The 60,948-nt window shown below is 41.7% G+C and overlaps 2 protein-coding genes across 4 annotated transcripts; one reads left to right on the forward strand and one right to left on the reverse strand.

The window, feature by feature from the left end:
* Positions 1-23,782: 23,782 nt before the first annotated feature.
* pter (phosphotriesterase related) lies at positions 23,783-56,816 on the forward strand. 3 transcript variants are annotated; one of them, XM_080210763.1, is made up of 5 exons: positions 23,783-23,968; positions 24,342-24,786; positions 33,066-33,331; positions 53,624-53,764; positions 55,971-56,816. In XM_080210763.1, exons 2-5 carry the CDS (start codon positions 24,355-24,357, stop codon positions 56,179-56,181), a joined length of 1,050 nt encoding a protein of 349 aa, XP_080066889.1. In that variant the 5' UTR covers positions 23,783-23,968; positions 24,342-24,354; the 3' UTR covers positions 56,182-56,816. The 3 variants fall into 3 exon arrangements, with proteins under 3 accessions (XP_080066889.1, XP_080066898.1, XP_080066881.1); XM_080210772.1 differs by having other exon boundaries at positions 23,783-23,962; XM_080210755.1 differs by having other exon boundaries at positions 23,784-23,926.
* Positions 56,817-56,943: 127 nt separating this feature from the next.
* Positions 56,944-60,352, reverse strand: LOC145357441 (complement C1q-like protein 3). Its single transcript, XM_080210788.1, has 2 exons — positions 59,525-60,352; positions 56,944-58,549 (listed from the first exon to the last, which is right to left on the reverse strand). The coding sequence occupies exons 1-2, from the start codon at positions 60,107-60,109 to the stop codon at positions 58,370-58,372; spliced, it is 765 nt and encodes a 254-aa protein (XP_080066914.1). The 5' UTR covers positions 60,110-60,352; the 3' UTR covers positions 56,944-58,369.
* Between the last annotated feature and the right edge of the window lie 596 nt (positions 60,353-60,948).

Raw genomic sequence — 60,948 nt, forward strand, 5'->3', positions numbered from 1 at the left:
GGGTTTAGAATGCGTAGAGCTCATCAGGGAGGAGTGTGTTGGAGCCGGCGATTTTACATGCCTTCATCTTGTAGCCTGTTATGTCTTGCAGACCTTGCCATAGTCGATGGGAGTCGGTGTGGCTAGCCTGGGATTCTAGCATGGTCTGGTCATGGGCCCTTATGTCCTCATGCCAAGGTATCGCACTTCCATGCCAATTCACCCATTTGATACTGCATAGTATCAATGAATCCTATAGTAACAATTAATTGCATTAACAAACTTGTTATAATTCATTTGTTGATAATTCTCCACTTTCTAAAAAAGGTTTCCTCTTACTGAAGTTCAGTAAAAGTGGCAATCATCCAGATCATTTAAAGTATCAACAGTTCAAACTACAAGCATTTGAAATCTTTTTAACTGCTGTAAATAAACATTGTGCAGTTGACAGAAAAGGTCATGGAGCTGGAGCTGTCAATCAAGCAATGTTTCTCCTGGGGTCAGATGTTTTAGTACTCTAATGGATTTCTGGGTCTGAACCAAGACTCATTATGCAACCAGCCTCCCAGCTATTGACTCTGTCTACACTTCCCGCTCCCTCAGCAAAGCAGCCAGCATAATTAAGAACCCCACACATCCCAGACATTCTCTCTTCCGCCTTCTTCCATCGAGAAAAAGATACAAAAGTTTGAGGTCACGTAACAACTGACTCAAGAACAGTTTCTTCCCTGCTGCAGCCAGACTTATGAATGGACTTACCTTGCATTAAATTAATCTTTCTCTACACTCTGGCTATGACTGTAACACTGCATTCCGCATTCTCTCATTTTCTTCTCTATGAACAGTGCGCTTTGTCAGTATAACATGCAAGAAACAATATTTTTCACTATATGTTAATACATGTGACAATAATAAATCGAATCAAAATCAAATCAAATTCTTAGTTGTAAGCCCAGACATTATGAGACTGATGAAACACCTGAACCTGAGAATGTTTTCTTAAGGCAGTGGAAACTTATCAATGAATGACTTTTTTGCCACTACAGGGTTTATTGGTTTCATATAGTGTCTAGTGGATGAATGGAGAACGTCCACAGAAGTATCGTGGCTCTGCATAGAGGCAAGAGGTGAATCATGATGACTCTTTGACAAGCTGGCTCGACTGCATGAAAATTGCAGAGGACTAGGACATGCCTATCCCTTTAATGGAAGTGCAGAGTGTGGGCTCATGGCCCAAACCTTCTGCGTCCTTAAAGGGCTACTCCTGAAAATCAGAAACACTGGGACTGTTGGAAATCTCAGAATTGGGTCTTGGCTGCCATTTTCACCCCTTTACAGAGGCTCCCCAACTGCATGAAATTCCAGCACATAGATGCCAGTCAGCAGAAAGGGCCAACAACACAAATTCCCTTAATGTGTCGTGGTCTGCATTGATGGGCAAATGGCCATCATGGTGAGCACCAGGTTCTTATGATCCAACATAAAATACATGTACCTTGAATGAATTATCCATTCATGAGTTATCTGAGCAGAGTGGTTTTGGAGGACCCTGGACATACTTTGAAACCATAGCTATTAGTACCAATAAACAGAACCAGTGTATGTACAGTAATGTGACAAGTACTTCTAGAGAGTCCGGATTAACTCCACTTACCTAGCTGGCATTACAGGAACAAAATTTACAAAAGCCTCATCTCAGACTTGAGATTAGTAGACAATTTGTGCGAGTTTTAAGTATATACTCAATAGAGATGGAAGAACAATTAATACGTTGTCAATCAATTCCTTTAACAGATACGAGACTTGTAAAGGTTATTACTAATTATATTTATATGATTACAATAAGCTTAATAAAGTTGCTAACTCCAGATGAATGTAACCCCGGAGGCTTATCATATGACCTCCTGCCTCTAATTACTTCATCTCCATGGTCCTTCTGTTAACCATCCTACATGTCTATTCTGACAGCGAATGACTTCCTCCTGTCAAATGAAAAGCAAAAGCATTCTGTAGTAGACAGTTGACTGTTACTCAACCAGCCAGTTTTTCCCATCCCTAATATTTTATGACTAATACATAGGGGTTGTTAGGAATTTGCATCCCCCATAAAATTCACCCAAAGAGTTATTATAGTGCAGGAGAAGGCCACTTGGGCTATTGAATCCATGCCAGCTCTCTGCAAAGCAATCTAGTCAGTCCCATTGCCCCCTTTCCGTCTCAGTAGCCCTAGAAGTGCCAATACAATTTCCTTTTGAAATCATTCATTGCTTCCATTTTCATAAACCTCATTAGCAAATTACCCCAGGTCAATCCCACTCACTAAAACAAAAACTCACTCACATTCTCCCTGCCCATCCTTCCCAAAACAATAAAGCTCCACCTCCTAGTCCTTTTTTCACATTCAGCTAAAGCCAGTGGAGTTTTTTTGATTAAGTTTGATTTTAAGTTGTAACTTTTATACATCTCTAGCAAATCTCTCCTCAATATCCTTTGCACCAACAGCAATGCCAGCTCCCCTAAACTAACACTGTCACTATAAGTCCTGATCCTTGGAACTATTCTGGTGCATCTCCTCTGCATTATTTTTAAGGACATTCACATTTTTCCTGAAGTCTGGTGAATAGGGCTGAATGGAGTATTCTATTTCTGGCCTAACCAGAGTTTTATTAATGTCCAACATTACCTCCCTGTTTTTTGTGCTTAGTACCTCTAATTATGAAGCTCGATATTGAAACTGCTTTGCCAATTACCCTTTCAATATTTCCTGCCACCTTCAAAGCTTTATGCACATGTATCCCTAGATCCCACTATTCCTGCACATGCTATTGAACTGTGCCAAATATCTATATTGCCTTCTATCCCTTATGCCAAAATGTACCACCTCACACTCTGTATTAAATTCCATCTGCCACTTATCTGCCCGTTCCATTCGCCTTCTATGTCTGGTTGCAATCAATTGGTATTATCCTCCTTTATTGCTACACCTCCAAAGTTGGTATCATGACAAATTTTGAAACCTTGTTCTGCATTCCAGTATCCAAGTTATTTATAATATCGAAAAAGCGGTGATCTCAGCACTGAGCCTTGGAAAACACCAATGAATCCATCCTCCTGTCTGAAAACAATCATTTACCATGACTTGCTGCTTTCTGTCCTGAATCCAAGCACACACTGACACTCCATTTCCATTCCCTTTAATTTTGTTAACTAGTCTTATATGTGGTACTTTGTCCAAACTTTTCTTAAAATCCACAACGACAATTTCCATTGCATTCCCTTCATCAGCCTCTGCTGATGAATTATCAAAACATTTCATTGGATTAGTCAAGCACGATCCTTTTATTCAAATCTATGCTGGATCCCCTTAATTAACTCAAATTTCTCTCAGTATCTGTTGATTCCCCCCCAGTTATTGTTTCCAACACATTACCCAACATTGATGTCAAACTGACCAGCCTATAGTTACTCACACCCCTCCTTGAATAAGAAAATGACATTTGCCACTTTACACCTTGTAGAAAATGGAAATCAAGAATTGCCTACATTCATTTTCTTCAAGATTGTTTGCAAGGGTGACCTGGAGATAAATCTTTAATATCTGGAAATTCTGGAGGGTTGGTAACATTAATTGTATAAGTGCTAACACTATGGAATAATTATTGGAAATCTGTTGATGAAATATCATCAGTGTAAATGCTGTTGGTGTGGTGCAAATAATGTTGGTTGCAATATTAGATACTCTTCTGTATTTGCCAAATTGCCTTTGTTATGTGGTTGCAGTATGCTGCAAATTGGATTGAGTGACCTTCTCCTCTTCCATCTTTTCCTGCTTTAATGCTAAAACTAGAATACTTCTCATGTTTTTATCCACAGGTAATCCAGGATTGGATTGCAGTTTCTGATGTTCACTGGCAGTCTTGTGACAGCAGCTCATCTATAATTGTAATGCAGAAAATTTAGAGAGGCAATATATTACGTGACTGACACAGATATAAATATTACATGGCTTACTGGCATATGAAATGTACAAACGCACTGTTCTTCCCCGTCAGAATGTCTTAATTTCATTCTAAAATATTCTTGCTCCTCCTTGCATGGAGGACCAGGGACATTTATGGCACTGCAGTAGTAGAGTGGTTATGTCACTGGGCTAGTAATTCAGAGGGCTAAACTAATGATCCCAAGGTACAAGTTCAAATCCAGCTACAATGAAGAAAATCTCAAACTGAAAATCGGTATTAGTAATGAAGCTACTGGCTTGTTGTATAAACCCATCTAGCTTGATAATATCCTTTAAGAGAGAAAATCAGTCACTGATGGTCAGTTAGGTGTGTGGATGACTTCAAGCTCACATGCACCGAAATGACCAAGCAAGCCATTCAGTTGTGCAGGAAAAGGCAATAAATGCAACACCCATGTCCCATGAATGGGTTAAAAAAAATTGTTAACAATGGAGGTAGCAAAACTAGAGAAGAGATTGAGTCGGTTACGGCGAAATTTGTTGGAGTTCAGATGAATGGGGGCGGGGGTAGTGGTTCTTATGGAAGCATATAAAAGTCTAACATGACTAGACAAGATAAATGCATGAAGGGTGGTCCCAATGGTGGGAGTGTCCAGAACCAGAGCTCATAGTCTAAGAATACGCTGTAAACCTTTTAATACTGAGATGAGGAGAAATTTCTTCACCAAGAGAGTGGTGAGCCTGGGGAATTTGCTACCTCAGAAAGCAGTTGAGGCCAAAATATTGCTTGTTTTCAAGAAAGAGTGAGATGTATGTCTTGGGGCAGAGTGGATGAAAGGATATGGGGGGATGACAGGTTCAGGCTGTTGAGTTGGATGATCAGCCAAGGCGATAATGAATGGTGGGGCAGGTTCAAAGAGCCAAATGGCCTACTCCTATTCCTATTTTCTATGTTTCTATATCTGCTTGTTCTTCTTTTCTCCCTCTCAAAACCTTTCCTTTTTTTCTAATTCTTACATGAATACAGAATTTACGGGCACAATCGTGCAGTTCCACCAGCAAAGGGAAGTTTAGCGACCAGGGAAATTTAATTTAATAGAGGCCAAAACCTAGTTTCCTGACAGGGGACGAACCTTAGCAATTATGCTCTTGTGACTTTAAAGGTGGGTTGAGCTTTCCAACAAAACAATATTAGGAAGCTCTTTTGAATGCATTAGCATGAGATGCATGCTCGTTAAAAGGCCACCTTGCCAGAATTAAGGTCCCAGTCCAAAATAAGTTCCTTGCCAGTGAGAAATTAGAATGTTCACATTCTCGACTGCACATGAGTGGTGGTGTGCATTGCTGCTACATTGTCCTTTTTGGTGAGCGCCTGTCATCCTCGAGATGGCAAAATATTATGAAAATATTTACTTTGAAGCTTAGTCCTCTAAATATGCTGCCCTTACCTTCAAGCCCATGAGATAACTTCCTGCCTACCCCTCCATGAGAATTGGCCAGCTCCGCATGGGTGCATGTGTGATGAGCTGAACACTGCAAGATTGCGCATGTTCGGCCATCCATCCTACAAAACGAATCACTCTCACTTCTACACCCGCCATCAAACTTGGTCTCCAGAATGGAAGATTTCAGCCTATGGGCGCAATCTTACTAGCCATTCATGCCACACTCACAGTGCAGAGAGGTCTGAGAATTTGGCAACCAGCCAAATCTCCGTTCACTACAGCAAGATGAGAAAATCCCACCAACATGAACCGTGCTAACAATCTGGCCTGTATTTCTTTTCCCCTTACTTTACGTAAATTCTTCCAGAAGTTGCTATTGCTGCAATACTTTCCACCTTTGAGTCTCCAATGACCAAAACTTTGAAGAGATCATAACTCGCCACAGTCTGGTCCGGGCTGACTGACTGATTCAGGTCACCATGTCCAAGTTAAGCTCCAAAGTGCCTCATAAATATTTCCCTCCGATTTCAGGCCAAACATTTATTACCCTCAGTGACACAGGAAAAAAAAACCTCCATTCTCTTTTAATGTTTTATTCTTGTCATTTGCACCTCACAGTTGTTACTTGTAAATTGTCTGGCTGGTTGTCATGTGAAACAGATTGTAACAATATACTCTCGGTATTGTAGATTGATAGAAGCTGGATGAAAAATGACAACTACCAGAGCCCGGCTTTCTCTCACAAGCAAAATTTATCCTCAGCAGCTGGAAATGTCCACAACCCAAGGCCGAGGGAAGATTTTAAACTCCAGCCCAGGCCACAGGTAGAAAGTTTAACCTACATAAAGACAATTTCTACCAGACAACCAATTTTATGGATAAATTGGATGATTTTATACAGAACTGTACATTTTTTACAAGTCTGTCATTTTAGCTGTATGCACTGAACTTAATAAAGGAAACAAATGGCTCCACGCATGATTTGACTGGTTAATTTTGAGATAATTCTTGGTGCCAGACTCTTGATTTTAAGAAAAAAATAAATAATTTGATTTGTAATGCTTTCTCATTGCTAATTGGAGACAATCTTACCTGACCAGTGAATGCATCTTGACATTGATTGCTTTGCACTTGCTCATTGAGATATTTGAGCTCAACAGAGAGTGGACATTCAAGGCAATCACTTTTTTATTTACTTCGTAGAAGTGGAATGTGGAGCTGTAACACTACAGAAGGCACAGTAGGCTGAATTTTTACTGTAGAAAACAGGTGTGTTTGGGTCAGGTGGAGTGTTAAAGAGTGAAAAATCTGTTTGTCAATTTAAATTCCCTCTAACTTGCCCATTTCTGATTTTAAGTGAAGCCAACTTGTGGGTTTTTACATCTTTAAATATGGTAATAAGGGTGAGCATTTCATTTGCATGCAGCAGTCAGCCTGATTTCCAAAGTAATGGAGAACCCAGCAGTTTCCTCACGGTGATAACCTTTCGATTCAGAGGCCTGACCGATAAGCCTGGAATTATTAGGCCTGGAATTCCTCAACACCACAAGTTCTGATCCCACAAACACCACCGCTAGCCCCCAATCTCTGCACCAATACAGACCACCAATCCCTGCATTGTCACTGAACCCCAACCACCACTATGCCCTGATCCTCCCCACTACCAAGATCCAATACACAATATCATCAGGCACCAATCCTCACACCAGATCACCCACTTCAAATTGCTCAACATCCCTTTCTCCCTACCAACCAGAGGCTTTGTTCTTTCCACTTATGACGTGAGTCGGCTGCCTCCTTGGTTGCCACACCTCACATTCAGCTTCTTTGCTCCCCATGGGTTAGGTCATTGAAAATTATGCCCAGAGCCTGGAATCCCTGTGGAGGTTCTTCCAATCTGCTGATATTGTTTCAGTGAAAATTCAACAGACGGGCTGATAACATCTATCCGTCTTAGTAGAATGTGGACAGCACGCAGGGTGCACATCACGTCTGGATTGAACATCATTTATTGTGGCTGTAGAGGCAGATTCATGAGTGGCAGTCCCTTCCGCAGTTTGTACCGATGAATAGCATTGGTCCGAGGTTGACTGATGTTTACTTTTCCTTCTGGCAGTTTCTCTTTTCTGCCATCTTTTGTTCTCGGCTTTTTCTTCCCTGTGTGCTTGTCTCCAGGCACACCAATCAGCATCAAGGACTTCCCAAGCATTAACTCCAACCCCTACAGAATAGAACCTATAAGAAAACAATGGTGAGATTTACCATGCAATCCACTAAGTGTTGGAGGTGGCCTGCCTTGGCTGCGGCAGTATCTTACAGTCCAGTCATTGTCAACGGGGTTTCCTGTTGATCACACCCCTTGCTGCCATGAAACCTGCGGCGGGGTGTGTCATTGGTGGGACTGGAAAATACCGTGGGAAGGTTCCGGTCAGTGTAATGACTGTTTATGCCATTTGTGGAATGGTACTACCATTCACGCTGATTTTCCCATCCTGTTGCAGTGAATGGAGATTTGGCTGAGCGCCAAATTCTCCAACCTCGCTGCAGTGGGAACGTGGCATGATAAGATCACATCCCATATCTTTGAGGTTTTCATTGTTCTGCTGCCAGAGATTTGGGCAGTTCAATGGAAATTCTTCCCAAGGCTTTTAATTATATAGATAGATACGCTTCCCAATGACCTTAAATAATCCCATTTTCTTGCAGCCACTGATACTGATATAATTTTGCTTTTCGATGTTCATCTGTGCGTAATTATCAAACACAAGCAACCCTCAAACCCTGTAGTGATTCTCTGTCAGATCCATCATGTATACTATTCAGTCAAAGGGATAATAGGAGCCCTCCCAAGGGCATCTGAAATAGAACTGTGACCAAAGAAAATGATTTCTCCTTAGGGAATTATGGTGATAAACTTGTGTTTTACCACTCAGTTTTGCCACATTTTTCCACTCCGAGAGGATGGGAGAAATCATTATCCGTGATTTATTTAAAGGATTTTTAATAGAGTACTATGTTAATTGAAGGCAGTAAACATTGTCATTAATACACTATTTCACTGACTTTTGCAGCGTGATTTCACGCACAATAAATTAAGACAAACAATTGTAGGGTAGATAAATTATCTTCCATTCAACCATAACAAGTATTAATCACTCACTAACCTTTTCTCAACGTGTGAATTTTAACACGCAGCTGATGGAGTGCAGGGAAATGCACTTTAAGATCAAACGTGTTGGATTATGTTCGTGACAGACAGACAGAATTATTTGCATGATATTCCTTTTTCTCTGCTATTTAAATAATTGTATTGACCTGTTGAAATGAATGGATTAATTTTGTTTGGTGCAGAAGTGATTTGTTTATGAGTTGTGCTGCAAGGCGGAGTAACCCTTGGAGGCACCGAAGGAGGAAGAAATGGAACTACAGGATCAGAAAATGCAGCATAGAGTCAGAGAGGTTAACGACACGGAAACAGGCCCTTCGGTCCAACTTGTCCATGCCATCCTTTTTTTTAAACACTAAACTAGCCTCAGTTGCCCATATTTCGCCCAAATCCCTCTATACCCATCTTACCCATGTAACTTTCTAAATGCTTTTTAAGAGACAAAATTGTATCCACCTCTACTACTACCTCTGGCAGCTTGTTTCAGGCACTCATCACCCTCTGTGTGAAAAAATTGCCCCTCTGTACACTTTTGTATCTCTCATCTTAAACCTATGCCCTCTAGTTTTAGACTCCCCCACCTTTGGGAAAAGATATTGACTTTCTAGCTGATCTATGCCCCTCATTATTTTATAGGCTTCTTTAAGATTGCCCCCTCAGCCTTCCATGCTCCAGAGAAAAAAGTCCTAGTCTATCCAGCCTCTCCTTATAACTCAAACCATCAAGTCCCGGTAGCAAGCTAGTAAATCTCTTCTGCATTCTTTTGGGTTTAATAATATCCTTCTATAATAGAGTGACCAGAACTGTATACAGTATTCCAAGTGTGGCCTTACCAATGTTGTGTACAACTTCAACAAGACACCCCAATTCCTGTATTCAATGTTCTGACCAATGAAACAAAGCATGCTTAATGCCTTCTTCACCACTCTGTTCACCTGTGACTCTACCTTCAAGGAAATATGAAATGTACCCCTAGATCTCTTTGTTCTGTAATTCCAATGCCCGCCATTAACTGAGTAAGTCCTACCCTGGTTCTATCAACCAAAATGCATCACCTCACATTTATCTAAAATAAACTCCATCTGCCATTCATTAGACCACTGGCCCAATTGATCAAGATCCCATTGCAATCAGATATAACCTTCTTTATGTCACCAATCTTGGTGTCATCTGCAAACTTACTAACCATGCATGCCTCCTATATTCTCATCCAAATCATTATATAAATGCCAAGTAACGGTGAACCCAGCAGCGATCCCTGAGGCACAGGTTTGAAAAACAACCCTCTACGACCAACCTCTGGCTTCTGTCATCAAGCCAGTTTTGTATCTATTTAGCTACCTCACCCTGGATTCCGTGAGATTTAACCTTATGCAACAACCTACCATGCGGTACCTTGTCAGAGGCCTTGCTAAAGTCCATGTAGACAATATCAACTGCACTGCCCTCATCCATCTCCTTGGTTACCCCTTCAAAAAACTCAATCAAATTTGTGAGACATGATCCTCCACTCACAAAGCCATGCTGACTGTCCCTAATCAGCCCTTGTGTCTCTAAATGCCTATAGATCCTGTCTCTCAAAGTACTTTCCAACAACTTATCCACCACAGATCTGAGGCTCACCGGCCTGTGGTTCTCAGGCTTTTCCTTGCAGCCTTTTTAAACAAAGGCACATTTGCCACCGTCTAATCTTCAAGTACCTCAGCTGTGACTATCGATGAATCATTATCTCTGCTAGGAAATCTGCAATTTCTTCCCTAGCCTCCCACAATGTCCTGGGATGCGCTTCATCAGATTCTTCCTCTGAAATACTTACACTCCTCAAGACATCACTATTGATTTCCCCAAGTTCCCTAACTTCCATGTTTTCCTCAACAGGAAACATTGATGAAAAATATTAATTTGGGATCTCATCCATCTGTAATAGATCTGCACATAGACGACTTGGTTGATCCTTAAGAGGGCCTACCCTCTCCCTAGTTACTATTTTGGTCTTTATGTATTTGTAGAAGCTCTTTGGATTCTCCTTTGCCTTAGCTACCAAAACAACCTTGTGTCCTTTTTTGCCCTTCTGATTTTTCTCTGAACTCTACTCCTATATCCCTTATAGTCTTCAAGGGATTCACTTGATCCCAGCTGCCTATGAACGTCATGTGCCTCCTTCTTCTTCTTGACCAGGGCCTCAATATCCCGAGTCGTCCAGGGTTCCCTACTTCTAAAAACCTTGCTCTTCACTCTGAGGAATGTGCTCACCCTGAACCCTGGTTAACACACTTTTGAAAGCCTCCCACTTGCCAGATGCCCCTTTGCCTTCCCACAGACTCCACCAATTAATTTTTGACAGTTCCTGCCTGACACCATCAAAATTAGCCTTGCCCCAATTTAGAATTTTAACTTTTGGGCCAGACCTATCATTCTACATAGCTTTCTTAAAGCTAATAGAATTATGGTCACTGGTCCCAAAGTGATCCTTCACTAACACTTCTGTCACTTGCCCTTCCTTATTTCCCAAGAGGAGGTCAAGTTTTGCCCCCTTTCAGTTCAGGCCATCCACATACTGAATGAGAAATTCCTCCTGAATACACTCAACAAATTTCTCTCCATCCAACCCTCTAATACTATGGCTGTCCCAGTCAATGTTGAAAAAGTTAAAATCCCCTACCATTACCATCCTATTTTTCTTGGAGCTATCTGTAATCTCCTTACATATTTGCTCCTCAATTTCCTGCTGACGATTTGGGGGCCTGTATTATAACCCAAGATGATGAAGAAATTACAATATACTTCCAAATCAATGTGTGACTTGGAAGGAAACTTGAAGTTTCCATGCATGCATAGCCGATGATCTTCCAGGCGGTTTGGGAGGTCTGATAAAATAACTACTGTTGTACGTTCTGTAAGTTGGCTCGCAGACATGATGCCACCAGTAGTGAAGAGAGTTGGACTATAGGCTAATGGATGAGGTTGCAATCAAGCAGACTGCTTTTATCTCGATGGAGTTGAGTTTTGAGTGTTGTTGCAGCTGCATCCATCCAGGCAAATGAAGACAGTTTCATCACACTCCATACTTGGAGGGGCTTTTGGGAGTTAGGATGTGAGCTACTCATCACAGAACAGTCTCTGACCAGCTTCAGAAGCCATGCCATGAATGTCAATGCTTGCTTATTTAGCAATGGTAATGTCAAGGGAAACATTAGCCTCTCCCTGACTATATATTGTCACTGCCTAGCACTAGTGTGATGTGAATTTTACTAATATTATAATGCCAAAAGCTTGGATGTTGTCCAGATCTTGATGCGGGGATTGTAATGGGATGGATAGGATAGAGGTGGAGAGACTCTTCCCGCTCAGAAAAGACAGTAGGACTAGGGGGCACAGCCTCAAGATAAAAGGGGGGCGGTTTAGAACGGAGTTGAGGAGGAACTTCTTCACTCAAAGGGTGGTGAATCTCTGGAATTCTCTGCCCGTTGAAGTGGTGGAGGCTGCCTCGCTAAATATTTTTAAGACGCGGGTTGATGGGTTTTTGATAAGAGAGGGGATTAAGGGTTATGGGGAGAAAGCGGGAAAGTGGAACTGAGCAGCGACAGATCAGCCATGATCTTATTGAATGGCGGGGCAGGCTCGAAGGGCTAGATGGCCTACTCCTGCTCCTATTTCTTATGTTCTTATGTAACAAGATCAGAAAATGAGAATGGATTTGTGCTCAGCATAAATCATCTGCAAACAGCTCCACTCTTGGTCTTATGCTGGAAGGAATGTCACTGATGCAAGTGCTGAATGAAGCTGGATGTACTGAGGACACTGTGCTCAGGAACTCCTGCATGTCCTGCAGCTGAAATTTCCTGTGTGGAAAGAATGATTCCTGTCACTGAAGAGTTTCCTCCATGATCCACAGTGATTCCAATTTTAGTGTGAGTAGAAAGCGGCCTAATATGTCACAGTAGAATTGTAGATCTGTTGTACTGAAGCTTGTGGGGTGATCATTAAGAAGTGTGGACTTGGTCTAGGTGCAGATAAAGGGCAGTCATTGATATGCAACCAGCAGGCAATGATTCATCAGATGGAGATTTGATGTATTTCACTGTTGTACACGTGGAAAGTTCTCCTATGTACAGAATGGGGGAAGAACCAGACAAATTTAAGGAAATACCTTAAAGAGACTGGAACAAGTGCGCCAATAGTTATAGCATTGTATCAATTATAAAATTTATTCAGCAAAATGCTTACAATTAGAGTTGCAGATGCTTGTAAATTTGACACACCCTCTATTCTGCAATATCATGCATTCATTTGTTCTCTGTGTTGTACACATTTTGGCTGCGATCCTCCCATCTCACTGCATTAAATTTTTTAGCGCAGTGGGCCTGGAGATACTTGCATTGGCTGATTCATAGGATTTGCGCCCAGCTACTGTTTCCCAGTGCTGGATTTCTGGCAGCGTCAGATCCACGCTAAAAATTGGCAGCAAAGTGCAAAAGTCTTTTAATGGTCATTTGCGTATAATTTAAATGTGATTAACAGGCCTAGGACTGAAGCCTCTGGGCTTGCTAGCCTCTCCCACCCAGCCAGAGTGTTTCACTCCAGCAGGGTTTAGGGTATCTCCCTAATAACGGCCTGACTCCGCTGGAATGAAGAGGGATGCAATTGGGATGGACTGGGGGGGGGTACAGTCAGCTTGCTGGAGTGGGTCGGCTCTGTGAGAAGGGTTAGGTATGTGGGGGTGGGGAAATCTGGGGGACTGGCTAGAAATTGGGGAAGGCGGGATGGGGTTCACGGCCATCCCAGGAATGGTGGGGGGGACCAGCGATTGGGCCACAGTGAGGTGGAGGTGGGGTGGGGGAGTGGTCAGAGGGCTGGCCAGCTGTTGAGCTGGTCATGAATCAGGAGGCTTTCAGTGCGGGACCACTACGCATGTGCCAATCTCGGCGCTGGCAGATTGGCACATATGCAGTGGCCCACTCAGCACGCTGATTCAGCCTCTCCAGCAGGGATAGGCCCACCCCCTGAAATTTAATGATATTAACGCTGATGGCCCTTGCATTCTCTGAATTCCCATTTAAGTAACCAGCATGAATTACTCCAGGTTTAATATGAATTTGACACTTTTTTGGGAGTATTCTGCCCTTTATTTCAAAATATTATGCTTCAAGGCCATATTTGTGGCAAAACTACTAAAAAGAGATTTTTAGTCGCTCCCTTGAACAAATACATTTTTTCCCATCTAATCCAACGTAATAAAGCAGAGAACAGTTCCTATTACACTTAGAAATGAATTGTGATTTCAACAAAATTGGAAAGGACAAGAACCTTTCAAGGTACATGGTACAACCTTTCATGAGTTAATGGGGAATTTTCCTGGTAGGTTTATGGGCTAACTGTTGCTCCAGATTAAGTAGCACTACTTCTATTTGTCATTTCTTATCCTACAGCTGTTTCTCATGGAATACATCTAAGAGGACAGTTTTATCAGCCACAAAAATGGGTTTTGCCTTTCTACGGTATATAAGTGTTGTTTCGATTGACTGGCTATTTTTCACAGTAAATCTCTTTCCACTGCTCTGCACCCATAAAAAATAATTAATTTGTGTTAGCAGTGGAACTGAAACTTAATGACATGCAAGCTCGGAAAAAGAAAACAAAATATGGCAACATGATCCTAGGAATTAACGAGACTGATGTTACCTGTTCACAGATATTGTGGTCAATTCTCATGCCTTGTCCACCGTTTTAAATATTATGTGGGCAAATGTGAAATTGTTCATTTTGGCAGGAAGAATCAAAGAATAAAAAAGAACTTTATTGTTTCAACGATGAGGGATTGCAGAATTCTGAGATGCAGTAGGATCTGGGTGTCCTAGTGCATGAATCACAAAAGGCTAGTATACAGGCGCAGCAAATAATGAGGAAATCTAATAGAATGTTATCATTTATTGAGAGGGAAATTGATTTCAAAATTAGGGAGGTTATGCTTTATTGTATGGAGCATTGGTGAGATCACATCTAGAGTATTGTGTACGGTTGTGTGGAGTATTGATCCCCCAATTTAAGGAAAGATGTAAATGCAAGAGCAGCAATTCAGAGGAGATTTATTAAACCAAGGAAAAGGTGGAGGGGAGGGTTTCTTACAAGGAAAAGTCAGAGAGATTAGGTTTGTATCCACTTGCGTTTATAAGAGTAAGAGGCAACTTGATCAAACCTTTTAAGATCCTGAGCAGTAATGACAGGGTGCATATGGAGGGATTGGTTCCTCTTATTGTAGAATTTAAAAGTAGGGGTCACTGTTCATAAATAAGGAATCACTCATTTAAGACTACAATGAGAAGAATTTTTTTCTCTTTGAGGATATGAGGTTCTGGAACTCTCTTCTTCAAAAGGCAGTGGAAACAAAGTATTTGAATATTTTTAAGGCTGGTAGGCAGATTCCTGATTAACAAGGGGGTAAAAGGTTATCAGTAGGCAGAAATGTGGGGTCAGGTTACAATCAGATCAACCATGATTTTATTGAATGGCAGAGATGGCTCATGAGGCCAAGCTCCTAATCTGTATGGTTCATAAATTCGGTGGATCTACTAATTCATTTGTATTAGAGTCAGGTTTTACACCAGGGGTGGAAAATCTAGGCTAGTGGCTGGGCTGCATGAATGGCCCTCCTTCACCTCAGTGGGCCGCAAGATTGAACACTAACCATGACCCCATTAATAAGATTAATACATTTAACACAAGCCAAGTATTTCATAACGAGTTGTAGAACGTGCTTAATCGTTCATACCTTAACTTCAAATGGTAAAAAAAAGAAATATTTATAGTTACCTTACTTGCAACATGCTCAGTGTTACATCTGGTTGGATCTGTCCTCCATACTTTCTTAGATTAGGACAAGGGTACTTCATGCACCCATGTTTAATGTGTGTATCATCTTAGTATAAGAATTACACAGACTCAAACCAATAAAATCTGACAACCCTGTGCATCAAAATATCTTGTAGGCCACTCTCAGAACATTGATGGACCACATGCATGATGGCAGGTTGACCACCACTGTTTTACAAAATTATACATTTGATACACTTCCTTGTGCCAAGTTAGCCTTAAACTTTTAATGCGTGATAAAACATTTGATATTGCAAAGTTTTAAATGATATACATTTGCTTTAAGTACCATGAAACCAGGTGACAGAAGCCATCCATGATTTTGAAAATACACATTGCAGCGTGTAACAAGAATAAAGAGCTACACAAATCACAGCATTAAGTAGTTGATATTGTTCAGATTCACACTAAAAATAATTAAATTAATAGAGTGTTCACTTGAACCTTTATCAACAAAGCCATGTCAATCTGACAAATACGATTATTAATTTAAAAATTCCATTTGATTGCATTGAATAAATGAACTCATCCTTACTTTGTCATGATTCATTAAAATTGAGTCTTGTTTTATTAATGTTCATTGTCTTTGATAAGTGACACAAAAGGCCGAAAGACATGCTGGTTAGGTCATGCTAAATTCACCCTCAATCTGCCCGAATAGGCATCAAAGTGTGGCGACTAAGGGATTTTCACAGTAATGTCATTGCTCTGTTAATGTAAGCCTACTTGTGACACGAATAAGTAAACAAAATAATAATAAATAAGATAATGCTTTAATACTGAATGGAATACTAAGACATATTTTCCTCATTTCACTAATATTGTCAAAATGATAAACAAATAAAAAGTGTTGCGATATCAGTAGAAACCCCAATGTACTATTTATAAGTCTTTTGACACTGCTCTTGAGTATTGTTAACCCTCCAAAAATAAAAGAATTGTAAGTGCAAAGAGAGAAAAGGAAGATGATTTTTGCTTGGGGCTTGTCAAGGTCCCTGATGATGAACCTGTGCCACTTTCCACAGCTGCAATCAAATTGAAAAATGATCATTTTACTGCAGGTAACTCCACAATAATAAAATAAATGATTAGTACAGACAAGGTTTCTGCCCCGAGAGCATAGATCTTGCAGCCATTGGTGGATTTATCACAGTGGAGCATAAAGAGGTGGCCTGCTCAAGAGCATTTAAAGCACATGGCTCACAACAGTGACTATCCCAGACTGGAGCACTCTAACAGTGGAGAAACCATGCATAAATGACAGTGGACCTAAAGTGTATTGTCTATACCACAAGCATTTACTGGGACAACTAAATATTCATAAGGCACTGTCAATGGCAGGGAAGAGCACCTTCTTCCCCAGCCTTTATGTTTCAAGTTTAAAGTTTATTTATTAATCACAAGTAGGCTTACATTAACACTGCAATGAAGTTACTTTGAAATCCCCTAGCTGCGACACTCAGGCACCAGTTTGGGTGCACTGAGAGAGAATTTTAGCATGGCCAATGCACCTAACCAGCATGTCTTTCAGACAGTGGGAGGAAACTGGAGCATACAGAGGAAACCCACGCAGACACGCAGTGAACGTGCAGACTCCGCACAAACAGTGACCCAAGCTGGGAATTGAACCCAGGTCCCTGGCGTTATGAGGCAGCAGTGTTAACCACTGTTCCACTGTGCTGCCCCAGGGCCATTCTAGGGACCCAGAAATTCAATGATTTTGTTTATTTGTCTTTTGAACATCAGATATTTTCTTTTCTGCACAGGATGTACGAAAAGTAAATAAATGTATTAAATTTATTGTGAATTTCTCAAAGTTTCTTATGGACAACAATAACATTAACAACAACACCATTTATATTCATATTGCACTTCTAAGGTAGCAACATGTCCCAGGGTGCTGCACATGGCCATTACAGTAAAAAATATGACACAAGCCATAGCAGGCAATAACAATGACTGAAAATTTGGTCAAAGAGATGGGTTTTAAGGAATTTCTTCAATTAGGAAAGAGAGGTAGAGAGACAGAGAAATGTAGGGAGAAAATTCCAGAGTTAAGGCCTCGATAACTGAAAGCAAGGCCAGCAATGATGGAGCAAATAAAATCAGATAGGCTGAAGAGACAAGCATTAGAGGAGCCTCGGTATTTTGGATCATTGTAGATGAAATAAGGAGATGTCAAGCCATGAAGAGATTTGAAAAAACAATAAGAACTTTAAAATCCTTTTATTCTTTTTTCATAAATTGGTCATTGGTAAAGCCTGCAGTAGCAATCGAACTTCAAAATTATTTCATTGACTGTAAAACCATTTGGGAAATTCTGAGGTTATGAAAGGTGTTAAATGAATGTAAATATTTCCTTTCTTTAGGAGTGTCCTGAGGAAGAAAATTAAAAGAGGAAATCTTCAGTCAGGTTATTGAGAAACAGAAATAGCAAAATTGATGTCCTCTAAGATTTTAATTATCCACTTATTGCATGGAAAGAAAGAGAGTGAAAGGAATGGATTTGCAAAATACGTAAGAATGCCATCCTCAAGCAATCTGTTTCTCTGTCCACAATGGAATAGAAATCAGTAGATCCCAATTTATGTAATGAAATAGATCAGGTAGATGATAAGCAGATGTAGATAAGCATCTTGGGAAATGATAATTACAATATGATTAGGCCTAATCCAACCAGAAAGGAAAAATGTCAGTTCACAAATTTGAACGACGGACTGAATTAGGGCATCGTTGCAAAAGATAAGTGAACCAGTTGTGGAAAGATGGAAAGAGAAATTTGCACAGTGCAATGTAAAACAGCAATGGAATTTTCTTTAAAAAAGATGATTGTGAAGGTACAAAATAAAAATGTTTAATTAAAAGAAAGAAACTATGTTAAGTTTCATGTTGCCCATAAAGCAATTAGAAACTGATTAGAATTGAGTATGAGAGTCTTTACGGTCTATCATATCAATAATGGGAAAAAATGAGAAGACAAGGAAAGATAGGGATAGGGAAAGCTAAGTAGGAGAATGAGGAAAACAATTTAAAAACAGCAAACCATGAAACACTTTTACAAATATATTAATAAAAAGAGAATCGATACAAGTGAGATGAGATTCCTGAGAGGAGAGGATTGTTGTGTTGTAGCTGATGATAAAGGAATGGTGGAAATATTAATAAAAACTGTACGCTGTAACAGGCTTGATTGAAGAGAAGGATGTGGGAGTGGAGGTGAATGTTCAAGTGGTTTAAGAATTAGATGAGTAATGTTAAATGGATAAAAGAAAATTTTAGATAAATTATGTATGTTGGAGGGAGATGGAGCATCAGGGCCCATCCATTAATCTTATGATAGATGAGGGAGAAAATTACTGAGGCACTGTGCTAGAGGACAGGAGCATCACCAATGTGGTAATCAATTTGAGAAGTGAGGCAGAACTATTCTAAGTAATAACAGGACATCTGTGGTGGGGTAAATCTTTAACTTTTATTAAGTAGGGAACGCACCTTTTGTTTGTTCATGAGATATGGACTTTGCTGGCTAGGCCAGCATTTGTTGCCCATTCCTAATTGCCCTTGAGAATGTGGTCGTGAGCCGTCTTCTTAAACCAATGCAGTCAATGTGGTGTAGGTAAACCCGCAATGCTGTTAGGGAGGGAGTTCCGGGAATTTACCCAGTGACAATGAAGGAATGGTGATACATTTCCAAGGCCAGATGGGATGTGGCTTAAAGGGGAACTTGCATGTGGTGGTGTTCCCATCCATCTGCTTGTCCATTCAGATGGTAGAGATTGCAGGTTTGGAAGATGCTGTTGAAGAAGCTGTTGAGTTGTTCTAGATGGTACACAATACTGCCACTGAGCATCGATGATAGAGGAAGTGAATGTTGAAGGCGGTGGATGGGTTGCCAATCAAGCAGGGTGCTTTGTCCCAGATGGTGTCAAGCAATTTGATGTTGATGGAGCTACACTCATTCAAGCAAGTGGAGAAGCATTACTGTGGAAATATTACATTTGGTTCCCTTATCCAAATCAATGAATCATATTGTGAACATCTAGGGCGCAGGCACTGATCACTGTGGTCACCTGGTACCACTCCAAAAAAAATTTATTCCTATTTTTTCTTGCCTGCTCACTAATTCTCAATCCATGCCAATGTAGTACCCCAAATCCATGTCTTTTATTTTGCACTCTAACCTGTTATCAGAAGCTTTTGGAAAATCCAAATACACTAAATCCACTGGTTCTCCCTTATTTATTTTACTGATAGAGTCCTCAAAATACTCCAGCTGGTTTGTCAAACATGATTTCCCTTTCAAAAATCCATGTTGACTTTTTCTAATCATGTTGATGTTTTCCATGTGTGCTGCCATCTCATCCTTTATAATAGATTTTAGCATTTTCTTTACCGTCAATTGGAAAAAAAAGGGTTGGCGGTAATAATTGGAGTGAAAAAAAAGTCAATATCTTTATGGGTGGAAATTTATCATTGTCACTAATCATAGGTCACTACTGAGGCTACTAAGAGAGGACAAAGTGGTGCCACTGCTAGCAGCGGCCCGTATCCAGTGGTGGGTGTTATTATCGGCTGCCTACAACTATCAGTTGGAGCATCAGCTGGAAAGTTGAGTTGCAAACACGAATACCTTGTGTAGGCTGTCTTTAGCAGACACCCCACCAATGGTACCACAAGTAGAGAAGATGGTAATGGCCATGATTTTTCTGTATATCCTTTCAGTGGCTGCACACATCTCTTTGGATGCAAAAGGACTCAGTCTTCGCAAATGTTAAACAATTGGTGCTGACTGGAGAAATTGAAAGACTATGAACCACGGCTACTCCTTTGCCTCCCCAGCAATGGAGTGAGTCAGAACTCCAGCTCTCATGTTGTAAGAGAAAAGTGCCTGTTTGATACACCCCACCAACATCAGATGCTGAGTTGGATGAACCAGATCCAGCACTGAAACAGTGCAAGAAACCCATGTGGACTGTGAACTGCAAGGTTTCTTGGACTTAAGGGGACAGGGGTGTAATGACTTCAGTGAGGCCCATGAGGTTGGTCTCTTGGTGTACAAGCTCCCTGATTGAGGTAATGATGGCTTGCCCAATCAGGGAGTCTCCTTGGTGTATATATTGGGGAATGGTAGGTCTACTGCCATTCCGGGTTCTGACTTTGTACCTGAAGCATTCTTAGGAGTGGAGATAGGTTTGTAAATGAAGGGAATCTGGTGAAGGGACATTGGCTTCTGAATAATTTTTTCAATTGGCATTTTTTTTATTGTAAGAAGTCTCACAACTTCAGGTTAAAGTCCACCAGGTTTATTTGGTACATGAGCTTTTGGAGGGCTGCTCCTTCATCAAATGAGTGAAGAGTTCAGTTCACAAACAGGGCATATATAGAGACAAACTCAATTACAATATAATGGTTGGAATGCGGGTCTTAACAGGTAATCAAGTCTTTACAGGTGCAGACAATGTGAATGGAGAGAGCGTCAAGCACAGGTTAAAGAGATATGAATTGTCGCCAGCTAGTACAGTTAGCGAGATTTTGCAAACCCAGGCAAGTTGTAGGGGGTACAGATAGTGTGTACCCAAGATCCCAGTTGAGGCCGTCCTCATGTGTGCGGAACTTGGCTATCAGTTTCTGCTCAGCGATTCTGCGTTGTTGTGTGTCATAAAGGCCATCTTGGAGAATGTTTACCCAAAGATCAGACGCTGAATACCCTTGACTGCTGAAGTGTTCTCTGACTGGAAGGGAACATTCCTGCCTAGTGATTGTCGAGGGTGTCCATTAATCCGTTGTTGTGTCATCCGCATGGTTTCGCCAATGTACCATGCCTCGGGACATCCTTTCCTGCAGCGTATCAGATAGATAATGTTAGCCGAGTCACAAGAGTATGTACCATGCACCTGGTGGATGGTGTTTTCAAGTGAGATAATGGCATCTATGTGGATGATCCAGCTCATCTTACAGAGGTTGTTGTGGCAGGATTGTGTAGTGTCTGGTCACTGTTCTCCTGAAGGCTGGGTAGTTTGCTGCAGACAATGGTCTGTTTGAGGTTGTGTGGTTGTTTGAAGGCAAGTAATGGGGGTGTGGGGATGGCATTGGCAAGATGTTCATCTTGAAGACTCCGGAGAAGATGTCATAGCTTCTCCGCTATGTAGAAGTACTGGACAACGAAAGGTACTTTGTCCACTGTATCCTGTCTTCTGAGGAAGTCGGTGCGGTTTTTCACTGTGGCACATCGGAACTGTTGACTGATGAGTTAAACGCCATACCCTGTTTTTACAAGGGCACCTTTCAGCATCTATAGGTGTCTGTTGTGATCCTCCTCATCTGAACAGATCCTGTGTGAATACAGAGGGTTTGTCCAGAGGGGATGGCTTCTTTAATGTGGTTAGGGTGGAAGCTGTTTCATTTGTTTTGTTGGTTTGCCTGGATTCAGTTGTTGAGGACTTGTTGAGCAGAGACTCTAAGCTCCCAGCACCTGTTGAAGCAGATGGACTGTGGAAGTTCGGTACCTTACTTATCTGGCTTGCCTGCCTTCATGTGGGCTGACCATTGGGACACAATGGCGTCTCCCACAGTGGGAGACCAATAACTGAGTTACTTGAAGGGGAACTTCCAGGTGAAGTTGTTCCCATGTACCTGCTGCCCTTGTTCTTCTAGGTAGTAGTGGTCACATGTTTGGAAGGTGCTATCTAAGGAGTCTTGGTCAATTCCTGCAGTGCATCTGACTCTGTGCGTTGGTGATTGGGAGAGTGGATGTTTGTGGATGAGATTCCAAACACTCCAAATGAGTGTTTTGCAGCAGCATGCCTATGACAATATCAGATCACCAGGCCATCAGGATGGTAGATTTAAAAAGTGGGGGCTAAGCAATGGGTAGGTGTAGTTAGAAAGTTTGGATTGTAAAAGCTGAAAATGCTGGAAAAACTCAGCAGATCTGGTAGCATCTGTGGAAAGAAAAACAGAGTGCACGTTTCAAGTTTAACACCTTTAGAAGAAATGTTTCCTCTTCCTTTCAGGTGTTAAGGAATGCAAACCTTACTCCTCCATCAAAAAAAATCCTAACACAATCACTCTTTCCCACCGAACCATCTGTTCTTAAGTTTTGCTTTTACAACACTGACCTTTGTTCTCCTAATAACACAATCTGCTATTTTACCTCAATGCCACTATCAGCATCTCCTATAGACCTTCACGCTGCCACTAACACTTCTTTTGTTATATACCCTACATATATGAGGCATTCTCTCCTGGCTCCCACCTATCACCTATCTTCTATTTCTCTCCACTCTGCCCTCCCCCACGCCCATTATATATAATCCATCAGATTTTTCCCTCTCTTTAACTCTGAAGAAGTCTTCCAGGCTCGAAATGTTAGCTCTATTTCTCTCTCTACAGATGCTGCCAGACCTGCTGAGGTTGCTTCAGATTTCCAGCATCTGCTGTATTTTGCTTTTATTGGTCTGGATTAGAAGAATGGGGTCGGGGAGGGGGAGGGGGGAATCTTACAGAAATATATAAAATTGTGAAGGAAATAGATTAGAAGGAGGGATGTTGTTTCCACTGGCAGGTGAAACGAGAACTAGGGGGGCATGGCCTCAAAATAAGGGGAGCAGATTTAGGACTGAGTTGAGGAGGAACTTCTTCACACAAAGAGTTATGTGTGGAATTCCCTGCTCAGTGATGCAGTTGAGGCTACCTCATTGAATATGTTTAAGGCAGAACAGATTACATTTTGAACAGTCAAGGAATTAAGGGTTATCGTGAGCAAGCGGGTAAGTGGAGCTGAGGCCAACAAAAGGATCAACCATAGTCTTACTGAATGGCTGAGCAGGCTCGAGGGGTCAGATGGCCTACTCCTGCTCCTAGTTCTTAGTTTGTTATGTAAAAGGATGAGTTTTTCCATTATCCTTCGGAATTGCATGCAGTCCTATGTAAGCCGTCAGAGCCTGATTTGCACAATGAGGCTTCATACTATTGAGGTGGCCACCAGGGCAACATAGTGGACAGCCCAATAAACAGATTGGGAAATAGGACAAAATGTTCACACAACCATTTTAACATTTACTGGGGGAAGACATATAGAGATTCGTCTTTCTGTCATTCTTTCTGATATTTTGACAAGGAGCTCCACATGGAAATGTAAGAACAACATATGTTAAAGGCGGTGGGGATCAGTACCATAGGGAATTACGTTGCTTTTTTACATGTAAGACATTTGCATGTTAAAATCGTCTCTGGTGATCTAACGTGCTGCATATTATCAAATTATGTACACTCGCACACACAAATTAAAGCACACACATCTATTAACTGGCTCGTCTGGTCCCTGGTACAAATTCAAGAGAACGCAGAAGTGAGAGGGACAAACTGCAGCGAAAACCTCGCGAGAGTGTGGGATCGCGGAAGAGAAACCGGATTAGTGATTGACACGATTGTAATTTCAACCAGGAGACTGGGGATTGACAGCAAGAGTGCACCTCCATTAATGCAAGCGCTGTACTGACTGGGGTATTCATTTCAGACATTAGTAGATCTACTGTGTGTGTGTGAGTGATTTTAACATTGTTTACAGCACTAGCATTACTCAGTCTGAAATGTAAAGCTGTGGTGTCTTGCTGAAATTTGAAAAACAACATTGCTGTTTGTTTGCACTTTCACCCGATGAGAAGTTGTCTTTCGGCGCTGGTGCTATTCTGGGAGTTGGCAGGATATTTATTATTTTATGTGCTTTAATCTGTAGCTGGCAAAGGTTGTTTAAAAAGTCCGGGTGTCCGCGTTACTTTGCACTCGTCCTGTGGTCACTTTAAACCACACTTTGAAAATGCTAACTCCACTTTATGTGCAAGAGTTTCTCTCTGCCTCTCTCTCATTAGTGAACACAAGCTCCAGTTTAATCGATAGCTTGCTCTCGGTTTGTTTGCAGGTAGTTCGAGCCAATGCAGGGGCTGAGTGGGAAAGTTCAGACTGTGCGGGGTCTGATCGATCCCGGACAGATGGGTCGCACCCTGACCCACGAGCACTTGACCATGTCCTTCACTTTCTGCTACTCGCCCCCACCCCCGGGCCAAGAGGCTTGCTCCGAAATGCCGATAGTCATGGAGAACCTGTACTGGCTCAAGCAGCACCCGTACAGCCACCGGGGCAACCTCCTACTCAACCAGGAGATCGAGGCGGTTCGGGAGGAACTGGTACATTTTAAGAAAGTGGGCGGCGGAACTATCGTGGAGAACACGACAACCGGGATCTGCAGGGACGTGAAAGCTCTCCGGCGCCTTGCCCAGGACACCGGAGTCCACATCATCGCTGGGGCAGGCTTCTACGTGGGTGAAACTCACTCCCCTGAAACGCAGAGCAGCACCGTGGAGAAGGTGAGTGCACCTAACTGGGGTGAAATCAGGGCCACGCTGGGCTGATAAGCAATGCCCCAATTGTGATGGATACAATGAGTTCCCTTGTTTTTGTTTTAATCACCAACTGCGATTGACGTGAGATGGGAACCCAATTGCACTGGCGAGGCATTGGCGCGTGGGGAGGATAGCAGTGACATTTGGACGTTTATCAGAAGGACACCAAACAGTTGACCTCGAAGTCTTGTTTCTCCAAGGAATTTTCAATATCAAAACATGCTCGGGGATTTTCACAGTAACTTCATTGCAGTGTTAATGTAAGCCTGCTTGTGACACTAATAAATAAACATGATGCTGTCAATGAGGTTTTGCCCTGAACAAGTTTTTTTCCACTTCTACAGGGCATGGGGAAAAGGGAGAATAAATCATACTGGTGCCTTTGCTCCACACCTTAAGTCCTGGACAATTTTTTACAACATTCCACTGATTCACTAGAGCCATATGGTCAATAGTCCAAACATGCTGACCTTGCAAGGCAACACAAACCAACTGTGAAAGCCACTTGTCCCAGTTAACCCTGAAATAAATGGTTAACCCTACTATTAAAAATTGGTGAAATATTATCAAGATAGGTAAAATTCTGCCACATTTCACATTTATTAACAAAGAAGTAATTTCTCAACTACAAAGAAACCTCTCCAGCAACAAACAACTTTATTGATACAAGGGTTATAAGTATCTCTTGAAACATCTTGGCATTTGATAAAATATCACAAAACAGCCTTATTCAAAAAAAATGGAAGCACCACTATTAAATGGAGTCTGTAACTGACAAAGGAATAGGAGGCAGAGAGTAAAGACAATGGATACTCACCTAACTGGAGAGAGATATGCTCTGGGATCTTCCAGGGATTGCTATTGGGACCTTTGTTTCTCTTCTGTGTAAATGATGTGGATTTAAAATAGGATGTGAATACTGAAAGAAAGTCAGGATAAACATTTACAAATTGCTGGCTATGCCTCAGCAGGGGTAATGTGCACAATTCCAGACACCAATCTTCAGGAAGAGATTACAGAGGAGTTTTACAAGTTGCTACTGTGACAGTGGTGGGCAATCTGTGTCCCATCTGAGTTCTGAATATGGCCCATGAGATGTTTTGTTCACCCTTGTCTGCACGCAGGGTTGCCACATTCTGCTGATTTCCAGCCACATCATTTTTTTCCTAGTGGTATGACAAGTGGCATATGCACAAAGCAAGGGCAAGTGAGGTGGGGCTGATTTCAGATAACATTGAATTGTAGAATCATATCATAGAGAAGAGGCCCTTTGGCCCATTGAGTCTGCACCAAAGCGCGAGAAACACCTGACCTCAAGTGCTCATCCAAGTATTTTTTTTAAAGTATGTAAGGCAACTCACCTCAACCACGCTCCCAGGCAGCGCATTCCAGACTATCACCACCCTCTGGTTAAAAAAGTTTTTACTAACATCCCCCTAAATATCCTGCCCCTTACCTTGAACCCATGTCTCCTTGTGACTGATCCTTCAATTAAGGGGAACAGCTGCTCCTTATCCACTCTGTCCATGTCCGTCGTAATCTTGTATGCCCCTCTCAGTCTTCTCTGCTCCAAGGAAAACAACCCAAGCCTAACCAGCCTCTTTGTAACTTAAATGTTCCATCTTAGGCAGCATCATGGTGAATCTCCTCTGCACCCCCTCCAGTGCTACCATATCCTTCCCATAATGTGGCAACCAGAACTGCGCACAGTATTCTGGCTATGGCCTCACCAAAGTTCCATACAACTCCAACATGACATCTCTGCTTTTGTAATCTATGCCTCTATTAATAAAGGCAAGTGTCCAATATGCCTTTTTCACATCCTTACTAACATGTCAATCCACCTTCAAAGATCTATGGACAAACATGCCAAGGTCCCTTTGTTCCACAGAACTTCATAGTGTCATGCCTTTATTGAATCCTTCCTTGTCAAATTACTTTTTCCAAAGTGTATCACCTCTCTCTTTTCAGGGCTAAATTTCATCTGCCACTTGTCTGCTCATTTGACCATCCCACCTATATCTTCCTGTAACCCAAGACACTCAACCTCACTGTTAACCACCTGGCCAATCTTTGTCATCAGCAAACTTACTAACTTACTCCACATGGTCATCTATGTTGTTTATATGAATGACAAATAATAGAGGACCCAGCACAGATTGCTGTGGTATGCCACTGGACACTGGCTTCCAGTCACTAAAGCAGTCTTCTGTCATCACCCTATCTCCTACAACTGAGCCAATTTTGAATCCACTTTATCAAATTGCCCTGTATCCAGTGAGCATTTGCTTTCCATGTGGAACATTTCAAAGGCTTGCTGGAATACATATAAACTACATCAACTGCACTACACTCATCTACACATCTGGTCATCTCTTCAAGAAATTCAATCAAATTCATTAGGCATGGCCTCCCTCTGATAAAGCCATGCTGACTATCCCTGATCAATCCTTGCTCCTCTAAGTGGAGATAGATGTTCTCCTTCAGAATTTTTCTCCAATAATTTCCCTACCACTGATGTGAGACTCACTGGTCTTAAGGTCACTGACTTATCTATACAACCCTTCTCAAATAGCAGAAACACAGTAGCTGTTTTCCAGTCCACTGGCACCTCTGCCGTTGTCAGAGAGGAATTAAAAACTTGGGTCTGAGCCACTGCAATTTCCTCCACTGCCTTCCACAGCAGCCTGGGATACAATTCATCTGACTTGGAGATGTTTCCACTTTTAAACCTGCCAACACCTCCAATACCTTATCACTCCCTATGTCAATTTGCTCAAGAACTTCACAGTCTCTCTCCCTGGGTTCAATACCTTCATCCTCATTCTCTTGGGTGAAGACGGATGTGAAGAATTCATTCAACATTCTTTCACTGGTTATCCTCTTCCCATTGATATACTTATAGAATCTCTTGGAATTTTCCCTACATTTACCAGCCAGAGCTTTCTCATATCCTCTGTTTTACCTAATTTGCTTTCTTAAACTCCACTATGCACTTTCTGTACTTCACTAATGTCTCTGCTGACTTACTCCCCTTATACCTGCGAAAAGCCTTTCATTTCCATGTCATTGTGTCCTGAATATCTCTGGTCATCCATAGTTCTCTGGGCTTGTTATTCCTACCTACCAGCCTAGAGGGAACATGCCGAGCTGGTACCTTCCCCATTTCTTTTTTGAACTGCTCTTCTGTTGATTTTTCCACTAGTAGCTGTTCCCAGTCTGCTTTGGCTAGATTCTGCCTTTTTCTTACTAAAAATCCACTCATTCCCAATCCAAAACATTTTTTTTGCATCTTGTCTATTTCCTTGCCCATAACAAGTTTAAATTGTACTATGTTGCGATCACTATCACTAAATGCTCCCCTCCTCAACCACCTGTCCAGCTTCATTCCCCGGAATTCGGTTCATCGCCACTCCTTTCCTTGTTAGACCCTCTATATATTGGCCAAAAAGTGTTCTCCTGACACATTTCAAGAAATCCACTCCATCCAAGCCCTTAACACTATTTCTGCCCCAGTTAATTTGGGAAAATTGAAATCACCTACTAAAATTACCCTATTGTTATTAATTTTACACACCTTCACAAATTATGCACATAATTGCCCCTGGATTTCCTGCTGACTTTCGGGGAGTCTATAATGAACACCTAGCAATGTGGCTGTTCTTTTTTATTCCTAAGTTCTATCCACAAAGCTTCATTTGATGCTCCCTCCAGGATATCATTTCTCCTTACTGCAGTAACGGACTCCTTAACTGATAATATAATACCTCCTCCTCTTTTGCTGCCTCCCCTGTCTCGCCTGAATATTCTATATCCCAGAATGTTGAATTGACTGAGAACTGTGCGCTCTCTCTGCATCCAAAATGTAAATATTTATTCAGTTTTTACCATTTGAAGTTGATAATTCTATTAATGTATGAACAATTAAGAATTTCCTATAACTCAATGTGAAATATTTAACAGGTATTAAATATATTTAATCTTATTTATGGAGTCGCAGTTAGTGGACAAGCCTGATTTCAATCTTACAGCTCACTGAGCTGAGGGAGGGCCACTCATGTGGCCCACTCACTAGTCTAGTTGCCCATTACAATACCATGATGATGGACGGGGTATTTGTACTTGAACACAGAATCCAGTGTTGATCCCAATGTGCATCTAGTTCTCATGGTGTGAAAGCAATGTTGGTATATAATGGCTTTTTATTTTGTGTCTGTAGAGCATGTCACTTCTGAATGCGACAGTCAGGTAATTGCATCCCAGAGATAAAAACCATTCAGCTGACCAAACTGCTACTCTTGATTTGCCATGAATTTCAAGAAAATCAGTGAGAATTATAACATGCCTGTTCTATTAAATGCTTCCTGTGATACTTTCCATAGTCAGTCTTACAACTTAAAAACATACTTAACAGGTATAAATATTAAAACATGTGCTATCAGTTTTTAAAAATTATAAGTTTGACCTCTCACTTCCAATACAATTATTTGTATGCAAATGCTAAAGACTGGGTGGTTAATGAAGCATTCAGTTGTCACTTTGTTGAAATATACTTGCAGGACAAATAAGTTTGTAAAGGGTATTATTTTAATCTTAAAGTGCAACTGGTGGGGAGGTAATTTTTAGTGGGAATGAGTCAACTGTCCTTTATACTGTCCACCCAAAATCCCTTTCAATTTAGAACCAATTTTCATCTTTGTGGCGATGGTAAATTGGCGAGAGTAGATCCACAAAGTGTATAATTGGAAGTCAATTCAGTGCTGCCAGTTTATCACCCAACCCAACTGGAAAATCTGCCTCATTTAAGAGTTGAAAACATCACTGAGTTATCAGAGTTTATTGTTTGCAGTAAACACAATAGAGAGAGTCTTCAAAATATTGCACATTTCTGGAGCCTATACATAGTGAAATCCCATCACATCAAATTGGTTGCAGTGAATGAAATAGCATATAACGGGTGGTTATGTATATAATTGAATAAGTACTTTAACCAGTAAAATTTGGCACATTTCACAGTCATTTCAATTGTGTTCTCATAATGAAAGATATTAAATGTTCAGCTTGCGTACAATTAACATAATGTACAGAATTGAAAGGATTAGGGCACAGTGGAGCACTGATCATCAGGGGATTTTAATTGCGTATCCTTGCCCTATTAAGCTCAGGAGTTTCACCAGGTCAGTAACTATTCTGAGTTGAAATGAAAACCATTGAAGATTAGTGACGTGAAATACGTTAGTTGACATGGACCAATGCCATCGCGTAACTGCAGATGCCCCATAACTGTCTTCATGACCCTGCAGCTGTTGAAATCATTAGTGCAGTGCCACTGTGTGTGTGTGTGTGGATTTACAGGTTGTGTTTTATTACCCATCAGTTTACTATAGCTCTAGGAAAGTATTCAGGAAGTGCATTTTGCCTTACAGGCGATAACTGTGTTGAATGTTGTGCTAGTAAAAAATTCAATCACCATCGTGCTCATGACACCTGAAGTAAAGGTCAGCAGACAAACATAGCCATTTAATTTACACTTTTAGAATTGACTTAAGATGAACCTTGGCAGATAGCAGGTCCTGAAGATGCATTTTATTCTCATATTGGTGCAATAACAGTACAAATTCTTTCTTTATTTGTCCAGTGTAGCCAACATACAGTCAACAATAACTTTCCCATTTCTTGCAAGATTACCTATAGTATGCCACCAGGTGACTTCCTTGGCATCTTCCTATTCCCCACTAGTATTGTTCCTCATTATAACCCATTTAGTTGCCTATGATGACGAAGACATAAAGTCATAGCGAATATGGGAGAGTTGTAGCAAAGTTAATGTTTGTTATTGACAACAATGTGGATGCAGCATTTGGGGTGAGGTAAAGTTAGAGAGGTAGAGTTTCATAAGTGGAAGTCACTGGTCTTGGTGACAGACAGGATATGCCCTTTCATTTGTAGCTTGGAGCCAAGTGGCAAATAATGATTGAGTATAGAGTTGTGCTCAGCTTAATTGGATATTCAGGAAGGTGAAGGAATTGGGTCAAGATGTAACAATTATAATGGAAACTAGGAGGTTGTGATTCTTCTCAATGTTGAATGCAAAAAAAAATTCTAGTTATTAGCTAGGCAGCAGAACAACATAGCAAACTTTGAAGTTTATGGGTAAAGTAGAAAATAACCATTGACATACACATGAAACCTGGCACCATATATCGAGATGAGATCAATGAGGGACAACATCAAAGAAACCATTGCAGGTGGCATGCTGGCTACATTGCACAAGTAAAAACTTAGATTGTTATAGCAATTTTGAAAACCTTGGGATTTACCAAAATGCTTTATAACTTGTGGGCAGCTCAAAACAGTTTTCTCACAAATGCAGCAGACAAATTGCACACAGGATGAATGTTGTGCAGGCAGCAATGAGGTGAAATATAAGTCAAGTTCCATGTGAGTGCAGTGCCAAGCAGGTAAATCATTGGCGAGGGACAGTGGAGGAGGGTGTATGATTGAACATTTCAAAGACAACGGAAATGTCAAGGAGGAAGAAAAAGAATAACAACTCCTACATATGTAGAATGTTGTTGGTGACTTTAAACATGGGGGATTAGCAATGCAGTGGATGAGGTACAATAAGGGCACTGAGGGGGTTAGAAACACAAATGGTAATAACACACAGCAAACTTTTAGAGAGTAAAGGAAGATTGGCAATGGGACAGCAGTTATCATAGAATCTCTACAGTGCAGAAGGAGGCCATTCAGCCCATCGAGCCTGCACTGACCTCCCCAAAGAGCATCCCATCCAGGCCAATCCCTGCAACCCAGTGCATCCATCATTCCTAACCGACACCTTATGGGCAATTTAACATGGTTGATCCACATAACCTGCACATCTTTGCACTGTGGGTGGAAACCGGAGCACCCGGAGGAAACCCATGCAGACAAGGGGAGAACGTGCAGACTCCGCACAGGCAATGACGCAAGGCCAGAATCAAACCTGGGTCCCTGGCACCGTGAGATGACAGTGCTAACCATTGTGCCACTATGCCACCCAGTTAAGCATAAAAATGTTGAGCATAACAAAAAAAGCAGTAGGATGATCTTGGTGGCTTTGAAAGAAGTGGGAGGAGGCATTTTCTGAGGAGGTGCAGAGGGTGTGTATGAGAACTGAGGAAGGATAACTGAAAATCAGAGTCAAAGAAATGAGAGATTAGTCACATGGAGGGGAGAAATTTGGTGAGAGCTGGGTGTAAATGGGAGAGAAGCTGTAATTTGGTATGTTTTAAACTGGTGCAGGTGAACTGTGAGGAAGCTGGTGTTAGCTGTGTAGATGCTGGTAACCTAGGAATGAATTTGAAGGAGATGGTTTCTAAGGAAGGATGAAGGTTGGTGATTTCCCTTATTCCCCAGACTGATTCTTGAATACTGAGGTGATTTTCATGCAAAGGGAGGCATTATTTTATCAGATTTTTGGCCAGACTGGTCACAAACCATACATCTCTGAGGATGTAGGATCTTGAAATTGAAAACAAAGATGAGAAGTGGCAGAGCTAGAAGCTTATGGGATCTTTCTGGTATGGAGAAGAACACAAAGTGAAGAAAGGTCCCAGACGAGGGTGAGATCAGAAGGTGATATTGGAGGGATTTACGGGGAGGTGATGATGTAGTGGCATTATCGCTAGATTATTAATTCAGAAACTCAGCTAATGTTTTGGGAACCTGGGTTCAAATCCTACCATGACAGATGGTAGAATTTGAACTCAATAAAAAATAGCTGGAATTAAGAATCTACTGATGACCATGAAACTGTCGGACTAATGTCCTTTTGGGAAGGAAATCTGCACCCTTACCTGGTCTGGCCGACATGTACTCCAGAGCCACAGCAATGCGGTTGACTGTCAACTGCCCTCCAAGGGCAACTAGGGATGGGCAATAAATGCTGATCCATGTCCCATGAATGAGTAAAAAAAAACATATGTAAATGGTCTGGTAAATTATGTGATTAGAGTGTCAAGTGTCAGAGATCTTAGTGGTGGTGGGGAAGGGGGAATACCAAGGTTGAGAAGTGGAAATGGATGAGGTTGATCAGCAACATGGGAGCATAATGAGGAGAGTAGCTGGGGGAATTTGGGTATATGTTGAAATCATTGAGCATTCTACAAGAGTCATCTTTGCTGTGAGTTCCATCTTTAACAGCAAAAGTTATTGCGGGATTCTGGTTTAATCATACCACCAGATTTTGTTTGTTGTAGTTAACAGATATTGTAGTGAATGAAATTCTCCATGGAGCTGATGGAACTGACATCAAATGTGGAGTGATTGGAGAAATTGGCTGCTCTTGGCCAATGACGGAGAGTGAGCGAAAAGTTCTTCAAGCTACAGCTGAAGCACAAACACAGCTTGGCTGCCCTGTCATCATTCACCCAGGCAGAAATAGTGACTCACCTTTCCACATCATCCGAATACTGCAGGAGGCTGGAGCTGATATCTCCAAAACAGTCATGTCCCATCTAGATCGGTAAGTGGAGAATGTTTTAGAACAGCATTGCTTATACCCAAGAGTCCTTTAATGACTGTTTTCATGGGAAAAAAAATTGACTTGCTTGAAGTTATCTCATGCAAAATAGGTAACAAGCTATTATAAACCACTAATCCAGATATCAGTATATTTCGGAAAGTGGGATCAAAACAGCAGAAGAGTATTTATTTGTGAAGCTAATATAATGCAATAGAAATACATTTACTGCTTTGGTTTATGTTTGTTCTCTTTGGACAAGTGTAACAAAGAAGAAAAGAAGAAACATTAAATATTTTAGGCTTATGTAATGGCAAGCTTTATACATGAGCAAGCTTAGATTCATGCCGTGATTATAATTTACTGTTGAACTTAGATGGTGCACTATGCTTCATTTACTTTCTAGAAGCAACGTTTCTACTCATAATGTTAATATATAGAGGAAGCTAGAATAATAGCTTCCAATAGAATCATAGAATCCTTACAGTGCGGAAGAGGCCATTCAGACCATCGAATCTGTATTAACTTTCTGAGTGCATTTTACCCAAGCCCTTCCCCTACACTATCCCCATAACCCCACACATTTTCCATGGTTAATCCATCAAACGTATACATCTCGGGACACTAAGGGACAATTTAGCATGGTCAATCCATCTAATCTACTCACCTTTGGACTGTGGGAGGGAAACCCACACAGATGCAGGGAAAATGTGCAAACTCCACACAGACCACACAGTCACCCAAGATCAGAATTGAATCCGCCTTTCTGGAGCTGTGAGGCAGCAGCGCTAGCCACTGTGCCGTCATGCTGCAACTATTAGCGTGAAGAGCTTTCTTTGACACTTGTGCACCCAGTCTGTCATCCTTAATGCATGACCATGAGTTGAATACAAAATGCAAATTTTATTCATTGAAGTATTATCAGTTTGGTCTTCATGTCTATAGAGTAGATAAAACAACATGGGGTTACATAGAATATATGGCACAGAAATGGCATTTTAGCTTTCATTTTCCCATCATGTATATCCTTGCATTTCTGGTATCAACCTTTATCTTAAGGCGATCTGAATTCCTTTAATATATATGAAAATTTGTCAAATGTGCAGATGCTTTGGTTGAGTAGTTAATTCTAGTAAGAAAATGTCTTAATTTGCTACTCAGCTGAAAGTGCTCCTTCCTCTTCCCCTTAAAGCCCTCCTATAGAGTCACTTTTTTGACCAAGCTTGCACTCTTAATCTTGGTGTCTATTTTTTATGTAATGTTGTCTGATACTATGGGAATCAGGAGGGATATCAGCACGGGTAGGTTTCTAGGGAGCAAGAGGCAATATGAACTTGGAGAGGCTGAAGTGGGAAGAGAATGAAAAAGTGCTGGGGGAGGTTGAAGGCAAGGTGGATTAGAAGTTGGAGAAAAGAAAAGTGTCAAGAAACAACTATATAGAAGAGTTAAGGAAACCCGTGAGGCTTTTCATATTTGTTAATGGAGGGTGATGGGCAAGGGATAAGTTCCTGAGGTGGTTCATCAGGAAGGAAATAAATCTTGGTTTCTTCTTGCTCTTGGCGTAAAGATTGGAGAGGTACCATCAGAAATCAGGTAACAGAAACCCAGTGTGAGAAGGATAAACTTGATCCGAGTCATAATGGAAGAACAGAATAAACCAGTGGACGGATGGCATCAAGATTAGAGTGGAGGAAAAAAAAAAGCGAGGAAAGCAGTCAGCTATCTTTTTAGGAAAGCTAACAACTGAGCCAAAGCAGCAGATGGTTGGAAAAGATGATTCAAAGAAATTTCAAGCAACAACATGACAAAAAAAGAACAGCAGCTTGAGAAACAGGACGGCAACATTACTACTTCTCTTCAAATAGTTACTTTCTCTAGGTCTAAATTTAGGAGTTATAAACTGATTGAAAGCTTGCGTAGAATTCTTTTTGATTGAAATACTAAATGTCATAGGTAGAGTTTCTATGAGAAGGAGCAGAGTGATAGGAGTGACTGAATCAAGATGTAATATGAGATTTGGTGGTAGTGGAAAGCCTTTGATATCAGTTGCAACAATAACAGTCGCTATGAAAGCATCCAACCGAAAGCAGTCCTTTACTGGGAATAAACCAACAAAAGGTTCTGATGCCATCCTAGTTGCTTGACTAATGTGAGAGATAATTTAACAGGTTTTCTTGCTACCAGCACATCCGCAAAATGTGTCAATAGAGTAGGTTTAGAGAAGTAATGCAGAATTAGTTCTTCAATCCCAGTAGTTTTAGCAGCCCCATAAGTGTATATATTTTTTCCTGCTGAACTATCCCCCAATAATTGTTGGAAGAACTATGTTTATCTTAACAGAATACAAATTGTAGCTTTGCAGTTTTACAGTTTCCAGAACAAAAGGATAAAATCCCTTTTTGAAACACAGCTGCAATTAATCTTTTTAAAGTTAAAGTTTATTTATTAGTCACAAGTAAGGTTTACATTAACAGTGCAATGCAGTTACAGTGAAATTCCCCAGTTCCCCACACTGCAGCACCTGTTTGGGTCAATGCACCTAACCTGCACATCTTTCAGTCTGTGGGAGGAAACTGGAGCACCTAGAGGAAACCCATGTAGACATGGGGAGAATGTGCAGACTCCACATGGGCAGTGACCCAAGCCAGGAATTGAACCTAGGTCCCTGGCCTTGAGGCATCAGTGCTAACCACTGTGCCACCATGCTGCCCCATCTGTACCCATTATTGTCTCCATATCAGTTGCATGTATACTCTGAGATAAATAAGTTACTTTAAATATCCTGTTGGTCACTTCAGGAGTTGTTATTGTCAAATTCAGAAATGCCCTCAAGGTCATGACCATCCTAAAGAGCAGTGACTAAGCTGATGAGAGAAAGGAATGCGTGAGGCTTGTAAACAGTTGCAATCCCAAGAACCTACAGTGTGCTGCCATACAATGGAATGCCTTGTCTCCTAATAGGGGCAAATAGTGGACTTTTGTTGACACCAAGTCCTTAATTGTTAGTTTAGGGTGGATAGCCCCCTTGAATAATACTACTAAAAATCAGTTTCTAATCCAGAATTAACCAGGTGACATTTATGCATATAGTACATTTGGGCTGGTCATTGTTAGTAAGTAATTGGGTGCTTTTTCATTCTGCGAGTTTTCTTTTCATTCATTTATGGAAGGTGGGTGTTGCTGACTGGCCAGCATTTATTGCCCATCCCTAGTTGCCCTTGGAGGGCAGTTGAGCGTCAACCATGTTGCTGTGGCTCTGAAGTCACATATAGGCCAGACCAGGTAAGGGTGGCAGATTTCCTTCCCTAAACGACAGTAGTGAACTAAATGGGTTTTTCCAACAATCGATAATGATTTCATGGGTCATCAGTAGATTCTTAATTCCAAATTTTTTTTATTATTGAATTCAAATTCAACCATCTGCCATGGAGGGATTTGAACTCAGGTCCCCAGAACATTAGCTGAGTTTCTGGATTAATAGCCTAGAGATAATATCACAAGACCATCATCTCCCCATTGATGCTAACTCAGAATCTTATTGCATGTTAATCGGGAATCCAGCTGTTCAAGTTTCTTGAAGTCTTCCAAGAGCATTTCTACACTGGCTTCATTCACCTGCGGCCAAACCTTTTACATCTGTGGAGCAGTATTTAACACAGTTTCTAGCCAATTCTAGGCATCACATTTTAAGAAGGATGCAAAGGCCTTTGAGAAAGTGCTGAAATGATTTACAATAATGGTGTAAGGGGTAAGAAACTCTCTGGTTACATGGAGAGATTGGAGAAGATCAGGTTGTTTTCCTTAGAGCAGAGACGGTTAAAAGGAGATTTGATAGAAGTGTTCAAAATCATGAATTATGTTGATAGAGTAAACAAGAAGAAATTTCATGCAATATCAGAAGGGTTGATAATCAGAGGACTCAGATTTAAAGCAATTGGCAAAGGTGACGTTATGATCTGGAGTGCATGGTTTGGAAGGGTGGCAGAAGCAGATTCAGTAAATGTTCAAAAGATAATTGGATAAACGCTGGAAAGAAAAAGAATTACAGGGATTTGGGTAAAGGGTAGGGTGTGTTCTTAAATTTTTAATTGCTTTACCAAAGTACAGGCTCAACGTATTGAATGGCCTCCTATCCTGCATCAATCAATGGTCCCTCTTTTTGCTTCGCCCACATTACGTGAAGTCACCATCATTTTTGGTGGTTTTCCATCTGGATGCCCTACCTCCTGCTCCCCATTTATCCAGTAATGGTAACAATACATACTGGCTTGCCTGCACCAGTAGCTTGGTTCTTTCATAGCCAACAAGTCTAGAAGTGGCACTTGAACCTTCTGGCTAAGAGGCAGGAGAGCTGTGCACTGAGCCGCTCCAGCACCCTAATGGTTCTCTGATAAATATATAACAAAAAATGCAGTGGTTTCTAAGTAAATCCCTGGTAGACACTACTGCCACATCCCTCCAGTCCGAATGCATCTGTTCATCACAGATATGACCCTCAGCCAACCTTGTATCCACATTGGCTGTTTAAAATCATAGGATCCAATTTTCTATAATTTATCCCTCCTGATTCCCATAGTATCAGAAGCCTTTTTCAATGTTCATAAATACATCAATCACGCTACCTTCACCCACCCTCTCTGCTACTTCATCAAAGATCTCAATCAAGTTGATCAAACACTTGTATTTGCCTTTAACAAATACTTTGATTTATTAACCAGCCGAGAGCCAATGAATTTTGTCCCAGATGAATGTCCCAAACCAACATAAGGCTGACAGACTTGTAAATGCAAAGTTTAGTCCCCTCTGTCCCTGTTCAAACAGTGAAGGATTTGCAATCCTTCATTCCACTGGTGCCATTTGTATTTCTAGGGAGGATTGGAAGATTGTGGTGAGAGTGTCCACAGTTTCCAACCTTGCATCCCTGTACAACCTCGAATGCTTCCCATCCAAATAGAGTGACTTTTCCACAGTGAGTGCTGCCAACCTCTTACATTCCTCTTTATCTATTTTTATCTGATCCAGTTTCTCTACTACATCTTCCTGTACTGTGATATTGACAGCCCGCTTTCCCTAATTGAAAACGGATGCAAAAATTCTTGTTTAGTACCTGAGGCATGCCCCCCGCCTCCACAACTAAACTGTCCTTTTAGTCCATAATTAACCGTACCTTTCCTTTTACTACCCTTTTGCTACTTATATGCTTAGAAAATGCATTTTTATTCTCTCTTATGTTAGTGGTTAATCTTTTCTCATACACTCTTTGTCCCTCATATTTCACTTCTCAGTTTTCCACTGTACTTTTGCATTCATCTTGGTTCTCTACTGAATTACAAATCTGCTATTTATTATGGGCTTCCTTTCTCTGTTCTGTTTGAATCTCTATTATCTTCAGCCATCTGGTGAGATCAAGTTCTCCTTGTGGGTCAGGGTCAATCTGTGGTTGAACGATCTCTTTGAAGGCCTCCCATTATTCATTTGTTGCTTTATCTGTCAATCTTTGGCTCCAATCTACCTGGGCCAGATTTCCTTTAAACTTGCATATTAGTCCTCCTTCAGATGAATATTTCCATGTTTGATCTTTCCTTTTTTTTTGTAATTACACAATATCGTTAGATTTAGTGATCTGTTTCTCAAATGCTGTCCCAAATATATTCGACTTGCCCTACCACCAGAACTAAACCAAAGTTGCTTCCTTCCTGGGTGAGCTGGAAACATATAAAAGAAAGTTCTTTTATATACATTTCAGGAATTCCTTGCAAACTTTGCCCTTAACACCTTTATGGTGCCAGTTTATATTAGGAAATTGAACTCCTGCTTATCATTACACTATTCTATCTGAAATTAATCTGTGGATTTGCCCTTCCATCTGGCTCCCACTATTTGGTGGCCTATAGTGTATCCCCAGTAGTCTGTTATTGTTCTTTCCTTCTGATCCAATAGATTCTGTTTTTGAACCTGCAATTGGATCATGCCTGTCTGCTGCTGCAACAATATCTTTGAACACTACTGTAATTTATTCCCTTTTTACTTTCTTGTTTTTCTGAAATACATGTAAACAGGAATAGTAAATGTCTGTTCCTTTCCTTAGTTGAGCTAGATCGCTATTATTTCCACGATATATTTATGTCTTGCTACTTATGCCTGTGGTTCCCACATTTGTCAAGCATTTAATCACATGTACTCTAAACCCATTGTGGTCTACCACATGTGTTCCCCAACCTCCCCATCTAATCCCTTTTATTTATGAACTATTCTTTACTCTAATGCCTTCCTGGCCCTCTGTGAATCTTGGACTCCGCTCCAATGCTTCATGTTGGTGCACCTCACCTTCTGTGTTCCTCCTCCCCATCAAATTAGTTTAAATACTTCCTCACAGCATTAGTTAATCTTCATGCAAGGATATTGGTTCCAGCCCTGTTGAACTGGTTCCAAAGCCCCAACAATATGAAGTCTTCTCTCCTGCACCATTTTGCTAGCCATGTATTAACCTATCTTATACTACTGCTCCTATATTCACTGATATATGGCAATACAAGGAACCCCAAACTGCTACTGTTGAGTTCTTGCTCTATACCTTCCTCCGCAGCTCCTGAAGCTTTGTCTGTAGGACCTCCAACCTATTCTTTTTTAAGTCATTGGTTACAATATCGACTATGACTTTTTGCTGTTCCTTTTGCCCCTGCAGTATGTTCTGCACCCATTCAGTGATGGCCTTTACCCTGGCGTTAACGTATCATGTGGTTGGTGATTTCAAAAATGTCCCTCGTTCGTCAAGTCCCCTATGTCTTTAATATCTCTACTCTTTACTGTGCACCGTGCCCCACCTCTGTAGCCATTTGCCCAACAAAGCACTTGCACGTGCTTTAGATAGCCTGAGGTGCCAGTACACTTGCCAGCATTTAGTACTGAGACTGCCATAGTCCTGGAGGATTCCTTCATTCCCTGTTTCTTTGTACTCTTTGTACTCTTGTGTGGTCACCCACTCACTATCCTGTTGAACTCTCTGGAGCTGCTAGGTGACGACCTCCTGGAATATGCACTGTGGGAATTTCTCACCTCCAGTATGCCCTGTAATAATATGCCTGTAGTTCCTCAAACTCAGAAATTCTGATCTTAAGTTTGAATGACCAGAGACACTTGTGTTTATTAGACTTGGCATTGCCATGTGGCGCAGGAATTAGAGGCAATGGCCATAATTTTACCGTCCCGCCCACCATGGGAATTGGAGCAGGCGAGGTGCAGACCATGGAAAGGTACGTTGGCCTGGTGTGGGATTTTACAGTTTTGTGATGAATGGGGCATTAAAATCCTGCCCAATGTGTCTCAGCTGTCATAAGATTTTGCTTTAAAGTATTATTTAATTATTTGTGTGTCTAGATTTTTTACTTAATACAATTCAAATCCCTTTAAAGTTGACATCCTTTTAGTTAATGTTAGTCTTCTGTTTAGCTCTATTTAATTAGTCTGATTATTTGTACATTCACTATTTGCTGTTGCTACTTGGTTTAAATTACACCTCTTTATCCTTCTGCACCAAAATTTCATCCTCACCAAATTCTTCACATCACTCTGCTTACCAAGCAACTCCGTTGAACCGATTCACAAAACTCTTACTCAGCTTTGCACTTAATTGGGATATGGTGAGGTTGTTCAAGGTCTATGGATTTCTCTATTATTCCCTGTGTCACACACCAGGTACAAGTAGAATAGGAATACAGACAGCACAGTGGTTAGCACTGCTGCCTCACAGCGCAGGGACCCAGTTTTGATTCCACTTTGGGCGACTGTGTGGAGTTTGTATGTCCTTGCGTTTCCTTTGGTTCCCTCCTGTTTCTCCGGTTTCCCCTCTCAGTCCAAATACTTACAGGTTAGGTCGATCAGCCATGTAAAATTGCACCCAGGGGATGTGAAGAGGAAAATAAAGCGCACAAAGACAAATATGAGAACAAAATGGCTGCTAATACAGAAGACAACCCAAAAATCTTCTGCCAGCCTTTAAGCAGGTTGTAAGAAACCAGTTGGGGCCAAAAAGGGAGAAGGAAAGCAATTCAATTTGATTTATTATTGTCACATGTATTAGTATACAGTGAAAAGTATTGTTTCTTGCGCATTATACAGACAAAGCATACCATTCATAGAAAAGGAAAGAAGAGAGTGTACAATGTAGTTTTACAGTCATAGCTCAGATGTAGAGGAAGATCAACTTAATACAAGGTAGGTCCAGTCAAAAGTCTGATGGCAACAGGGATGGAGTGTTTTTGAGTCGGTTGGTACGTGTCCTCAGACTTTTGTATCATTTTCCCTATGGAAGAAGATGGAAGAGAGGATGGCAGGGATATGCGGGATCTTTTATTACTGCTTTTCTGAGGAAGCGGTAAGTGTATCAATGGATGGGAGGCCTGTTTGCCTGATGGACAGAGCTTTGTTCACGTCCCTTTGTAATTGTTTGTGGTCTTGGGCAGAGCAGGAGCCATACCAATCTGAGATACAACCAGAAAGAATGCTTTCTATGGTACATCTATAAAAATTGGTGACAGCCATAGCCAACATGTGAAGTTTCCTTAGCCTGCTGAGAAAATAGAGGCATTTGTGGACTTTGTTACCTGTAGCTCCAGCGTGGCACTCTAGGACAGGTTGTTGGTGATCTGGATACCTAGAAACTTCAAACTCTTGACCATTTATGCTTCATTTCCATTGATGTAGACAGGGATATGTTCTCCACTACGCTTCCTGAAGTTGATGACCATCTCCTTCATTTAGTTGACATTGAGAAAGAGATTATTATCATTGCACCAGCTCACCAGATTCTCCATCTCTTTCCTGTACTCCGTCTCATTGTTGTTTGTGATCTGACCCCTACACTGGTGTTATCAGCAAACTTGAAAATAGAATTAGAGGGGAATCTGGCCACACAGTCATAGGTATATAAGGAGTAACTGCAGGCCAATCAGTGTACCAGCAATGGGAGTAATGTTTTAGAAACAGGGATGGAGGAAATAAATTAACATGCATTTGGAGAGGTTTGAGTTAAAAAAAACAGCCAACACAGACTCATAAAAAGCGGATTGTGTTGATTAATCTAATTGAATTTTTTGAGGTAATGGAAAAGGTTGACAAAGGAATGGAAATAGATGTTGTCCGCATAAATTTTCAGGCAAGTTAATAAAATTGAGCCCCATTTGAATGGAAGATCAGTACCAGCTAGGATAAAACAACTCTTTCTTATAAAAAAAATCAGAATTGTGAGTTCTGATGAATAATGTTTTTTTCAGGATGATGGGTGGAAGATAGTGGTGTTCCCCATGGATGGCATCAGGACCACTATTCTTCTGATATGTATAAATAACATGGATATTGGAATACCAAGTAAAATTTGCCAATGATGCCAAACTTGGAGGTAAAGGAAACAGTGAGAATGATACCAATCGACTGCAACAGGACATAAGCTAACAGAATGGACGTGTAAGTGACAAATGGAATTTTAGATGGATCAGTGTGAGGCGATGCATTTAAGAGGCAATATATGCTAAATGGCACAACTATGAAGTGTGCTGGGACACAGGACCTTGCGGCGGGGGGAGAGTGGTTATGTGCATTTGCCTTTGAAGGCAGGAGGCCATATTCGGAGCAAAGTTAGCAAAGCATATGGGGACTTGAGTTTCATGAATCAAAGTATTGAATAGGAAAGCAGGAAAGTGATGATGAATGTTAAAAAAAATTCTGGTTAGACCACAACTAATGTAGTTGTATGGTCCTGGTCACCATATTTTAGGAAGGATGTAAAGGTCGTTGGTAGGATGCAGAGCAGGTTTACCAGAATAGCTCTAAAGGATAGGGAATTTACCTATAAGGAGAGGGAGCGGGAGGAATTTCTGTTTTGTTGGAGAAATTGAGGTTGTATTCCTCAGAGTGAAGGAGCATGAGGGGAGAGTTGGTAGAGATGTCAAGGTTATGACTGTTTAGGTGATGTAGACTACAAAGAAAAGCCATTGTCACTTGCTGACCGTACATGACTAGGGGAGATGGACTTAAAGTTTTCGGCAAAAGGTACGGGGGGTGTGAGGAAGAATTTATTTTACACAGCGACTGGTAATGATCTGGAATTCTCTCCCTTCTAGTGTACTAGAAGAGGAGATCTTCAATGATTTCAAAAGAAAATTGGATAGGTACTTGTAGGAAAGAAACTTGCTGAGCTATTATAGATTCGGGGAATGAGGCTGACAGAATTGCTCCAGAGAGCGGCATGGACTCGATGGGCTGAATTACTTTGTTTTGTGCTGTAATGACTCTGATTCTAAGTACAAGTCTTGGGGCTGCATTTCTGATCAAGAGTTGGACAGCAGACATGGTCCAGATCACCACTGCCGAATGGAAATCCCAGTTGGAGCAGCAACAGGGCCTAACAGGCTCATTAATTTAAATCTAATTAACCCAAGTTGGCCAGCTTGCCTGCTGGCAAATGATCCAACCTGCGCCAGACTCTTTCAAAATGGGTCGGGATGGTGGCAGCGAACTTTTACAGAGGCCAGGAGTGCCAAATTGCAGGCTCGTTCACTTCAGATCCAGATCCAGATCCAAACCTGTTTTAAAAATGCAGTAAAAAGTCTGACAACACCAGGTTTTAGTCCAGCCGATTTGTTTGATAATACTCAGAAGCTTTCGAGGGGACTGCCTCTTCGTCAGGTGAATGGAGAGTTCTCCATTCACCTGACGAAGAGGCAGTCCCCTCGAAAGCTTCTGAGTATTATCAAACAAATCGGTTGGACTAAAACCTGGTGTTGTCAGACTTTTTACTGTGTTTACGCCAGTCCAACGCCGGCATTCCCACATCATGTTTAAAAATGCAGCCCTTGGTCCTCCTGTGTTAGGATTAACCTGATTTAACATTTAAATTGCAATTTTCCACATGATTGTACATGAGTGTTCGTAATTATCCCAGGAGGTAAATCATAGCAAAAGTACAAGTTGATGGCCTTGTATCTAACTCTACAATGTCTGGATTCAGATGTTTGTCTTGTATATGTGTACCTGTATGTATGTGCACACATCAATGAAGTTGTGTATAGATTTTTTATATATTTACTTTTGCATGGCTGTTCTTCCCTTGTTATTACAGTCACAGTGGTGACATGTAAACATGCTGAAAAAGAATACAAATATTTTCATGTTCATACTGAAGCATTCATTACTAAATGGAATGCTAACCTCCCGACCTAGGCAACGTAATTGGCATTGTTGTCATTCTGGAACTGTTGTTAATTGAGATTATGGAATCATGCTTAATATGGAAAAAAAAAGGTCGAGTCCCACTAAAAATGAAATGTCACAATTGCTGAAGTAAGTAATAACATACTCATGCAGAAAATTGCAATTTAAATGTTAAATTAGGTAAATCCTAACATAGAACAAGACTTGCATATTATATAATGCCTTTCTCAGCCCCAGGATGTCCCAAAGCACTTTCAATCCAATTAAATAACTTTGAAATGTAGCCAGTGTTGTAATGTAGGAAATATAAATATTCACTTATATTAACATTACACACCAGAACTGTGTGAGAGTTAGGTGAATCTACTAAATGGAATGACTTGCTGGACTGAGATACTGGGGTAATGAAGTACAGTTCCTTGCAGTTCCTATAATTTCACAATGTGTTAATACAGTATTCTGTTTAAACCATTCACAAATATATATTTTAAATTCATTGAGAACCGGGTAGCATTTAGTGATGTTCTTTCACCCCAGCACACAGAAAAGGTCTCCTTTTGTGCTGCAGTCATTCTGAAATTCTATGATTACGAGAACATAAAAACTAAGAGCAGGAATAGGCAACTCAGCCCCTTGAGCCTGCTCCACCATTTAATACAATCTTCTCTCAGCCTCATCTCCACTTTCCTGCCCATTCTCCATAACCCTTCAACCCATGACTAATTAGAAATCTCTCTTTGCAAATTTACATAATGTCGCAGCATCTACCACACTGTGGGGTAATGAATCCTACAGATTTACGATCCTTTAGGAGAATCCCTGTTTTGAATTTGCTACCCCTTATTCTAAAAGTGTGACCTCTTATTCTAAATTGCCCCACAAGAGGAAACATCCTTTTTACAGCTACTTTGTCAATATCTTTTATCATCTTATGGATCTTAATTACATCTCTCATTCTTCTAAATTCCAGAGAGTATAGGCCTAAACTGCTCAAACTCTCTTCATAAGACAAACCCCTCATCTTAGAATTTAGTGAACCTCCTGTGAACTGCTTCTAATGTCACTACATCCTTCCTGAAATAAAAAGATGAAATCTATATGCAGTACTCCAGGTGAGGCCTTACCACTTCATTGTATAGTTGCAGCAACGCTTACTTACTTTTATACTCTATTCCTTTAGCTTTGAGTGCCATAGGGCGGCACAGTGGTTAGCACTGCTGCCTCACAACGCCAAAGACCTGGGTTTGATTCCCGGCTTAGGACACTACCTGTGTGGAGTCTGCATGTTTCCTCTGGGTACTCCGGTTTCCTCCCGCAGTCTGAAAGACGAGCTTGTTAGGTGCATTGGTCATGGTAAATTCTTCCTCAGTGTACCCGAACAGGTGCCAGAGTGCAGCAACTAGGGGATTTTCACAGTAACTTCATTGCAGTGTTAATGTAAGCCTACTTGTGACACTAATTAAATAATGTATTTGTTTCTTTTATTATTTGCTGCACCTGTATACCAGTTTCCTGCAACTCATACACGACAACATCCAGATAAATTACCTTTCCATTTTTCTGACCAAAATGGATAACCTCGCACTTATCCATGTTAAACTCCATTTGCCACATTTTGGCCCACTCACCTAACCTATTTATATCCATTTGGAAACTTCTTATTTCCTCATTGCAATTTGATATTCCACTTAGTTTAGTATCATCTGCAAATTTGGCTATGGTACCATCTATCCCTGCTTCCAATCATTAATATAGATTGTAAATAGTTGGGGCAAGAGGATCGAACCTGACTAGGTACATGTTGCCAACTAGAAAAAGACCCACTTGTTCCAACTCTCTGCCTTCTGTCAGTTAGCCAGCCTTCAATCCATGCTAATAAATTACCCCTAACCCCATGTGATCTTACCATGTGTATTAATCTTCTGTGCGGCACATTATTAAATGCCTTCCTGCAGTCCAGGAAGGATCCCCATTCTCCATTTGGCTTGTTGCATCTTTGAAGAACTCAAGCAAATTAGCCAAACACGATTTACCCTTGCAAAATAAATTCGAGCTGTGCATGGTGCAAACTGCCTCACACTAGCAAGCAAGAACCCAATCTGTTTTCAAATGGCATTGTTAAAGGGAGGAACACTGGTCAAGACTCTGGGTAGAACTGCATCTTTGATTGGTGCGTGGAGTTTTGAGATCATTATGCACACCAACAGAACAATTGAACAGAACCCCATTGCAGGTCAGAGTGTTCAACGTTGTAACTTACTTTCTATTTTGCCCTCGTGTGTCAGCCTTGTCGATAAGCTGAAATCCTAGTTTGACGCTTACAAACATTTTGACTCAGTGCAGACAGTGCACTTTACAATAAACTGAAAAATTCTAAGCATTTAAAATATCTAATTGAAGCTTCTAGTTAACTTTGTAACTGAAAATTTAGCAGTTACAGACAATACAGAAAAAATCTGGGATTGAATTCTTAAATAGCCCCATGCATTAATCATTGGTGCATTTTCTAAAGTCTACTTGATTCCCAATATTTTTGTTACCTGCCTGAGCTATATCAACTTACTTTTATCTTTGTCTTTGAACTGCCTAACTGAAATCTTCATCGATCATCCATCATCTTTTACTTCTTTTCAGCTTCCTAAAGTAATTATTCATTATAAATAAATACTGTGGCTACGATAGTTGTTCAGAGGCTGTGAATTCTGCAGTAAGTAACTCATCTCCTGATTCCTCAAAGCTTGTCCACCATCTATAGGACAGGAGTGTGATGGAATATTCTTTACTTATCTGCATGTGTGCAGCTCCAACAACGAGGTCAACAACCCTCAGGACAAAGCAGCCTCCTTGATTGGCAAGCCATCCAGTACAATAAACATTCACTTCCTCCACCATTGGCACACAGTGCCACCTACAATGCACCACAGCACTGAAGTTCCTTTGACAGCACCTTCCAAATCCACAACCTCTACTATTTAGAAGGACAAGGGCATCAGGCACACGGGAACATCATCATCAGTAAGTTCCTTCCAATTCACACACCTTTAACTGAAACATGGGAATCAATGTTCAAGCAATGGTTAGGTTCTGTAAGACTTTCCTGATCAAAGAACAAAAATTAAAATATTATACCCCTCTCTAAGTTGAAATATTTTACATTGCTAAATTCTTGATCGTTAAATGAAATAACTTTTGAAATGAGTTTAAAAGTAGAGAAGAAAGATGTAACTTTTAATGAGGAATAACTCCTGATTTCTGAACCTACTGGTCGGTGCAGATCCTCATCCTTTCCAAAGTCAGATTTATGGCCTCTTCCCTCCCTACTTCCTCAGTTGCGGCCTCTCCCCCTTTCCCCTCTGCATGCCTATGATTGCAGCCTCTCCCCATCTTCCCTCCCTGACCTCAATATTGTGGCCTTCCTGCTTGCCACACATTCACCCCCACCACGAGCCTACCCTCCAGCCCAGCCTCTCACTCTCCCTCTCACTGTTTCCATCTTCTGGACCTGCATTTCCCATTCAAAATCCAGATCTGATCCGAAGTTGGAGTTCCGAAATTGTGGGTGTGTGAATCCCAGTGGTACAAGTGTGCCAAGCTGGGACTGCTACAATTCATATTTGTTTTGTAAATGCTCCTACCAACAAGGGCTTGGGAGAAGAACATCCAAGCAGAAGCATTCAAAAACAGCCATGGACTGTAGCAGTCCCAGCTTGGCACTTCTGTGCTATTGGGACTCACACACTGACAATATCGAAGCTCCTATTTCGGATCAGATCTGATTCTTCAACCAGAACAGTTGGTCCAGGAGAAGGAAATGCTGAGAGTGTGAGTCAGGGAGTTGCAAGTTCAGCCAGAGGGTGGGTGGGAGAGTGGGAAGAGGCCACAAATCAGACGATGGAGAGGGGAGAGGCCACAACTCATGGAGTGTGGGAGGCTGCTCCAAAATGGTGCTAATCATGTCCTGCAGGAAATGATGTTGAAATGGATCTTGTGATGCTCAATAAGATTACAAGCCCCATTTGCTGACTGACATTAAAGCGAAACAACAGTAAATAGGACAGCATTAAATAAGGACTTACTGTATATCAGCGTTCCACCATTGTCACTGGGTCAAAATTCTGGAGCTCCCTTCCTAACAGCATTGTAGGTTGCCTACACCAAATAGATTGCAGTGGTTCACGTACACCACTGCTCCTTCACTGTGGCTGAAGCACCTTTCCTAGTGGCACTGTGGATGTACCTACACCACAAAGACTGCTGTGTGCCATCACCTTCTCAAGGGCAATTAGAACTGAGCAATAAATACTGATTTTTCCAGGGATCCCCACATTCTAACAACAATGATAGAAAGCTCAACTCTGCTTTTACCTCTTTTTCAGCACTCCTGTTACTGTTATTCCATTGCTTAAAGGGATTTATCAATGTTCCAGTTTTGCAAAATCATCTAAATCATAGAATTCCTACTGTGTAGAAGGAGACCATTCGGCCCATCGAGCCTACACTGACAACAATCCCACCTAGGCCCTACCCCTTTAACCCCACCTATTTACCCTGCTAATCCCCCTGATACCAAGGGGCAATTTAGCATGGCGAATCAATCTAACCTGCACATCTTTGGATTGCAGGAGGAAACTGGTGCACTTGGAGAAAACCCATGTAGACACGAGGAGAACATGCAAACTCCACACAATCACCAAGACTGGAATCGAACCTGGGTTCCTGGTGCTGTGAGGCAGTCGTGCTAACAGCTGTGCCATCTTGCTTCCCTATCTAAAATATTAACCCATCAATTCCCTTTCTGATGCTACAGGACCTGTTGTGCATTTCCAGAATGTTCCATTTTATTTCAGCTTTTCAGTGGATGCTGTTGCCTTTATAGCTCTGCGTTTCACCTAATTTTCTTTAAAAGGAGTCTATGTGCTGATGTAGGGTGACTTAGTTTTTTTTACATCCCTGTTAAGTCCTATCTTTCCCTGAACTACAGACAATTGCAGAATGAGGTGCAAAAAGGTAGGACTCAAAAGATCTCTGGACATTTTCCTATGTTAATGTTTCTGCCCTCTGCCTCTTCCAATCACATCCACCCCCACCCCAAAGTAAAGGACCTCATGTAATGAAACCCGCAGTATGTCACCTTGCTCATCTGTGACGCACAGCCAGACTATTGTATTATTATAAGGACCATATCAATTTCTAACCTGTTCAAAAGAAAGCATTAATTTAATTTAAATTATTAATTGAATTAGTAAATTGTAAATTTAATATTGAGTAATGGATGGCCTCACTCCTATTGAGGAAAAAGTGAGTGAATGCACTATTTTAAAATGTTGTTCTGCAGTGGGGACTTCGATTTTCCACTTGCTATTGGTATTAACATTAAATAAATGTACTACAACAATTTAGCCTTGAGAGTCAGGGATAATGGGACAGTTTGCTCTTTGACTTAGTTTATTAATTTGATGCCAAAGAGGGTGAAAATGTCTCGCAATAATTAACCTCAGTTTCTGGGCATGGAAAGACCATAAAAATGTATTTATTCTAGGCTGCTAACTAGTAAGCTAAATATCTCCCTGCTGCCACTCTTCTAATCTCAACAACTATGGTGTACCAAGCATTGGTTGATGACTACCTGCACTTGAACCTTTCAGGGAATGAGGCATGGGAGACACCACTAATATCTGGTGTTGTGTGTGAGGTGGGGGGGGGGGCAGGGGAGAGAATGGATGAATAAGTTACTATTGTCCTGTTTTTCCAGTTATCATTTTGTACAAGATTGATAGCCCTGTCAGTATTGTAATGCAGTAGGTCTTCTGCATTGATTTTTAGCTTCTCTGCAGCACAGCAAAGGCTGTTTCATCTGTATGTGGAGAGCTATTTTGTCCTGTAGTTCAGCAGCACTGGGGTGTGCAATGCGAAAATTCTGCATGGATGTTCTAACCTGCTCATGCTTCACACTCAATTGATCAGAACATTTGCCATTTGGAGTTATATTCTTTAAAATGAACACTCTATAGCACAAAGTAATTTAGCTTTATTTCAGGGAATAAATGGTTTAAAATAGTTTAAGTTAGCATGCAAATGGGAGGGGTGAAGCTGAGAAGTGTTTACATTTTTATTTAATGTTGTATTTTCAGTCTTGAATTAAGATGAGTAATAATAGTACTCCTGATGCCTGAGTATATTTAGTCTAGGAAACATTAGTTTAGGAAAATGTATTATCAACACTAGGGGACATAGATTTAAGGTGAGGGGCAGGAGGTTTAGAGGGGATGTGAGGAAAATCTTTTTTTACCCAGAGGGTGGTGATGGTCTGGGATGCGCTACCTGGGATGGTGCTGGAGGTGAGTTGCCTTACAACCTTTAAAAAGTCCCTGGATGAGCACTTAGCTTTGAATGTTATGATGTGCCATGGGCCAATTACTGGTGACTGGGATTAGATGGGGGGGGGGGTGTCAGGTGTTTCTCGTCAGTCAGTGCAGATTTGATGGCCCAAAGGGTCTCTTGTGCACTGTAGGATTCAATGATTCTAACTTATACGTCCTTTCGTAAAGGACTTTGGCAATGCATTTTTGTAATACATGAAATGCTTCATGTGATTCCTCTGATCCACCCAGTTTTATATCATCCGTAAATTTGATCACTTTGTATTATGTTTCTGATCCCTCAGGTTATTTATTTAAATGGGAAACCAGAGCAGTCTCGCACCGAACTCTGGGACTCCATCTCCACCCTCCTACTTCCGTCCCCCCAAATCAAGTAACTCCTCTAACCAGTAGCTTTTATTTTAGCCCTCAGTCAGTTCCTTATCTATTCACAGGGTTTGCCCTGAATTCAGACTGAGCTGGGCACAGTGAGCATTTTAATGTTTATTTATTAGTGTCACAAATAGGCTGACATTAATACTGCAGTGAAGTTACTGTGAAAATTCCCTAGTCGCCACTCTCTGACACCTGTTCAGGTATACTGAGGGAGAATTTAGCATGGCCAATGCACCTAACCAGCACGTCTGTTAGACTGTGGGAGGAAACTGGTAAGCCCAGAGGAAACCCACGCAGACACAGGGAGAACGTGCAGACTCCGCACGGTGGTCCAAGCCGGGAATTGAACCCACGTCACGGGTGCTGTGAGGCAATAATGCTAACCACTGTGCCATCGTGCAACCCCCTTCTGGGCATAAGGATTGCAGCTGGAATATAATGCAGACAAAGGACGTCACAACAAACGGAGAAACGAGGATCACGCATAATGCGTGAATGGTGTTGAAAGTGCGAAAGACGAAGTGAACAGGGACCTGCAGGTCATAATTGTCTCGCCGTCCATACCTTAACTGTACACATCTGCAATCAGTAAAACAACTGGAGCATTCACTACACAGCCTAAAGAGTAAAAAAAAGTCAGAAGAAGTAACGATCAAAGCGTTTTTTGTTCAGAGTGCATCTTCCATTGTGTTGAGACACAAATACTGAAGCAATGAGGTAGTGCACAGATGAGCCATGAGATAGATTCCTGGCGTTAATGTTGTTCGGTGGGGGGAAACTTTGATGTTCTAGTTTATTAATGGTCATTGACATTAAATAAATATACTATGATATTTCACCCTGGGCGATAGTCCAGGATAATGGGATAGTTTGCTCGAGGGTTCAGCTGTTTTAAAACTTTTAGAAGAAGGCATCTATGGTGATTAAAAGAAGGTTTGCAAAATGGTAAATGGCATGGTAAAATGTTAATCTGAAATGTCACTTTAAACTAAAGTGCGGTGGTGGTGGAGCAAGGGCTCTACACGAGTAAACGGCAACTTTAAGACGGAGTAATCAAACTGCCCAGGAGGGCGGCGAAGACAAAAATCCTAGATGCATTCCGAGGCATTTGGAAATGTTTCAAAAAAGGCGGACAAGTTGCTTCTGGGTGGATGACGATCCATCATTGTTTCCTCATCCCTAATTTTGTCATGTCATCTGCACAATCATTTTCCCATGTTTAAGGTTGATAGGGTTTTGGACCAGTGAGTCTAGAAGCAAGAGACCTTTTTTTGAACATGGCAAAAAGCCGGTGATTTCACACAGTGGCCAAATACAGACTCTGATGGCTGGGAACCACTGGCTGTGATAAATTACATTGTTGTAATGGACCAAATTATAGGGCACTGACAGTTCGGCTGTTATTTTGGTTATTATTCACGCCAAATTTAGACCTGGTTTTGTGTGGGTCGCTATTCCATTTGGCGGGTCCCAGCCACTTTATTTCAATTTGTTTAGGTCTATTAATCGTAAAAAAAAATGCAGGCGCGTTAAATTGGGTCTTACTAAAACCCATCCGCCCTAGCTGGGATAGTAAGAAAAGGCTGGTAGTTCGATTTATCTTTTGTAACAAATTATTTGAAGTACAAAGGTGCTTCTTGATGACTGACAGAGGGTCAAGGGGATCGAACCATTGCTGGGGAACCGGTTCTTGAAGTCGGTCATCACCGTGTCACATTCCAGTCCTTACTAAGAAGCTGTGCAGATCTGTCTCCTCTAACCTACCATGTCCATTAGATCCACTTCTTCATCATCGTACCATGAAAATTCTGATCAAATAGGCTTCCGGTCAACGCCAGTGTAAAACCTGCCCGCTGTGTTGTAAGAAAGCAAACTGTGCGTCCATGGAAGTTTAAATGGAAGGCAGAGGTGCAGATTTAGAAATAAAACCTATTATAACAACACTGCACGGGTGTGTGCGTGTTGCTACCGGGAACCGTTTTCAACTCTGTTTAGCCTAAAGATAGAGGGAAATCGTTTCGATTCCCTGTGGTGGACTCCATCCGGACAACCTCCGCTGAGAGCAACTCCATCCGTTGTTAGGAAAGACGGGCAGATTGCAGTGTTCAGGGGGATGATGGTGGCGCTGGAATTATACAGTTCAACCTTCCTAATACGGGTTGATACGGTGTTAAATTAGAGCCCCCGTTCCTTTTTGAAACACGCTGTTCAGCAAGTGGCAGAGTGTGTACAAACGAATATTAGACTTTTATGACCATTGCATTTCACTGTCGAATCGCTGGTTTGGACCTGATTTTTTTTTCACATGTAACTCGTGTTTTTATTAAATCAGGACTATACTTGAGCAGGAAAAGCTGCTGGAATTTGCCAAACTGGGAAGTTATCTGGAGTATGATTTGTTCGGCACTGAAATGCTGAGTTATACATTTTGCCCCAGCGTGGACGTGCCCTGTGACGTTGAACGGATCCGTCGGTAGGTAAATATTCAGAACACATTAAAGAAATAAACTTTAGTGAGTTAAATATATAACGATATAAAATTCTAAAGGTTTATTTGATTTTTTTCAAAACTTTTTCCTAACTCGAAAGCGGGAGCTTAATAAGTTCTTGAATCTTTTAAAGAAGGTCGATGTTTTTATACATGCAGGTAAGTTTTTTAACTGCCTGTCAATTCAATTCTGTTGCTGAGTCTTCTCCACGAAGTAAAATGCCATTCCTTATTTTGTGTTCTGACACTTAAATAATGGAATATAACGGCACCAATTCCAAACTGTGGCTGACGCGACATTGGAGCAAGTTCCTGCTGCGAAATACTGACATGTAGAAAACATTGAATAACACACTGACTATTTGTTGCAAAACAAACTCGGAATCTCCAGCACAGGCAGGGTGTTTCGGTAAATCAGCTGCATTTTGATATAGGGAACAAAGGTTCAATTCAACACTCGCCACATGCCAGCGTGTGGAATGGAGGAAGGTGTCACGTTTAAAATAAATGCATTCACTTTTCCTTTATTATGAAGCCATCACTGAGAGAACACCCACACTATAAGCAAAAGTTGTAATGAGTAAACTCGCATGGAAAGGTAACTCCTACGTCAAACAATACCTGTGAAACTGATCTACATTACGGTGGATGACATTTCGCATTCATTCCATCATTGCTAATTGTCTTTACTGCAACATGATACCATTGAAAGGAAAATTTATCTGAATATGTTAAACAGACTTCTGCGATATTTCATATTGCACTATCTCCAAAATAAGTCTCTTTTTACCAAAAACGGTGCACTAAAATGTTATTATTTTAGAAGAATTTAGAAGAATGAGGGGAGATCTCATTGAGACGTATAAGATGATGAATGGGATGGATAGGATAGAGGTGGAGAGACTCTTCCCACTCAAAAAAGACAGTAGGACTAGGGGGCACAGCCTCAAGATAAAGGGGAGGCGGTTTAGAACGGAGTTGAGGAGGAACTTCTTCACTCAAAGGGTGGTGAATCTCTGGAATTCTCTGCCCGTTGAAGTGGTGGAGGCTGCCTCGCTAAATATTTTTAAGAAGCGGGTTGATGGGTTCTTGATAAGAGAGGGGATTAAGGGTTATGGGGAGAGGGCGGGAAAGTGGAACTGAGCCACGACAGATCAGCCATGATCTTATTGAATGGCGGGGCAGGCTCGAGGGGCTAGATGGCCTACTCCTGCTCCTATTTCTTATGTTCTTATTTTAATAATACCCGATTAATTTAGCACCACCGCGCAAATCTCCTAATCCAGCAAGAGATAAATCGTTCGGATGTTTCTTGTTTTGCTACAAGAGACTAGAGAACGAAGTAAAGCAACTTTAGAAGTCTAGGCAATGGAGCTAATTGGAAGAGTCCGCCAACCTCACTTTATCCGTTGCTGAAACCCTGATTCCGCTCTCACTGTCAGTGCTAGACTTACGCTCCAGACTGACCACCTGCAATCGATTTAATCGCATCCAAAACTCTGGCAGCAACCTATCCTAATTGACAACCAGTCTCATTCGCCCAATATTGACTCCAGGCTCCAGCCATGTTTTAATTTAAATTCCCACCCTTATTTTCTATACTTCGCCCTAAGTTGATCTTTCACCACACCCTAGCTATGACTGTAACGCTACATTCTGCACTCTCCTTTCTTTCTCTATGCCTGTATAGCGCGCAAGAAACAATACTTTTCAGTGTAAACCAATACATGTCACAATAATACATCAAATCAAAATAATCTCAAACCGTTCAAGATTATCCGCCCAATGTAATTCCGCATCCTCGATTTTAACCGGTGGTGGTGATACCTCCAACTGCCCAGGCCCTAAACTGTAGAATTTCTTCTCTAGACCTTTGTCTCTCTATTTCCTTTTGGGATACTTATTCAATCCTGTTTGTTTGACCAACTTTTTAAATGCCTGCTCTCATTTAGCCCTACGTGGCCAAATGTTGTTTAATAATGTTCATGTGAAGTGCTTTAGGACGCTGTATATGTTAAAGGCAATACATCTGAAACATGCAAGTGTTTCGGAGTTCTTGCGCGGTGTAAGTTTTGTTTGGGAGTGACTGTGCCTGACCAGTTCCAGAAAGAAATGTGTCAAGTGGACTGCAGTTTGAATACTGACAAATGTTGTGGCTTGCATTGACCACGGATGGATTTGTATTTTTCAGTATCCGTTTGCTGGTTGAAGAGGGCTATGGAGACAATGTGCTGATGGCCCAGGACATTCACACGAAGAACAGGTTAACCAAGTACGGAGGGCACGGTTATTCCCACATTCTCACCAACATCGTCCCGCAGATGGAGCAGCGAGGCATCTCGAAGTCTGCTATCGACAAGATTTTAGTGGAAAATCCGAAGCGCTGGTTAACGTTCAAATAATTAAGTGACCACTAATCCGATTCTTTGAAAGTACGTTGCAGTTGATTTGAAACATTATGATTAGAGTTGATTCCCTACAAAAGTTGTGATTCATAATGCACAAAGAAGATGAATCTTAACCTGTATTAGATCGGGGTGGGGGGAGCGATTAACTTGTAACATCCATGTGATGAGTGCTTGTTTGGCCATGTCTCTTTATTGTTGAGTTGCAGATAAGGAAACGCCGAGCAAAGTTAACGAGACGGATCATACGATCTGTTGTGGCATTTACTGCGATAGGAAGGAACTTAAAGCAATTAAGCAACCCACTTGGGGCTAATTTAACCCGGGCGATAATTTCGCGATTTGTTGCCCAGTCTTAAGATTGCTGCTGTGGATCAGGCAGGCGTCAACCATGTGTGAAGGATGTGAGTGTGTGTCAGATTTCTGTCTACATAACATTAAGAGCAGTCCTCCAACGTTATTGGTTGGCTGCAAAGGGTCGGCCCGAGAACCTGACTGGTGTTTAATAATGTATGTCCATTGTGTGATGGAGTCTTTTGTTTCCAATCGATAACTTTCATATTTAAATATTAACACCATGCGAACGGCGCGAAGAGCACCCGAATCCTAATAAACAATGCATTTGTACTGAAGATCCGCCTGGTTGTATCAATGCCTTCACTGGAAAAGAGGCGAGGACACGGAAGTGTTGTTTAAGATTATTTTACCTACTTTGAAAATTGTGAGATTTTTCTGCCCTTAACGTACGCCCCCCCCCCCCCACCCCAGTATAAGATGCTATTTCCCTCTCCCATCTGGAGTTTACATATTACAGCAAAGCCACTTTCCCGTCAAATTAAAGATAACGCGCGAATTTTAAAATAAATCAGACCAGACATTCGATGGTGTTTTATTTCTGCTTTTTAATGAACAGCAACATTGTATTACAGTAATCTGGGCCCCAAAACAGTAACTTAAGTGATTGTAATAAGTCGCGAAAAATTAAAATCTAAATTGGGGAGAAAGCAAATGCCCGCTTTTGGACCAAACTCGAGTCTATTCCCAAGCTAAGTTTGGGTGGGGAGGGAGGGGTGGGGTGGTGGGGTTCAGTTAGTTAGTTGTCGAGGTAATTAAGTGCAAAATATTTTTTTTACTGAATTTAATATTGAGACCTAAAGTTGGAAGCACTTTTTAACTGTCCTGACATCACATGGACACTAGATCATCAGTTGCTGTGAAGAAATTACTCAGCAGACAGTTAGAATATATTTTCTTAAATCATGGGATCCAGCAAGATTGAATGGTTTGAACCATAACATCATAATAGGACCTTTTATAGTTAAGTTGCAAGTCAAAATCTGAGCAACTGAATCAATTGTAAATAAGCTAATGCTATTGTGATTCATAGGTATTGCACAAAAATATTGAATACTTTAACACTTATATGATCAAAAGATTTATTTTAAAAATCTATGGCATCTTATTGCATATACATAGATATATCGAACTTGAAATTCATGCCACAGCGATTAGAAAGCTGCACAGTATCTATATTGCACGCACGTTATTTCTTTATATTAATTTGTGATTGTTAAATGAATGACTCTAACAGAAGGCAAACACTGACCTTATTTAAAAAACAGCAGCATACTCATTTAACAATGCAACTAGGATAGTTGTTAGAAAATCGTCGCTCACCATAGCGGGGCAATGTGGAATTCCAAGCAGAGGAAGGGCTAGTCACGACAACCGAATGGGTGCTGCATGGAAAAAGCGGTGAGTTCAACATGTCAAAGCATCAGAGAATGAGGAACAGTCGGGAGTCTTTGTTTTTTTTTAATTCCCCCCGACGCACGATCTTGAGGTTTTATAAACTGACCACTGGGCTCAGTACTGGACAGAATTCCTCTCACAAACACAATGCTAACACTGAGAAATTGCTTTGGATGGACTAACCCAAACTGAGCCAATTTACATGGACATGGTCTTTTCGAAGTGTATGCGGACATGTTTCAAATAGCATTTTTTTTAAGAAGAAAGGGGGAAAAAACAACGGCTGGTTGTATCCAGAAGTACGGAGCACATCTGGCGACCGTCCATTTGGTTTCTGCAGTGATCTTGTTGTCAGGCCACGGGAATCACACTCTCAGTCCTTCACACAGGAGGTGATTTGATTTGGTTGTTTCTTTATTTGTTCACTCTTCCCTCAGTCGGCGTAGACTATAAATCCAGAGAAGGTGCTGTACTTGTTGTTGTTGCCGCCGTGAGCCTTTCCACCATCCAGTTTAATATAGACTTCATCCCCAGCATCCAAGTGCAGCACCACGCTGTTACTGGCATAGTCGTAGTTCTGGTCGGCGTCCTGGGCGATTGCACTGGCTCGAACCTGCAAAAAAAGTATAACATTAACAGTTATAATCAAACGGAGCCCTTTCCCTCTTTCGCATCCTTTAATCTGAGCCATTTGTATCGAGATCTGCTTTGTTTAGCCTTTCCTAGTTGGATATCTTTATTTATGCCTACCTGCACGCTCTGTGTCACTTGGTTAGAGGGATTAATAAGATTCACCCATATATAGGAACATAGGAATTAGGAGCAGAAGTAGGCAAATTCAGCCCTTCAAGCCTCAATCAGATCATAGCTGAACTCTCCTTGCCCTCAATCCCATCTCCCCACTTGTTCCCCGTATCCCTTTAACTCTTTTTTTTCAATCAGAAATACATGTATCTCCTTCTTGAAACCATTTGATGATTCAGATTCCAGCGCGCATTGGGGCAGCAAGTTCCACAAATTCACCATCCTCTGCCAGAAGTAGTTCCTCCTCAACTTCCCCCTTCTCCCACTTTAATCTCAAAACAACCGTTTTTACGTGCCCATTCTCACAAAGTTGACTTGCATTCCTCTCTGACTAACGACAGTGATAGATTTCACCATCCTGGCAATCGCTTGGTTCTGAAAAAATAGTGTTACTTATAGACACAGCCGAACACATCTTGTAGGCTAAACCTTTCCTGGGAGTCCTGATCCAACGGGGAAATCAAGGCGGGAATCATCAGCTTCATTCATTGGGAAGTGCGGCAAATTCATCAACAAATTAGGAATTCTCTGGCCCTGGCTTATCTGCACACACCTACCTTGCCATGATGTGGAGATGCCGGTGTTGGGCTGGAGTGGGCACAGTAAGAAGTCTCAGGCTAAGGTCCTGTTAGACTTTAACCTGGTGTTGTGAGACTTCTTACTGTCCCATTGGGTTGTGTAAGAGCAAACGGGAATAGACAGTGATGGTGCGAGGGACCCTTTCAGGAATAGGCAACGATGGGGAGTTTGGCCGCACTTTGGGGAACTTTATGGAGTGGCTTACCTGGCCGTTCTTACACAGGTCTGCCCACATACTGGTACCGTCCCCTCCTCTCATCAGCACATGGTAGGTGAAGAAGTAGATGCCGGGGATGGAGCAGGTGAACTTGCCGGTGGTGGGGTCGTAGTGGTTGCCTAAGTTGGTGACCACGTCGTCGAACTTGAGCATCTCGTAGCCTTCGTGCGGCCGCTTGAGGCCGGCGTAGAAAGCGATCTTGGGCACCGTGCTGTAGGTGGCGGCGCTGATGGCTCCGGCGTTCGGCCCGGGAGGTCCCGGTAAGCCGGGTAACCCCGGTCTCCCCGGCTCCCCCTTGCTACCCGGAGGTCCGATGGAGCCGGGGGGTCCCGGTTCGCCGGGCGGGCCCCGGGGGCCGGCTTTGCCCGACCTGCCGGGCTCCCCTTTGGGTCCTTGGATGAAGGTGGGCAAGGGCATGACGCTGTGATCCCGCACCGTCTCGGCCGCCGCCGTGGTGGCTTTGGTGCCGTACGGGTCGCACACCATCCGGCAGGTGCCCAGCATCTCGTAGTGAGCCGAAGTGCCGGCCGAGTTGACCAGCACCGGGATCAGGATGACCAGAAGCAGCACCATGAGGACTCCCACCGCCGCGGCGATCAGTCGCTTCTTGCGGACCACCCGGGTGAGAGGGGGGCGATCGTCCTGTCTGCTTTTGGAAGAAATGGTGGTGGCTGTGTGCGAACCGGGACCAGAGAGAAAAAAGGAGGGAGACTTTGGCAGTGTAGCCCCGGCCTCTTGAGCTTGACTTGTCTCCCAGTGCAGAGAGAGCGGCTCGGATGCTGCCCAAGGCTGGAGCTGGTGAGTGAGGGCACTGGCTCACACCGCCTGCAATTTAAGAGAGAGGGCACGGTCTTGCAAGAAGCTTCTTCTCACGCCTCCAGCCACTTTCCACCTGTCCCGATCCTATATTCACGTGTGAGCAGAAGAACAAATCATCTCAGAGCACACAAGCCAAAAAAAAAACCGGGTTTCCCTCTGTCCTTATCGAGTTAGTGGCGATCGACTCCCTCTCTCACACAACAACAAAAAAATGTGACTTGTCCGGCTCGCCACTCGATCACAGGGAGCCGCCGAGGATCACAGAAAGTGGCACACGTTAAGGCAACCTGTTACGCCCACCCCCTGCCACAGACTGATCAGAAACAGTCACTGAAACTTCCTTCTCTCGCTGCACCCCCTCCCAAAATCACAGTGATGGGAACAGCTCCGAATCAGCTCCACAACACACGTAAACACACACAGTCCGAAAGAGAGCGAGACTGAAAGCACTGCCTGTCGACTCACTCTCCAAGCCGCGAACTGAATAGAAGGTAAACTGCAGCCTCCCAACGGGGGGGAAAGCTCATTTGAAAGTCTAATTGGCAACAGACAGAAGCAGCACCCCTGCCAGTGGCAGTGTCTATGTGTATATA

The sequence above is a fragment of the Carcharhinus amblyrhynchos genome, chromosome 2 (assembly GCF_965287045.1).
Source record: "Carcharhinus amblyrhynchos chromosome 2, sCarAmb.v2.hapA, whole genome shotgun sequence".
Taxonomy (NCBI): Eukaryota; Metazoa; Chordata; class Chondrichthyes; order Carcharhiniformes; family Carcharhinidae; genus Carcharhinus; species Carcharhinus amblyrhynchos.

Bases quoted from the DNA above. Each gene is read 5' to 3' on its own strand.
- pter (XM_080210763.1), top strand. From the start codon at position 24,355: ATGCAGGGGCTGAGTGGGAAAGTTCAGACTGTGCGGGGTCTGATCGAT. The intron at 24,787-33,065 runs GTGAGTGCACCT...TGTTTGTTGTAG, and splicing joins AGAGCAGCACCGTGGAGAAG to TTAACAGATATTGTAGTGAA. The intron at 33,332-53,623 runs GTAAGTGGAGAA...TTATTAAATCAG, and splicing joins GTCATGTCCCATCTAGATCG to GACTATACTTGAGCAGGAAA.
- LOC145357441 (XM_080210788.1), bottom strand. From the start codon at position 60,109: ATGGTGCTGCTTCTGGTCATCCTGATCCCGGTGCTGGTCAACTCGGCC. The intron at 58,550-59,524 runs GTAAGCCACTCC...CTTTTTTTGCAG, and splicing joins ACCTGTGTAAGAACGGCCAG to GTTCGAGCCAGTGCAATCGC.